The sequence below is a fragment of the Channa argus genome, chromosome 1 (assembly GCF_033026475.1).
Source record: "Channa argus isolate prfri chromosome 1, Channa argus male v1.0, whole genome shotgun sequence".
NCBI classification, from domain to species: domain Eukaryota; kingdom Metazoa; phylum Chordata; class Actinopteri; order Anabantiformes; family Channidae; genus Channa; species Channa argus.
Genome location: NC_090197.1, coordinates 37,040,340 through 37,112,428, shown reverse-complemented (window position 1 = coordinate 37,112,428; position 72,089 = coordinate 37,040,340). Strand labels below are relative to the sequence as shown.

Here is a 72,089-nt window from a genome sequence, read left to right as displayed (position 1 = left end):
CCAGAAAAATACACAGACCAAATCAAACATGTTCACACTCAGACAGCAACACAGATTATTGATACAAAGGTGTGAAAGTATGTCGCCTGCCTGACAGGATTGAGTTAATTCCTGCTCTGTTTCTGCTTGCTCTGTCCTCTCTTTGGTTTTACAGTTGTTTGCTGTCAGAAGTTTCTGTCAATGACTTATTTAACCATGTGGCTACTTAAAGAAACATACCCTGTACGTAATGCACGTTAAAGTATCTGTTTTGTTTACTTTCTTCTCTGTATATGTGTTTATTTTTGTCCGGATTATTTTAGACAAGTGTGCAGCAGAACTATTACATGAAATTTAACAGTGTGTTGTATGTTGTTTGCGCTAATTATCAGGAGGATATTTGCTTAACCTCATGGATTGTACTTATCCTGCTGCAGCTGATGTTCAATACCACGTTGTAGATAATGCTTCCACAGTAATAGTTCTGGTTGGATTATGGATACTAATGGATACTGTCTGAGTATCAGTTTCAACTATTGATAAGTAGTAAGAGTTTATTCTTACTATGTCGTATGACATTGCTGTCTGTTGTTCTGTTTTCTTCATTGAAACAATGTGAAAACACGAGTCTAGCCAGGCTGCGGTTTGCATTGCCCGTGTTATAAACAGACACGGGAGGCGCTCTTTTTTTTTTTTTTCCCCTTCTTTGCTGCCTCCAGTGATTAGTTCATGTATCCTTTCAAACTGTAAAGCTAAAATGCTTCAGCTTTATGGTAGTGGTAAAAATACTAAATGGTCAGAGTATTCCTTTGAGGTTACTGTTTTTTTTTGTTGTTGTTTTTTTTTTTAAATTACATTTTTTTTTTTTAGTTTGTAAATGATGCCGTAAATTAATGAAACCTGGTTATGGCAGTAGGCTATGATAGATATGTGTGGCAATACTGTAATAGTAGCGTGTGATTGTGTGTGTGTGTAAGAGAGAGAAAGAACATGTGCCATGTGGGTGGGGGTAATCTAAAATGAAGGGGGAGTTCAGAGCAGAAATCTAACCCTGCTCCCCCAACCTACTACCACACCCACCCAAATCCCAGTCAGCCTCAGTAGAGTTTATAGAAAGCATATTGTGGAGAAACCAACTCTGCCCCCTCTTTTCTTGCTTCCTTTCGTCTGCCCCTCTGCTGTGATAATTAGTAGTGGGGTAATACCGGGGTTTGAACAGACAGAGCAAGGACTCAGAAATCCCCTTTTCCACTCCACTGGGGTAGCTACAGCAAAGGCCTCCCACTCTTAACATGATCAAGTTAGGCGTTTGCAGATGAAGTTTGGACAGCCTACATATAAAGTTAATCCAACTAAAGTAAGCAACCTTTAAATCAGACAACCAAAATCCTAAGGTATAGAGGTATTTGAACCATACTAAATCAGGGCAGGTGGGGGGGGGGGTAAAAAGTAAGCCTCCTAAAGTGAGCCTTAAGAAAGGGAGACTCCCAGCTCATTGTAACAGGAAAGGCAATGTCCGAACACATGCTAGGAAACATTAGAGGTGTCCGTCATGTAAGCCAAGTCTCTATAGAGAAAACCTCATCTCTATTCACCTCAGTGCCTCCAACATCTGCTGCTGGGGCACTCTAGAGATCATTAACCCCTTCCCTGCACTGCATGGCTGCTTTTCCTTTGTTGCAAAGATGAATTCAGTTTGGAAAGAGCACAAAAGTAAACCAAGAGACAAGTTCTTTGTGAATTCAATCTAGATATTCACATGTTGAGTGCAAAACCTTAATATGTACATAACAGATGTATGTTTAACAGCAAGTGTCGTCCACTGTACAAGATTGCGATACCAGTCATGCTGACTGTTTCTCAATGGTGTCCACAATGGTAAAAAGGCCCTGAGCACAATTTGAAACATCAAATCCAGAAGGTTTAGAGTTCTGTGTGCATTCTTTGATGGCTGGCGTATGCATTTGTGTGCTTGCGTGTTTACATGTTCGCATGCCGTCAATGAGAGGGAATGCCAGATTTTGGCAGCCAGATCTGAAACTCTAACTGGCATTCCGGAAAACCCTGAGTTCAAATTCCCCATCACAAATCCATCATCTTTAGAGTGAAGCCAAAATGTGAACATGAGCTAAGGTAGAAACAAACATTCATGTATTTTTTTTTTCTCTTTCTCTTTTCTATTTAGAAACTTCAGACTTTTCAGAGCTTGAGCTGCCCGGGATTCTCAGCCGATGAGAGCTGCCAATTAGGCCTGCCTCTGCCCTCCTTTGAGACCTCCTGCCAACCAGATTCAGACTTCACTGCCATGTCTGAGCTGGAACTGCACTCACGGCAGGAAGTGGGAGATGACGATGAGGAACAGGATTCGTCCTATGAAGAGCTTGATAGCGACTCTGCTTGTAGCAGTGACTCTCAGCCCGGATCTCCTCTGAGCCCGGATGGTAAACACACCCTCTGGAAGAGTGATTGTGGGACAGAGAGGGACATTTTCCAGCTGGGAGGGGAGCTGGATCTTGACCAGATTGAAAGAAACTGAACATTTTATCGTAGACTGGGCTGTTGTATAAGTTTGGACATTGATGTAAGAAAAGATGGCGTTTAGCTGTAAGGAAAAAGCGTTTGAAAGGGAAAAATGTTGGAAAGACAAAGGAAGGTGATAGCTGTTAAAGGGTCGAGTATTGTTAATGGCTGGCTTCTTAATGACACATTTGCCTTGAACATTCTTACTGTTTAAATCAAAAAAGAGTTGTTGTATTTTTGTTTTGTAAATTGGGTATTCAGCTTAACTCAGGAGTGGGAAAGTGAGGCTTAGTCTTAGGAAAACCTCCCAAACCCCCACTGTCTCTTCACCCTTATGACCTTTCCAAAGTCAGCTAACCTTTTTAGTACTGTAGCAATAGCTGGGCTCTCCTGTATTTAGCTAGAGTTTGTTTTTCAGAGAAAGGGGGGGGGGGGGGGGGATAAGGATAGGTTGAAACACAAAGGGGTAAAGATCAGAAAAATATCTTTTCACAGACTTACCTTTGACCTTCGTCTTTTGTGCACACATGCAAATCAGATATTTTGTTGTTGTGCTGAATGTAGGCTCGATAAGCTTTATGAAGAGTTTGGAAAATGGTAGTGCCTTCTTTTGAATGCTTACTCTTACGGTTTCAAGAATTTAGCCTCAATTGAAGCCACCTATTCTGACCTTTTTTGTAGTTTAATAATATGCAAACTGTATATTTGACTTAAACACTGAATCTTAAGTTTTCAGTTCTAATATCAATGTATATTTTTCTAAGTAACTTTTTATGAACTGTTTGTGAAGGAACAAGGTTGCATTTCTCTAACACAACGGACATGAAATAAATTTACAACCTGCTCTCAAAGGGCTGATTTAACTTCAGTTTATTAATGAGAGCTCTGGAGTTTTGAGTTCAGATTGCTGTAGAAGTGATTTCATTTTGGCAGATCAAAAGTATGAATAACCTGCAAAGTTTCCAGATACTCTTTAGAAGTTGTACTTGCTCACACACACTCACTTCCTGCATCACATTTCAGAGCCATTTTATTGAAGCTCGCTCATTCAAAGTTCATTGTGCTGATGTCCATGGAGCTTCTTTGATCTCCATTGTTTATGGACCAAATAAATTCACAGTTTTAACAGTGGCTACCTAAGCTATTAGCAGCCCCTTTTATTATTTACAGCAAATTAGGTAAGCAACTGTGTGATGCCCTTATGCTGCTCACCAGGCCCAAACAAAAATGGCAGGAAGTCTAGACATGGAATATCCCTGGCTAGAAACCCATTGACCAGAGGAGGTGATGTCAGGAGAAAATGTCCTGAGCAGACAGACACGTTGGCCGGGCAAGTTTGTTCCTCCCTGGGATTTCCTATCATGTCTTTCTAATGTCTGTCCAAGTTGCAGAAAGAAACTCGCACCGCCTGCAACCCTTCATAATACTTCTTTAGATATCTCTATTTAAGCAAAGTTAAAGGCTTGTGTCATCATTATTACTGGCCATCAGGATGTTTGGTGGTAAATAAAGTGATAGGACAGGTTTTTTTTTTTCCATCACAGAAAGGAAAGCCTTGGCTGCATAACAGTGTTTACGTCCAAAACAGGATGTTCCAGGCAGTTGCAGCTTTTCCTTCGATCATAGCCTTGAAGGAAGGTGAACTCCGACATCTCAGCCCTAAAGTGTTGGCTTACACAAACACGTACAACACTCACTCTCCTTTAGAGGCCCTGAAATGGATACCTAGTGTGATATGCTCATATGCGCAGAAGCCCTGTCACCTGGCCTGGAAAACTGCATTACTAATATTATCTTTTTCATTCCCAATGAGCTTAAATTATGAGGATGGGAAAATGGGCAAAAGCTGGTAAAAGGCTCCAATATGCACACACATCACTTCTTTAATGTGACACAAAAGACTGTAAACATAAAAGCCCATTGCTATCAACAGTAATCTGGTGCTCACTGCTACCAAAGGTCAGTAAACGACGCACACAAACAAACGTTTCCGCTTGAGCAGGAAATGGCAGGGTAAGTGGGGAAGAGGGTTAATATCTGAGGTAAAACTGCTATAAATAGGGAGCATTGTAGTTGTGGCTGACAAATGTAGACATTGGAGAGAGGGAGACAGGAAAGGCTGCATTACACAAATTTACAGCACCTTGCACCGCTTGCACTCAAATTACATGTGAGAAAACATTGGCAACATTTTCAAAGAAAGCCGTGTTTCACTCTGTCAGCAAAATCTGTTGAACTATGCTTTGAGGACTTCAGAGGAGGAGGGAGATGGAATAATCTTTTTTGTTAGCCTTCTAAGATGCAATCTAACTTGGAATCCTGCTTTTTGCATCTTGGCTTCAGAAGGAGGTTTCTTCATTTCTTATGAAATACTCATGCACTTGAGGCCTCTAAACCTCGTCTTTCCCTTTCCTGATTAAGTGTGTGTGTATTTGTGTCTGGTGTTGCTATTTTAGTTGTTCAAGGAAATATTGATATAATCCAGATGGGCAGTCAAAAATAGATCAACAACAAGAAAGATAAGATGATGTGTAATGAATCAAAAGAAATAAAAAAACAAAAAAAACAAATCAAAAATGGATAAATGTAACATAACCGTAACAATGACCAATAAATACAATATCACTCTACATTAGTAAGAATTATAACCTAATGACTCAAACCTGATATATTTTTTTTTAAGATCAACAAAATGGATGGAGCTAAATAGAGGGATCCGGAAGTTTCAGATTTGTTGGTTATTTATAGAGAAACTTTCATTCAAGCTAAATGGAACATACTGTTGTTAATGTACACACATGGCTCACATTTCAGTTAACTGAACACACTCATGTCAGCTTAGGATGGCATCAGTGTTCTCACCGAGCTAAGTGCATGTCACTTACAAACATGAATGTAAGCCACCAAAAAGAAAAACCTGGAAGAAATATGGAAATTGAGCTTCAAGGCCTTAAGCTGATCGATGCACTAGGATAAAAGGAGTACTACTCAGGGAGTATGTATTGTATTTTAGTTTTTAAAAAGACCTGAGAATTACAGAATATGAACATGCATTGTGTCAATTATACTGTGAAGGCAAATTCACAAAAGAGTGGGAGAGATGAGCACAGTAACCTAAATGAATGAATAAGAAAGCAAAATAGATTAAATAACAACAATGTTTTGTGAAATTACAATTGCACAAAAGTTGCCTCTCAATTAGCCATTGCTTCTTTGTCGAGCTGTCATGACAAAAATGCTCAAATTGGTTGCTTCAGTTTACTGAAAGCTACAGTTTGTGTTTGCAGCTGGTCAGATGAATCTTCGTGTTATGGACAGCTGCGTTTATGTGGGTCTACATGCATGCTAGTAGTGTGTACATGTGTTAGCAGACACCTATCATAGACAGGTGGCCAGCAGTGTCACATGTCACTGATTGACTAGTTTTCCACTCAAAGGTGACAGAGTGCAATCTAACACTGTGTCACCATGGTTCCCATGAATGCTGTGCCCTCCCCTTCACCTCTGCATTTCACTGTGATTTACATGTTCATTATACTCTGTAATGACTGGTTTTGTCATATGCCAGCCACCCAAGAGTATCTGAAAACCCCTCTATTATAAGCCTGTTTTTAAAGATAATATTGCATTACACAAGCCAGTTTCTCACCTCACATCTCTCAAACAGTTATTCTTGCAGGAATTTAACATGCAATCCTACAATGATTTGAAATAAAAGAGTTTTAAATTGGCTTCATGGTCACACAATCCAGAAATTTACACTATACTATAAAGCAATCCTTTCCTTGCAGCTATCAGAAGAAGGGAGATGGGGATGGGCAGCAAATAGGTGTCACCTGCACAGTACGCGTTGTTGACTTGACCGAAATAAACCCTGGAAAAACCAGACTTCACTTTGTGCAACTGGTCTTAAATCTTGCTCAGCTTATTGGGAGCAGATGGCAGCATTGTTTGGTGTTTATGTGCTTTGCAGTATTCACAGCAACTCATTCAAATCAAGTGTTTCTCAAAGGACCGACGCTGCCAGCCCCATTAAGTGCTCTCCTATTACAAGAAAAAGAAGTGCAACAAGACCACAGTCTATTTGACAACATTTACGCTGCCAAGGATTTATTCCATTTTGGAAATGTGTTGCCATGCTGCACAAACATTCTGTGACTATGTGTGTTGTAGAATATGACAGAGAGGAAAGTGGGAGAAGGGCAGTTTTGCTCAGTGGAAGCACACATACTGAGACAGAGGAAACACATGCCCCCTTTTTTCTATGAGTCCCTTTTTCTTTTGTGAGCAAAAGGGTAGTACACACAGGAGACTGGCTGTTGACTTGCTACATACACAGTGATGACTGAGTGTCTAACAATGGGGGACTGAAATAGACATGTTGTTGCAGCGGCTGGTCCAAATCCATCCATCACACCAGTCACATCTGGGTTGATTAGTGCTGCCTGGAGCACCTTCCTCGTGGTCTCAGTCTAGTGTGGCTGCCTCTAATGAATCAAGCCAAAATATCAGCTGTGTCCTGGAAATTCAAGTCTGTATGGAGATGGATGTCTGGAGAAAATAATGAACAGTTCCTGTGGGGAAAACGTGAAACACACGAGCAAAGCTGCACCGCCATTAGTCCGTCTGTCAACAAATAATTGCCCATAAAGAACAGGTTCCTATTATTATTTCTTTATTTATACAGGTTAGACTCTTTGATATACAAACTTGCAAGATACAGTACATGGTGCAAAAAAACCCTGGATCATGCAAAAGCCGAGTAAACAGATTAGTATCACTTTGGCAAAGCCTTGGTTTATAATCTGGCTTTGGGGCCTCAAAGGCTGCTGCTGTGACAGTTTAATACGCTGATGTTTGTTTTCCAGTGACCAAAGCAGACAAAATTGACTCAGGACATTTGAGCTGTAATCAAACTCAAATCAGTGATTACTCAGGAGCAGCCAAAAAAAGTAGCCAGCACAGTTTCAACCCGCCTGCTTACCTGTGACTTTGAGTTTGTGAGTTTGTTATTTCAGGATTCTATTCTTTTTATAGGTAATAGAGGCTGAATTGGTGTGAATACTAGCTGGAGTGACAAATGACCTGTGGTTTGACAAAATCATTCAGCGGACATGCGTTCATGTACATCATATTTCTTTTCTTATAATAGGTTACAAAAGTTGGAGCTTTGGCTGCCGGGATGTAAAAACAAAAACCATAGTTTTATTGATCTATGTCAGTGTATGAAGGCATTCTGATGGGTATAGAAAAAATTAACATTTTTTCTCAAATTTGATGTCCCCACTTCCAGTTCAAGTACACACAGCAACTAGAATTTAATCTTTACAACTGACACTTGCTTCAGGAAGAACTTCGAACTCTCTGTTAAGGTGAATGACAAAAAGGCCAGAGCCTCTGAAAGTTCCTGTTTAGTAATCAAACCATGCTTGCATATATAACAGTATGTTTTCACTTTCAGCTCCCGCATACGTGCTCTGAAAGTCAGTTATGTGTCAACCTGTGTCTTATTCACTAAAACAGCTACAGGGCACTACTACCATTAGAGGACTATACTTTCTGCTTTTACTTTTGGTTGGACTCAAGGAAAAGTTTCTGTTTAAGTTAAATGTATTGAAAAACTATATTAGGCAGTTGTTGGCTGGTAGTCAACTGTCACAACATTTCGATTCTTGTTTGCAGCCTGACACCACGTTCATGTTAGATGATTGCTTTTTGGAACTAGGTTTGCTAAGCAGTCAGTGGTGAGTCACATATTCATCCTGCCAAAGTGACACAGAGGTTGGACTTTCAACAACCAGTGCAGCTGCATTGCCATCCTTGCTTGTTGCTATTTTCCAGTTTCTATATTTTTAATGAATCCAGCTAGATTTAAGTAGATGTAGTGTAGATTACACAGCATGAGAATAATAAGTTTACCATACATCAGCTTTTAGATGGGTTCTGTGGGTATTTATAGTAAAGATGCCTGCCACCGTCAAATATCTCTAATCATGAGCAGATGAGAAGGCAGCATTTTCTGATGTTATCTTCATTAGCTGATATTAGCTGTGGTGTAGACAAATTAAAGTTAAATTTAAATGTCTGGATAAACTGGTTGATATGTTTGTGGATGATAAACAAATAAACAACAAACTAGACAATTTATGCAACAGGAGAAAAGGCAAAGTAGGCTCGAAATTGGGTTTTTAAAAAGATGCTATTAGTTAAATTGTGCAAACACACGTTTGCAAGATGCAAACCCACACGTCGAGAGTGTTTTTATACATAAAGTTAGATCTATTATGAGGTGGTGGCCATATGTTTCAGTTAAGATTAAATGCTTGGTTCTGCATTTTGACCAGGGAGGAAGCCTAAACTTACTAACTGGTGATATTTATCTTGCAAAACCCATTTGCATGCCATCTTACAGCTCTTTAAACTGTATGTTTAGGTTAATTTTAAAATTTGAACAACTCCCTCCTTTCCCAATAATAACAACCCCCACATTCTACCCTGCAAAGGGTTCATGAAGCCACTGTAGCTGTGTGATGAATGGATTCTGTTTAATAAACGTTTTCATTTTGTTTCCCAAAATCTGAAGGGAGGAGGAACAAACACGATCTTGGAGTGCCATCAAATCCAGTAAGAGGAGACATTTTTGATGAGGCTGGTTGGAGTGTTCCAGGTTCCCACCAAGTACTGACACATTACTAATCTGTGTGAGCCAATGTTGTTGCTTTCGTGTGGGTCTCTGTCAAGGATAGACACAGATAGTCCTGTTTGATCTAGCTGGGAAGAGAGAAAATTAGAGTGCTCAGAAAATGCTTGGTAGGCATCAGCAGTTTGCCATTAGCAGCAGTACACTGACGACTGCGCTCATTTCACTTCAAGCAGCCAAACAAAGTCTTCAAGGTTTAAGGCTTAAGGTGACTACTTTGCAATCTGGTCTTTAGAAAAAGGGTAATGTTACACCTTTAACTGACAAAGAAAGGCAGATAAGGAGGCTCACTGTGTACATTCACCTTGCTGCAGCATTTTTCTTTCTTTTATGTGGGAGGCTTTAACCCTCTTTGTCAAGACTCAAATGTTGTATCTGTCTTCTCATGTTTTCACTTCTCCTTACATGCTTACTGTTGCACAGGAACACAAGCTAAGTCGGCCATTGTGTAAAAGCTCAGTAGGGTGACTGAGTGGGACTGAATGTTTTTTTGAATGTACAATGTACAGGATCATCACAGAGATGCAAAAATGAGAAAGAATGAGGACAATAGAGCTCTATGGGTGAGCAAAGACAGAGCTAGTGTCTGTTATGTCTGCCTCCCTGTAGGTTTGTATGCATGTGAGAAAGGCAACTTCCCATGTTTGCACAGTGTGTGTTTTCCAAGTATGCGCCCTGGTTCTGTACTGTTTGTGTATGGTCTCTGTATGCCTTTCAGCTATTTAACAATGCGGTCACCTACGTAGGACTCAGTCGCTGTTTGTGTGTTGTACCAAGTGAGTCACTTGATGGACTTCACGCCTGTCTGAGGTTTAGATGTTTCCTCCTGTTCTGACTCTTTTTATCACCCCTCCCTTCCTTTGATATACTTTACACTCATAATCAGAAAGATGAACGGATGGGAGGAGTACAGGAGGCGGGAAGAGAGATTGGGGGGAGAGGATCTCTTCTTTTATTTTGCTTTTCTTTGTATTTCAACACAGAGTTCTCTGATCCCTCCTCTCTGGAGCACGTGGCACGTGGTTATTTCCCAAGGTTAGGTCCAACGTCCATTCTGAGCCGAGTAAGTCAAACTGTCACTGGGGCTTCAATTTATCGGCTTCCCTTTAGGATTAACAGCTGTATTGTGGTCTACTTCTCTTCATGAGTATCCACAGGCTGCTATGGAAAGGGATGCACACACATTCTCTCTCACACACACACACACTAATGTGCACACATGCATGAGCAATCACATGCATACCACAGGCACTCCATCATTTAAGGATATATATACAGTCAATCTGCACACTCTCAGCACACTTCTCTCTCTGAGAAAGAGGAAACGGGGATAGGAGAGGCTGAACTGTGAAATATAGGGGAGAGTTGAATCCGGACTGAATCAAAAATGCAGCAATGTAACAAAAAAGGCAAATTTGAAAGAAATTCACCTATGCAAGTTTACACAGTTGCTCGTCTAATCTTAGGATATATTTCATCAAGCATGAGAAAGCGATGAGAAGGCCCCAAAACATTTTTAAACCATTGTCCTTCATCATGTGCTTGATGGTTTGTCAGCTGGGGTGAATACGGGTCAGCCCAGTGTAGATTGCAAAGGCCTTGTAAGGAGTTGGGGTTTGGAAAGCCCCATAGCATGCTATTCATTTCCCTCCCTTGCACTCGTAAGTCCACTCCACCCGGCTATTATCGTGGGTTTGCTCTCTAGGGACCCTCAACATAGACGCTAGTTTGGAAACCCCAAGCATGTCTGACTGCCTGCATTTCAGTTAGGGAAAAAAAGGGGAAGGAAAGGACGAAGAAAAGGAGAGACTGGCCTTGTTCCTCGCTGCATCTTCCTGAGTCTGTGATTTCCATCCACTGTGAATGTAAACAAACAAAGACATGAAAGAGGAAAACACGACAGAAAGAGGGAGGGGGGGGGGGAATCAGAGAAGGGGAAGGAGGAGAGAAGAAACAGTCCGCAGGCAAAACATATCTTGGCACGAGGCGTGAGATACAAGTCACCAGCTCATTTACTGGTACTACTGCCAGACACGGAGACAAAAAACACATGCAGGCAAAAAAAGCTGGCACCAGACACACTGGCACTGAGACGATACACAGAACAAAGATGTCTGATGTGATGATTTAAGAGACCACAACTGAGGGTGCTAAGTGCTTACTACAGCTCTTATAGTGTAGATAGGTCAAATCACCTTCACAACACAACTTTTTAGATCAAAGTTAAATCCCTGAGTTGATTTTCATACACAGATTGCATGAAAATTATAGTTACTGTGATTTCATGAATCTATATAATCATGTATATCATAATGCCTGGAGGTAACTGTTAGCATTTTTTAAACAACATTCCTCCTCCATACATAGGATGAACAACTTAAAACTGGTTGAAGACACTGATGTCAGTATGAAGTTGCACTGTTACTTCCTGTCAGGTAAGGACAGTCTGTAACAGTTTTAATAGTTACATAACCTGTGCAGACCAACATGGCACCACGTGCAATGATTTGCCTTCATGGTTGGACCTCTGCAGCAACCAGGACGTCAGACAGATTAATTAGGTGTCAGGAGAGTTAAAGGAAGGAGCTTTATGAGCTTTGAGCTCTGCTTTCTGTTTTAAGCATTAGTCACTATTACCTCTTTCCCTTTTTCCGGGGGTGTATTCTGACTAATCCTCTTTCACTCTTAAGTCTAGGAATCAAAAGAAGAAAGATCTCAAGGGTCACTCACTCTTGGTTGAAGCATCTCCTCAGCAGTGATGAGACAAGTCTTTTTCAACTTCAACGGGGTCATCTTTGTGCTTGGAAAATAAAATGCACGATATTTGTGTTTTTCCCGTCCTATCTGACCTCTGTGATGCGAGATCGTTCAATTTTGCTTACCTGTCCGTTAATAGTCATCACTGGTGAAGAATGGCAAACATATATTCACCAGTCTAAACCCATATGGTGTTGCAAACATTTCTAGCTGAAAAAAAAGCACGTTTCATTTAGAGCAATGTTCTTTAAGTTTCCTTACTCCATTTTATTTCTCCCCTCTGCATACCATGGAAGCTATAGCAGTGTTTCCAGGTGCCGAAACGGGCCACAAAGTGCTTTCATATCTGTGTCATATGGCCTGTCTGTGCTTTGGCTTCACAACCTAAAGCGGTAGCATGTTCAAGAACAGAATGTGCACAGTTTTGTGATCCATAGACCTATATCTGTAATTTGGCCATATCAAAATATTTACTGAGAGCTTCCTCCTATTCAGCATAGGATATCATGATCAGGGCGTGAGATTTGAAAATCCCTCCAGCGCTTCATATTTTGGAATGCGGCCAATCATTGAAGCAGTTGTTGTGGCAGGTGAACCTGTAAGGATGTGAGCTGTCAGGAATTAATTTTTATAGGCTGATATACAGATACAAGCAGCAAAAATAACTACAGTACTGGGCGGTGTGTGTTTAAAGCTTAACTTAACCGTCATTTTCCAAATGAATCGTATTGTCCACATCATCATAGTCCTCGATTGTTGTCCATAAGGTATTAAAAACAAGGACATACACCATTTCACTAGATGTCCTTATTTCTTTGCTCCAAAGGTTGAAACCATTCTATTTTTATAAAATGTCACCCCACGTGATCTGAGTTGACATTTGAATTACAAAGACTGCCATCTGTGTGGACAATATTTGAAATCCTCTTGGTTTTCAGAATGAAATGTCCACCCAGTGAGCAGGGTGTCTGGCTGATGAGTTTGTAATAGTTTTTAGTCTATAGAACAGGCGAATAAGATAATCCAGCCTGCAAACAACTAACCAAACATAAGTGTCTCCACTTATTCATTGTTGGCTTCAGTGTCTGTATAGGGATTATGAACAATATAAATAATTTAGAAAAGTTATCCCTTTACTCTTTTAGTGTGGTAAAATAACATGTAGACCATTTCAAGCCAGCTTCGACTGATTTTTTTGGAAAGCAGGGGTAAGAGCGACAAGTTGCAAACACACCAATGATATAAAGTTTTTTTCTACTGTTAAAGTTGTTGAGAAACAACGTTCCCTTGGGTACATCATCGCAAGGTTTCACAATACATAAGATCATCCGAGCTACTGTTAATGTGAAAACTTTGATTGGTGCAGCTTTTAAATTACCACAGTAAAAATGCGGATGAATGAGATGATAGATTTACAGAACGGGTGTATATTGAGTAGAGTTAAGAAACACTGGTTTCGGGGTTGGTAAAAGTACCTCTGGTCAGTTTCTATGATCTTTTTACTGGATGGACTCCAGACTTGTGACACAGCTTTTTTTTTCCAGATTTCTTGTGAGCCTGTTACTAACACCGCTCTGTATGTTTTGCTTGGAGTTACCTGATCACGTCAACTTACTGGCTTAAAGCCCTTTGGATTACCAAAAGTGTTTGTCCAACAGAAAGTGCCAGACAGGGGAAAGAACTCAGCACTGGCATGGAGATTGTGGGTTTGAGAGAGGGGGGGGTGATCTGAGATGCAAAACAAACACCACTCTTCCTTCTTTTGTGAAATCATAAAGGGAAATTTCTCAATACACTCATTTTAAAAGGTCATCGATCAGCCAAAGATCAAAATAGGGGAATCCTAAATTTGTTTTCCAATAAATACAGTGCAGTGAACTGTTACTGTAGAAGAGATCATTCCTTCTTTAACCATGTAAGTATAAAGGACAGAGCCTGTCCTCCTCATCCACAGTTTGGTGTAGGGTTTCTGTCTTCCATTTGTCCGGCTGCATGGCCGCCCCCCCCACTCCCTCTCTCCTCTTTTTGCCAAGTAATAGCTGCATTCAGTAAAAATAGTAGTACAGATGAGTTTTTATGACTCACACATTCAAGTTAACAGGACACACAAACACACAACCATCCTGTTAACCCAGAATAACCCAGTTAAACTAATGTGTGACCATGAGAAACACAATTAAGATGGTCAACTTTCAATGAAGGTTAAATAAGTTAATATGAAATTGAAATGCTGTTAAGGTTACTTGGCATTTTCTCTCTATTCCCACCTCAAAAGCCTTTTTACTGTTTTTCTGTTTTTATTTTCTTTCTGGGAATAGTCTGGTCGGTTTACATAGACATGTACCCAATAGTGATCCCTGTTTGTAGGACTGTGACCTCAGATCACTTTTGGCCTCTTTCAGTGGTTGGTTATAAATTAAGCTGTAGCTGCTCTTTCCATTAGGGAAGGCAAGCATCACTCTTCAGATGAAAGGTAAATTATACTGAAGAATATGCTTACAGGTTTTCCCCGTAGTCAGATGAGAAAAATTGATACCACTCTAACAGCTGTCATTTAAATGTGGAGCTTTAGATAGCATCCAGTTAGCTTAGCTTAGGACAGAACATGTAAACAAAGGGAACAGCTATCCTGACAACTGATGACAGCACTTCTAAAACTTGTTCATTAATGTCATATCTTGATTGTTCTTTCCAAAAGAGAAATCATTTGAATAAAATATATTTCACCTTTTTAAGAGTGAGTTTATGCTGGATTAGTTTTTAACTTGTTGCCAGGTAACAAGTAGAGATTGCAAGTTACTGGCAGGGGTGGAGGCCTAAAGCAAGCCCATAAATGTTGACTGCAATGTCCAAAGATGTATCAGGCAGGATTGACAGTAAGATGAACCAATTCTTCATAGGAAAGCAAAGAAATCCAAACAAAAAACATGAACACAGCAACCAACCATCCACAGCTGGTACTGCACCAGCTATCAGACTTGATCATGATTGACGCTGTTAAAAAAAATACAAAAAACGCTGCCAATAATCTCCACTCTCTCCAATTCCAGTAATGTTAATCCCGCTAAATGCAGGAAAAAGCCTCAAGGAAGTAGAAAATTAAAACCTTCATGTTTGCTGTTGTCACTCTGCTAGTCAATTTTATGGCAAATGATCATATTCAGGGCACATTTGAAAGTTTATCACTTTTATTAGTCATATGGAAGAATGTTAAAAGACAACACAGGGTAGAGCTGTTTACATGTAAAACAGGCATTTTCTTCTTTTGGTGTAGGTAGACAGATTTTTTTAACAGTGCCAGGGCAGCTTCATTACCATTTTTCCAGGCTCTATGCTAACTTAAGATAACCAGCTGTTGGCTGGTAGCATCATTTTTAATAGACAGATGTGAAATTAGACTATCAGTCCACTTTTCTATCTGTCCTCCAATAACAAAATAGTTCAAATGCCAATATGTCAAATTATTCTCAGACAGACACGATTTAATTGATACAGTTTTATGCACATGAATGCAATGTGCTGAAATAGGGCAGTGTTTACCACAATTCCAAGGGGTTATCTGTAATGGAGGAAATATGCGTGTAATGAGGGAAGCCAAACCAAAAGTCAAACACACCACACCTCGTACTGTCTTGTCCTGTCAGATCCTGTCTCACTCTGCTGCTGTTGCCTCTGTGTCAACATCAGTGGCAGGTGCATATGTATACATCTCTTTTTAAAAGGCTACAAGGCGTAGCTATTATCGTTGTAAAGATCCAGATCTGTTGCTGCACTGTTCTCCAAGGGGCATATTCCATCCATGTGCAAACCACAAAAAAAAACATGAAACTAGGTGTGTTCAATGCATACAATTATGTCAATTCGAGCAAAGCTAACAGAAGATGCACTGACACTCCTTAAGCATACTCATACTTCTAAACATATTATCATGAAAGGGAATTTCCATAGTGAAATGGTGCATTAGGTCAGCTTCACCTGTCACTTCCACACATGCACAACAAAAAGTCATCAACATAAAAGAAACACTTAGGAAAACTCGAGAGTGGTGTGTTTACTTTATCAGCACGTCATGGCAAGGCCCAGACAAAAGCTCCAGTTTTTACCACACAATACTCCTCCAGGTTATTTCTAGTGCCCTGGCAGTGGAGAAGGATGAAAGACTGACCACAAAGGAAAGAATGTGGTTCCTGTTGTGGTCCTGTAGGGGGTCAATGGCGAGTAGATGTGGGGGTGGGGTGTCTGCCTTTTCACACTGGGTGGCCCCTGGAGTGCAGGAGTCAAGGCCTGCCACAGAGAAGGGGAAAAATGTGTGTTTATAGGCTGGAGCTGGAGGAGCTATGTTGTGAGACAAAGGATGCCACCTTGGTATAACCCTCCCAAAGATGTTTGAGTCAAGCAGATGAGTTTTTGTTCTTATGTGCGTGAGAGAGATCATGTCTATGTTCTGTAAATGTTTACGGTGTGAATATCGTGATATGACAAGAATAACACTTTTACGATGTTGCAAATATACAAGTCAATGTGATTGCACGACACTGTAAGCATAACCCAAACCCTTTATGTGCACATGGTCCACTTTTGGCAGACTTCCTGTTACCGCCATCCAGAGCTGAGCTGCCCCAGAATCAAGTTCTGCCACTGTTTGTCTGGCTGTCTGTGTTCACTACAGCCACAGGGCTGTCATTATGTATATCACTGAGACAAAACCCTGTCATAATAAACAGCTGAAGACATACGCACTGGCAGGCAACTTTTTATTGACATAAAGATTTTGATCTGATTACTGCATAAGGAGTTGGATTGATGCCAACCAAAACACAAAACAAGATTAGCAGGATTTAAAAAAGTCTCCAAAAGCATCCCTGTCAATGGACACTAAATTTCATATACACTGAGGGAAGTGAAACACATTTAACTTTTGTGCCCTGTGTGTACCTGTGTGTATCTACTTTGGACTGTTATGCAATTATTTAACCATGTCGGGTACCCACATGTAGAGAAATATTATTTTGGGATGAAGATGATGATGCCAGAAAAAAAAAAACATTTATGTTTTTACTTTCTTAACATTCTTCCATTTCTCTGTCACCGTGGTTGTGTGTGTGCAGTCTTATTGCCAGAGAGGTCTGGGACCCAGTTGCTGCTTGCCTGTTGGCACAACAGGAAACCAGCACTTATCTGGAAGGAATGGGGAGGAGGACACAGCAAAAAATAATATTGAGAACTAAACCAGATTTCTCATAAAATGTATTGAAATGAAGGTCATCTTTGTTCTGTAATAAATTGAATGAAAGGAATGAAAATAGTGTTTGTGCAGCATAGAGAGCATGTGGGAAACTGAGACAGAGGCAGCTCGAGGATAAGGGCTTAAAGTCCAGAGGATGTTTGGAGTTTACACTCACTGTCTGTTTACTGATTTGTGTGTTTTCCTGGTGGTGACACACATGGGGCTTTGCTCATGTATCACCAGGAGCACAGCTCATGTGACAATGTGAACTTGAAATTACAAAAAAAGTTGACAATGTTCTCAGTAGCACTTTGTTTGCTGCGATTTGTTTGCTGCGATTTCCCTTTTCCTGCAGCACAAAACAATACAATATGCATCACAGCAAAATCTTTGTTATTAGCTGGTGTGAATTTACACTGTATACGTGAGCATAGTGCAACATAGTACCTAGGAACAATGCACTGAGGTTTCTATTGTCACTGTGTTAGTTACAGTACACGGTGTCCAGAAAGTTTGACTGTTTGCTCACTTTCTGAGCTGATATGGCTCAGCAAGTATGAAATCAACTAAATATCAGTCTGTTAATTAACTCCTGTCTGTTGTGTTGTACAGGTGGATTTCAGACAGGATTAAACAAGAATCAAGCCATTATTGCAGGAAATAATTATTAGGCTATAAATCAAGCAGATTATGGTCGTTAATTGCATGTATTTAAATTGAATTCTTAATATAATTATGACGGCTCTTAATCCTATTTTAAATGGCAATGACAATGGTTTATAAAACTGTTCCCAACCACGAATTCTGTTTATGTGGGCCACATGAATACTGAACCTTTAGAGCTGTCTCAAGCTGGCCATCTCATTCAACCCTCCCTTCTGTGAGCACCTAATAAAGCTTAAACTCCACATGACGTCCTTTGAGATAAGGAAACCCGTTGAATTGCTTTGTCTTGTGCAATTTGTTGTAAACAGGCCTGGAAATCATCCAAAGACCAATTGTGAGGAATGAAATGCTATATGTCTATAAGAAAACCCGTTTTCAGACCTAGTAATGCTCAAATGAAACTGTTTAATTGTTTCAGATTCAGCACTGCTGTCAATGCAGCCATTCACCCAGTCCTTAATCAAGTCAATTCTATTCATAGTCACATATGACAAATCATAAATCACATGAAATTTTTATTTCTACATGGAAAGCTGTGCACAGAAAATAAAACCATGAAGGAGCAGAGATGAAGTAGTAATAGCCAGGGGAGAGGGAGAGGTTCAGTACAGAAACATCTGATTAAAGGACAGTATGAGGTAGAAGGAGAGAGTCAGTGAGCCACATGTTCCTTCAGAATGTCTTTGCCTGTTTACATTACGTCTACAAACACGATACAGCGATGTGAGCCACCCTTAAATGAATTGTTTATACCACCAATTCACATTTGGACATTGGATCAGTATGACAAAGATGCTGATGTCAGTTCATCTCAAAGCCCCCTGAGCATCATGCATTTCTCTACCTTTAGAATGACCTAATAATCCACCAACATGTATTTTCACTGATTAAGTTAAACGGCTGTGTGAGTTTTTATTACATCTGACTTCTTCATGCACACAGAGAGAAAAAAACTAAGAAGCCACATTGCTTTTAATTCTTGCCTTGGTCCAACAGTCCAAGGTAATCAGCCAGTCTGCACCTGCAGGGTTTGTAAACACACTAAAGGTAAGTTAGAGAACAGAGGAGTTTTGGCAAATACAGCTGTAGCTTAAACAGGTTAAGTATGACAGCACATATTGTAACTATTTGTCCAGTGAAGCAACTTTTTGCATCTGGCCTTGGATAAATAAATGACACATTACAAACTGTGTTCATGTTAAATGTTAATTTACATAAAAACTCAATATATGTATAGCTAATGTAGTGCCCATTGCTGACATGCCATTCTGTTACATTGTGCTCCAGTAAAAAGCTATCTGAATGATGATCTGGCAGAAGGACAGGAAATTCGAGGAGCCATAAGCAAACCAATAAGTCCAGGAATGATTATTCAACACCCTGAACAGAAGGCAGTTGTCAGATATCTAGTCAAACATTCCCCACACTGGCTTTGAACCTGAGCACAGCCTTCATTATAGTAAAGAGGTGAACCTGAGAGAAGAGCGGCTCTGGCTTTAGTGTGGCAGCTGTGTGTGTGTGTGTGTGTGTGTGTGTGTGTGTGTGTGTGTGTGTGTGTGTGTGTGTGTGTGTGTGTGTGTGTTCTATCAGGGACTCATCTTCTAATAGTCCCAGTCAAGGCCACTAATCATTTCATAGACTGTTGCACAACACTTTTCAATGACTCCTAGTAATAAAGACATCCAACAGTCCTCTTGTGCAACACACACACCAAGCCTGGCCCCTCCAACAGCCCTGTCAAAATTATGGTTTTGAGCATCACACAGCCGTATCACACAGCCATAGAAAGACATGTACACAGTCACACTAACCATGTAAAGACTAAATCCAGTGACCTAATTTAGTTAAAAAAACAAAATAAAAAAATTATGACATTTGTGGGAAAGGCCTCTACGGTGACCGCATTACACTGCAGAGCCAGCAGGTGACACCATTTTACTTTTATATGTGACAAGAAGCTTAATGTTTAGTCCAGGAGTAGTGCTGCAATATTTATATCATCCTAAAAACCCAACAGTTAGATTATAGTTATATTATTAATAAGATAATATTTTAAACTAAACATTGAGAGTTACTAATATTTTGTTGGTATGAAGTTAATGCAAAAGAGTTTTGTAAGATCAGGCAGCTGTCATCAATGTATCAGACATTTCTTTTAAATTGTGAACATCCTCATTTAATTTGTTGGATTTTAACCAGTGTAAATAATCAAAATGCAAACCTTCCAATATGGAGGAGAGGAGATCTCTGAGCTCACAGCTCCCTCTTCTGACACAAAAAGATCTCACAGACAGCACTGTGCTGGTTTGTGTTGTGGATGTGCGATCTATTAAATCCTTGTTGGAATTGTTTGATAAATATAAATACAAAATCAATATCAGTGCTTTTCATTTTTCTGTGTGTGCAAATGACAAACGTGGAGAGCGGCAAAGTTTTTTTTTTTTGCACTGATGCTGTTGACCACGAAAAGAACAATAATAAGTATGTTTGCTGTAAATACAATTTCAGACAGCAGAATGTTCATCACAAGTGAATTAAACCATTATCTAATGCATCTTGGTATTTACTTTAACACATTTATTTCTATTTGTGAATAAAACTCTTAAATCATTTATTAATCAAAGAAAGTCCTGATTTTACCTCCAGGCGTCTTTATTCCATCCACCGATTCAGCAAAAATTCAGCAAAGATCGCAGAGTTGATACTTCGATGCTTCATTTGTGTATGTTTTCTTATGCACACATGTGCAATCAAATGTTTCCAGAGGTTTTATTTAAATTTTCTTATTTTAATTATCTTTACATTGATAGTGGGGTTTTTGTTAGACTGGACTGCATTATATCCATATGTTTCTGACATTCTCTCTGCCCCCATTTATGGAAAAACCCCCTCTCAGTTTGGTCCAGTTCATTATATTCACTTTCAACTATGACAGTGCCATTAGTTAAAATATCAACAAAATCTGCCCATAGTAACTTTTGTAAAGGATTTTAAAAGGGCTACACTTGCAAAAGACTGCAAAGGTGTACCTAATAAAAAAAGGTTTACCTAATAAAATGGCCAAACGGCCTTTTCGTAGTTTGGATGCATCAGTACTTTAACTTCTGGCATTGTGTTCTTCGCGTGTATTTAACTTCTCTTTTTCATGAGCATTCTGGGTTGTTGTTGTTGTGTTAGAGACAAAACTGACAAAGCAGGGAGTAAATCCAGCTTTTTCTATGCAAACCACAATGAAACTGCTTCCCACAGACATTGAACAGTGAACTACTTATGAAACCAGCTTTATTAGCCAATATAACCATAACAACCTATGCATTGTAATAAAGAGTAAGCCTGTATTTGATCGATAACTTAACGTTTGCCATAAACGGGCATGGGGGTGGGAGGAAAATGGAGCCATGAGAGCGCTCTCAGTGTCCCAGAGGTCTTATCAGTTGCCCTCCTTGTCCCTTATACTGCCCCATTTGCTGCTGACTGTCACCCAGCCAGATAGATAGAGATCTAATAGAGAGCCCTGCTCTGTTAAGTGATTGAGCTGTAAATACAGACTGACCTGAACTAAGACTCTCATCATCTGTAAACTCATTCAGCAATCCTCGTCCTCTCCTTTGACATCCAGGGGAACCATTTCCATCAGTGCACAGTGGGCATCTCTGATCATGAGGAAGAGAGCAGGCAGTGAGTGAGCCACACAGCTCATAGTATATACTATAGCTGTGTGTGTGTGTGTGAGTGTGTTCTTGTGCGTTTGTGTACATAAATGTGAATGTGAGAGGGTGCTGAAGCGACAAACTACAGCCCCTAGATGATCTTTCCATCAGGCCACAGAGAGCAGAGATTGTCCCAGACAGAATTTATGGGAATGATAATAAAAGGTGAAGACTTCAGTAATGGGATATGTCGATAAAACCCACGGCGGCACAATCTACAGCAGTTTACTGAGGAGATGAGTGGCCTGGCTGTTAGACACCCAAATCTAATTTTCTCAATAAAACCCTGTAAGTCAACAACCTTAAAGGTTTCATAAATCATGCTATAGGACAGATTCATCCAGACTGTATTTATTGTTATGGCAGAGTGCCACAGCAACATTAACGCTGTCATTGTGGGCACTCTAATATTAAAACTGGTAATTTTCCTACATTGAAGAAGATTAATGTTTTAAAATTACTATAATTATAAGTAAGCAATTATTAAAATCAAGTCAACTCAATTAAATTATTAAGAAAGGATATCTCAGTGAATTGGTGAATAGTTTTCACTATTAACATAATTTATTCTTTAAAAAATAATATCCACTTGTTCTGTGGGTGCATCTCTAATTATAATTCTGTATTTATGGAGTGACATTTGGTGCTGGATACATTTTTAAAGAAAGGATATTCCTCCTTCCTTTAGTTGTTGGCTATTGTGCCAAAGGCAAAAATTATGGGGAAATGTGAAGTGATGATAATCCAGATACATCAATCATATTTAACAAAGGATTACATGAGGACCTTAAAATGTGTTTCGGCAGTGACTATTTCTTGCTGCTCTATTTTCTATTCGGTGCTGCAAGTGTGAAATCAATAAGGTAAAATTGATAGCGGTTCAGTATAATTTCAGGGAATGTCTAGTTATATCTTATTAAGAGTAGTGAATGAGCTGCAGCCCCTCTGGCAGATGATCTTCATTAATAATTGGTGTTTCACAAAAGGTTTCTTAATGTGCATTGCCTACTGAACATTTCTTCATTCTCTTCAACCTTAGTTATTAACCCAACAGCACCTATAATTTCAGCCTTTTTGGAACACGTGGTATTTTTTAACAGGATAGTTACTTACTTGGTTTATTCCTTCCACATCCACATGCAAGTCCACATGCACAGTCGGTTTATAGCATCACACTGGACAATCTAAACATTTCAAAATGAGTGTGACTGCTGCAAGAGTGTGTGAGTTGGTGTCACAGTTATGAATTGTATTTACCTGAAAAAAGAAAAAACATTTTATTTTCATCATTAAATTCCCTCCCTTTTGTCCTATTGCAACGGAGTCACTCTTTTGATGGCCGGATACTCCACATGGGCAGTGATGCCTACAGAGCCAGACAGCCAGAAGGAGGCCTTTTGAAAGCCAGTGACTCCTCCCTCTGGGGGAGGGAGAGGAACCATAGTGTTTTACTAGCACAGAAGGGTAATAAGTGCTAACAAAACACAATTATACCCCAATCATTTCTGATTCTTTGACACTATGGACCAAAATGGTCTGAGGATGAAGGTCACGTGTGCAACTATGAGCAATGGACTATGTTCAATATACTGTGCCTAAAAGCTGCATTTATAAACATTCATGATTTAGGGAGATGCGATGGAGGCAAGAACAATATCTCAGGGACAAAAGGGGTTAAAACTGCTTCCTTTAAGGATTAGTTTACCTAAATTACTACATAACCCATAGTTTCACCACAGATTAATACTATTACGGCTGTAAGTAAGAACACGCGTTTTATAAGTTGCACAAACCGATCCTATAAAATGCATTTTATGATGTAACTAAAATTAGGTAATTTACTATCAACTTGTACAAGTGCATTTCTAAAAAACACATAGAGCTGTAACCTCTGACAGCAAATGTATGAAGAGCATTGGATCACAGTCACTTGCACATTCAACACAGCCGATCTGTCTGAACAAATTTAGGTCTTTATTTGAGTCAGTGGTCAGTGCTCGGTGTCAGGAGCGAGGCTGCTCGGGGGAAGTGTGAGCCTGGATCAACAATAATCCTCCTCCCATTGAGGTCACAGTCTAGTTATAAGAGGCAAGGGTTCCCTTAGCTGTTTGCAGCCCGACTTCCATTAGCAATCTGTTAGCTGCAGTCCATTGAGAGGGAGGACTGGAGCACTAGCTCCTGGGAGCACACACACATACAAACACACACAAAGGCACACACACACACATGCTCACGGCACAGACCTTGTTTGATGAAAAAGAACAATTAAGGGAGAAATGAGGGAGAATCATCAGGGGAAATGGCTGATGAAGACTTTATTGATTAGAGCAGCTCCACTGATCCAGCTCTCATTGTAGCTATTACAACCAGTCGCCTGCTGCCGGTGGGGGCCTCACGGTGCAGGGCCCCATTTGAAGGCCATGAAGTGAAAGACAGGAACTGAGAAAGCATATTATGGCTATAAAAAAGAGCAAAAAATACCAAAAGAAATGTGTCTTTCCGAGATTTTATATTGAACTGAAACAGTGTCAACTTTTCTATAGTGTTTTATGTTATATTAAAAACGTTTTTAAACATTTACCAAAACCATTGGCCTTGTATCCACACATCTAATTTCCATAAGGCAGCAAAGAATAAAGCAGCATCTTACACACACACACACACAACAATGATTAATTCAAATCCCTTGTGAAAAAAGCAATAAATCCTAATGGGGACACATCTGAGTCAACATGCCTGCATACCATCAGCACTGGGACAGGATGATCATTTTCATTTGTTTGTTTGCTCAGCTAAGGCAGCTCAGTATTTGTATTTAAATCAGTCTCTTTGAAGACCAAAGATGCTGTTGGGCAGCTGATGTGAACGCTGATTTATTAATAGAGTTGTTTAGATTGCAGACACCTGCATGGGTGGCGAGATGTAGTCTAAATCTCTTCAGTGCAGGGAATTGGTTGGACGTCATTGTGCAATACGATATTGCCATCATGCTTGAAAAGCAAGTGAAAGTGCAGGATTAAGTCACATAAGATGACCTTGGGAGAGCCTTCGTCTAATTAGAGGTCAAGGGGCAAGATTTAATCTGAAATGTGATGGTGTTCACACTGTGGACTGATAACATTAGATTGACTCAGAGGCAAGGTAGTAAATAAAGATAAGAGTGATTTTATTGTTAGAAGCTGAAATACAAAATCAAAAATTAAAACAATCCAATAACAATCGAGTCAAGACATATAAAATGTTTATAAAAACAATTGGAAGACAATTTGAGCCTCTTTTTTCTGAATGCAAACTAAAACCTAGGTTAAAACACACGATATATTGTAACTGTATAAAATACCCAATTATATGCTGAGTAATCTTCTGAAAAATAAATCAACATTATATTGGTTATAAACCTAAAACTACTAACCAAGTAGTAGTAACAAATGTCTGTTCAGGGGATTCACGTCAACATTTAAGACTGTGAATGGATGAAACTCTGCCAGTCCTCCCAGTAACTTCTACCATTAGAGGAGCACTGGGGTTTCATGCTGGAGCTCACTAACTACAGTCTCACCCTTGTGCACCATTTGGCAAGGACACAGAAAAAAGTGATAACGGTCAATGGAGAAATATAAAGGGACAAACACAATCTGTTTGTGCAGTAGATGGAGATGAATGGGGCGTAATCCATTGCCTTCCATTACACCTACCCAGCCAGCACCATGGATGCTCCCTGTTTAACCACAATGATGATTAATTCTACACCCACTATTTATATTTCCTAATTGTAATTAGCACAAATTATCAATTACGGTTAGTGCCTAATTGCCCTTCATAAAGACAGCTTCCCAGGTTTAAACGGGTCCATTTAAATAATGTAACTAATAGCTCTTGCCTTTACATTGCAGATACGTCTTCATTGTTCCACGTATGAACCGTGATGGTTGCTCGTAATTTAACAGGGCAGTCGGGAGAAGAAGTGCAGGTGGCACTGTGGGACTAATTATTGTTAATGAATTATGATGTGACCTTCTCAGAACAATGGCCAATCAATGCGCATGTTGAGTGACAGTGAACGCAGAGCAGACCTCGGCATCATGGGAAACAGGCAGCGGCAGCTCTTTCTTACCGTTTTCTCTTGATGGTTCTCATTATGTTCTCTCTCCTCTACCCTAAGGCTGCAATTGTAGTTTTAGTTTGGACAAGACAGGCTGGCCAAAATATCTCTGTATCCTAAATTGCCAGGATGTTAAGCCAAGATGGCTTAGCTTTGTACACTAATCCCTGTTCAAAGCTAGACAAAGACAAAGGCTGTCACCTAATAGTCATCAAATAGTAATTACTGTTTTTCATATTTAATGACCTTGTTGATGATTATACAATTAACGCTGAGTTTAGGAAATTGAATTGGGTCAATTATCCTTTTCCTTGGTCTGTCACAGCCTTCTCAAAACTGAGGATCATGACTTTAATTGATTTATGAATCAACATATTGTCATGTGAATGGCCAGGAAAACCAGTTTACCCAGGTGGAAACAAAGTGTAGAGTTTTATAGAAGTTGTGCTTTTCGCACATGTTCGTACAATGCTAGACACATACTTAATGTGCTATTTTGAAACAAATTTGAGTATGCAAAGTGTTCTTTTAGCAATACTTAACTGAACTTAAGACATAATAGAAATATAAAAAATAATTTTAAAAAAGTAAATAAAAAAACTTTTCTGATGTACATTAGAGATTACAGTTCATATCAACCGCATGTCATCACAAAGAGACGATTGAAGACAAACCTACACAGAAGTGACAGGATAACACATAATTTCTAAAGCTGCACTTTGCACTTCTCCTCAGATATATTTGTACTAACACAAAACACTCAATGTTGATTTCAAAGCAGGATTAAATTGGATTTCAAGCACTAAAGAACAGATAAAGAGTTTTTACACATGTACTGCACATCCGGCTGTGAGGACCGTTCGAATGTCCAAAGAATGGTTGAACAAAGCTCAAAGGAACCAAACACCTCCGGTGTGTGTGGTGGAAAGTTTGCAGACGTGACCACACTGTGCAGGATGTCAGCTGACAACTCCAGTGTTTGAACTGACCTTTACCTTGTTGTGACAGGGGTGCAGTATGACTGACAGTGTCCCTCAGCATAATTTACCCCCGCCCCCTATCACCCTCCATCTCCTCTGTGATGCAGTTGACCCCTTTACAAATCACCCCCAACTTTACACATCTGCTGCCTGTCAGCATCTGCCAGGCGCACTCACCCGTCCCGCCCGTAATGAAAAACTCTCATTACTCGCCTCCACCCAACAGGTACACAGACTGTTAGGACAATTACTGGGCAATGCCACTGACCTTGTTGTCAGAGAGAGTCAAACAAACACAGGTCAAACTGAAAAGGGGGCCTGGCAGCAAAGCCTGTAGGCATGCAGTGAACACAAGAGACTTGGCAAAACGAGGGAAGCTTGATGCCCGTTAAGAAGATTGTACTATATTGATCTACACTGGCACACATCAATGCCAACTACCTCTAAGTGAAGATTAAGTAGAAACCAGAGGTCAATACTCTGGGAAAACTGCCATTGAATGGTCAGATTAAAACACAATCACAAAAGTGGTGTCACTTGTTATAGACAAGTCTTTAATGACCAAACTGACAGGTTTTGCTGACAATTCTTAAATAATACCAAAAGTTATATTATTAAATTATATTATCACAGCCTCTGTCAACATAACCGACCATGTAAACGGGTATGAAGTTTATGGCACATCAGTGATAATTTTGTCATTATCTCAGTAGTTGCATTGAGCTGTTGCTTATTCTGTAAACCAGCTGCCAAAAACAATCTGTGATGTAGGAAGTGATTGTGCTGATTTAGTAGTTTGAAGCATGAAAAACATACTTGCATGTCAAAACCATGCGCTTGACTGCAGCTCACTATGGTCACCATCCTTATTTAGCATGCTGGCATTTTGTTAAATGGCACTGAACACAGGGTAGCTATAGGCTGTTAAGTCATTCATTTTGCAGGTACAATATTTGGCCATAACCGAACTATGGATAAAAAAAAAGTAATTTTAATCTTGACATGATGATGGCACAAAACATTTTAAGAGCTCACCAGAATTGTTTATTCCAGATGATATGAGAGCTTGAAGCAAATTTAAGGCCACCTCATTCAATAGTTATTAAGACATGAATTTCAATTTAATTCAATTTCAATTTTAATTTGTCACTGGATGAAAAGTCAAGGAAATATGAAAGTTAAGTGAGTTTCATCCTTGAGGCACCATGTGACAAATATCTGCTGGTTCAGCTTGTTGATGTTCAGATAAATAAGTTGAAAGTGGAAACATAGAGGATCACCAAAGTCATTAGGATTCTTGGCATCGTTACTTGGTTCTAATCCATCCATTTCATTTCCCATCTCTCTCCGTTCATTTGTTGACATGTCTCTATTGTTGACTCTCTAAAAAAGCAATATGATGTCCTTTCACCACCCCACCAACGAAAACATCTTTTATAACGTTAAAATATTCGCACATTTTGTATGTTCTTCTGTAATGTTGCCAAGTTCAGGAGTCTGACACTGGACAGACACTGCCTGATCCTTTTGAGTCCCACATTACAGGAGAGTTGAGAGTGAGCAGAAGAGAAAACAATGGACACTACAGCCTGTGAGTAGACCTGCAGCTCGTACTCCCACTCCTACCATTAGACAAATTATCTGACGTTTAGCAGGCTGGGGGCAGCCTCCCTGTGAAGTGATGACTTTATTGACCCTAGAGGGGGGTCTTAGATGGAAGTGTGTCTTTTTGGCTCCCTGCTGTATCTGATGGGGAGCATTCCACTTCTCTGAAGTCTTGCTCTGGCCAATTCAGACTTCAAGCTTAGACAGTTGCCATCCCCACTCTCTGAAGTCTACCTGATGTCCTTTATCTCCTTGGGGCTCGTCTTTTTGTCCCACTGACTCATACAAACAGATGTCCAGCCACTGGGCTCTCTCATAGGAAGTTGTAAACCTCCACTGTGCACCGGGCTCTATTCATATGGAGGGACTGCGGTGATAGCTGTGCAAGTGCCATACACATGTAAATGCTGACATGCAGACACCCTGTAGGGTTGGCTTTAACAAATGTTTGACTATGTAACTACAGACCATAAGAGCAGACTATGACAGAGTACCAATGGAACCACCATGTAGCGGAGTAATCACCCTTAACTGTATAAGTAGCACAGGAAGTTGTGTAGGAAGGAATCTGAGAGACCTTTAACATTGTGTAAACATGACTGAATTCCATGTCACCATCATCAAACAAAACTAAGCATATGGCCCCTCTGTTTTCTGCCTGTCTCATCCACACACAGTGTAGACCTCACAGGCTTAGATGGTAAAACATGCTAATGCATGAACATGCGGGGCAAAACAGTGATTTGGCTGAACAACAGCTGCGACCAAGAAAAAAAAAAGGAACAATTTTACAACCAATTCTAATTTAAAGTGATGTCACACAAAAATACACACTACTAATTTGAAAGAAGAAAAGCAGCAAAAGATATGATCTATTGTTATTCACAGTCTGAAAAATTAAAAGAATCTTCAAACAAGCCCTCCTGTGCTCTTATAGTCACTGGTTTGGCCTTTGAGTATCCAAAATGACTGTCTGTAGCCATCAGGGTTTATCTGTATTGGACACCTGCTGAGAATATTGATCCCGTGCTGGTTTCACCATTTTAACCATCACCAAGCATCAAGCTTTAAGCACCCCTATGTCACTTTATATTGAATACTAATAGCAATGACTGGGAAGCCAATTGATTGAGAATATATATCTTTTGCCTTAGGTTAGAAAACAACGAGCTGTATTAATTGTACACCATCTATTTATCTTTGGATGATGTAAAGAAGCACTGCAGTGAGTCATTATGGATCCTTTTCAGTCTGTCCTGCACACATGTCTAATTTTGTATTTTTTTTAACAAGAAAGTAGAAGTCAACTGCCAGTTGGTAAAGATTATCAAGGCCAAAACATTACAATAAAAATAAATAAAAAGGTGCTCCTTTTGCACTGTACACAGATTATACAGGGAAATATTGGCAATATCACTGTTACAAATACGTAAAGGTAATTTCAGAGGACACCTGCAACTGACCGAGTAAGGGAAATGATGAATGGATGTAATTATTACTAATTTAATTTGACAGGTTTAATCTGTCACCTCATGTAAGTGTTAAAAAAACCGAATGAAAGGCAATATTTCCACAAGGATCAGAATTTCTTTTGTAGTTCAAAAGTCTGTGCTCATTAATTAGTGAACTCAAGTACATTTTTTTAACATTTATATTAAAAATGAGAATTGTGCTAAAAGGATGTTTCAACATTTCTATATAGCTTGTTGAGAAAGAAAGTTTTTTGTTATCCAGGGACACTAAACCAGAGACAGGGACATCTCTGATATGGATCAAGTGCCATCTGTGCCCGATTTACTTTCACGTCGTGGATTATTGAATTTAATGATATGGGTGATTATCGACGAATGCTTTGAGCCCATTAGGTGGCCGTGTGAAACACTAATAGTGTTTGTATCACGTGTCTGGCTGAGATGTGGGGGGACAGACGCTTTAAAGACCGCGCTCCGGTCATCTCATTCATGCTGCAAGACTGACAGACAGAAGCGCGCTGGAGCAGAGTCCGAGGAATCCTCGCTACTAGCCCACAGTTATGAAGCTTGAAGACAAGAAGAAGACCAAATTATGAGACGTTTTTTTCTACATGCGTAATTACGCACGCCAGTTATGTTTCTTTTTTAAAGGTTAAAGGATGCTGGACCCAAAGGACTGTGGAGTGACAATGACCTCTAGTCATAAGATTTCCTTTTCTATAATTGATATATTGGATCCGAACAAATTCAACAGCAAAAGGATAAACGAACTTTCAATTGCCAAGGAGAAGTTTCCTGTGCCAGACGCAGAGAGAACAAGTTTGGAGGCGGACAGCACTGCAGGCGGAGACTGTGGAGCCGAGGGCACAAAAACAGGTAAGGAAAACGGAACATTTAACGTCATCACTCAGCGTGTAGATCAAACGTTCACGCCAGTTATCCATGTTGTCTTACATTTGTATTGCATATGTCCGACATGTAAAAAAGACCCAGAATAATAAAGAAATTCGTGCATGCACTGTCATTATCCAAACGATGAAAACCGAGCGGAATAAATTGCTAACACGGAGTCTTAAGATTAAAAAAACTTTTTGCTCTGAGCATAAACACCATTAAGTAAAACGCCTTTTTCTACCATATTTATTGTCATCTCTGTATGACCTTCCCTTCATTTCCAAGGCTGCGTTTCTTTTCAATAAGCCACAAAGGCTTGCTCCCAGAGCCCCGGTGTGTGATTGGCACTGGGACAGGCAGCCTAGATAATTGTTTAAATCGTCCCATTGAGGACGCCTCTGCGCGCTTTGATCGATATCCCATTACTGCATCCTGCATATCTCCCTCCAGCACCTTGCAGGTACAAACTTCACACCCCATCCATGTCTGATCCCAAATATCGTTCGATTAAAACTTCCCCTTAAATAGATGACATTTATCGATCCACCCGCAAATATGAAACTCCATTAGCACGTCATGGCTGAGGTGGCGGAGCTGGATTTGGACCGGATTTCTTTCCCCAGCATGACATTTGAGGCGCTGTGTGGTTTATAAATTATTTACGGATTAGTGACCAAGTCTCCCCCTCCTCCGAATCTATGCTTCGTTGCGCTCAAACGATCTCAGGATACTAATCAAACAGTTTACAGATGCCAACTTTAGGTCTTGGTATTTACCTGCAGCTCGGACTGGACAAGGAAAAGCATCCTTGCACAAAGATGACACATCTCCTCAGTAGATTTGGACTTTCTCCTGATGTGTCTGACACGTCTTGTCAGGAGCTCTCCTTTCAGCACCGCGGCCAATTTAACCTTTTTTAAAAGAAATGTTAGAAAGGTATTTCACCTCTTATTTTAAACAACACATATATTGCTAACCATAATATATGTAATAGTAAAAAATGTATTCAAATACGTCCTAATATTAGAAAAAATGAAAAATGTAACCAATTAAGAGATTTCCTTAGAAAAAGCTTTTGCCACTTCAACACGAATTCATAAGGCCTGAATTTTTGCCCTAAACACGTTGTTTTTTTACAACACTGTATATAAATAAAGTAAATAATAGAGTAAAAAATAAAGTAAATAATATATCTAGTGAGTCCTTGCATTATCCGTTCGATGCTGAATTTGCTGCACAGGTTTACACGGTGTGACTAACTCTTCTGTTTCTTTTACAGAAGAAGAGACAGAAGAGGAACACTGTTCAGCTTCCGCACATCCCGACCCTCTTCAGCTCTCCCCACCGGCCGACACAGAGCCCTGTCTCTCTGGAGAACAGGCTGTCACACCTCAGGAGCCATCACCTCACAAGAGGCGGCGCCAGGATCACGCCTGCGCCAAACCGCGACGCGCACGAACAGCGTTCACCTACGAACAGCTGGTGGCTCTGGAGAACAAGTTCCGCGCAACTCGGTACTTGTCTGTGTGTGAGAGACTAAACTTAGCATTGTCCTTGAGTCTGACGGAAACCCAGGTGAAAATCTGGTTCCAGAACAGGAGGACAAAGTGGAAAAAGCAGAATCCCGGCGCCGACAGCCCGTTGCAGCCCGGTTCTAACTCCCTGATCAGTCCAAACCAGACCACCTGTGGCTCAGGCTCTGCCAGCTTCCACCAAACTTTCCCCAACTTCAGCCCTGGGAATCTGATCTTCCACACGGCCAGTGCTGTTCCGCTTTCATCCACTGGAGGGCTCCTGCATCCCTTCATGTCCAGTGGATTCGTTCAGCCGACTTATTTCAATCCACATATATGAAGTTAGACTGACATGTTACAGCAGGTGATACTTTTGGAATATCTAAAACAACTACACTCAGCTGAACCTTTACCACCCAGACCCCTTGTAACTGTCACATATTAGACACTAAGTGGCCACTGACCACCTGAGATCTTTAGCCATGAAACTTTTTCCAGTATAACAAAACAACAAATGAGTCTGTGAGTGAGCACAATTGTTTAAATGTTTCCAGTGTTAAGACTGCGACTCTATGCACTGCTTGTGTGTCACTGTGTATTTGACAGATCACAATGCATTATTTTCTGCACCAGTGTAACTTACATTTCCAAATGTGGCATACTGCAATGCCATACCCAGCTGTGTTTCTACCTCTCACGTCTGTTGCCATTTTTTTTTACATTATCAGTGTAATTTAATTAAAAAGTGCATAAAACATCTGTGAGTGGCTTGTGTATTACAGAGTGAAAACATTTCAAATGAAAATTAATTGGAAAAAAGTGACATAAGTAGCTTGATTATAGTTATAGGTTATGGCCTTGCTGAAGCATTTCGTGCAAGTCACTTATTTGCTGCCATCGGCAACAAGGCAGAAACTGTACAGAAAGTAACCCCATTAAAAATAAGTTCCTGCATGATGAGAGGTTAATGCAACCGACCAAAAATGTACGTGTTAAAGTAACAGGATCAAACGCAGATTAAAACAATTTGTGGTCAAAAGTAACTAAATACAGCTATTCAAGAAACATGTACTTGTTTAGTACTAGTTCATTATATTTTGCTGGGGAAAATAAAGTTTTCTATTGGTATTTATATGACAGTTTAGTACCCTAATCCCAATTTTTAAATATATTAAACATAAGACGTTATACCACACCATGCAAAAAGTCTTATAGGGTGTTTTATTAGTGGGCAAAAAAACAGTTAAAGATGCTGTATACTGTATGTCATGTATTAGTCATTGATAAGCATTTTGTCATTTTGGGTGACCAGGCTGTGGGATTTTATTCCTCCCCTGCAGTGTTTGCACTGTCTTGTCAACCATTTAAGTAACACTTGACTATATGTGTTCAGCTCAGTATTTGTCAAACGTTACAACCTGTGCTGTCAGTCATTATGTGTGTAAACAATTCTAGGATCTGTTTAGCAATGCATGTTATTGTAAAACTGTTTATTACATTCTTTAATACACAAAATGAGTGAACTTGAAATTATAAAAAAAAATCATTAAAACAAATCATTGAAATAGTTTCACATAAGGTTAATAAACTCATTTTAATCTTACATCTAAAGACAAAATATAAAATTTAAACAACTTTACCAACAGTTTATTGACGTTTAAAAGATGAAGGCGGAACATCACTAATGAATTAATATATTTTGAGAGGCTCATGACTTTTTAATAACAAGTTATTAACATTTTTAACTGATAATAAAATAATAATCAATAAACAAAAAATGTCATGCTGGAGAATGACTTAACTCGTGCAGGCAACTCAAATGTTTATATCTGTGGCTTATGAACTATAAAGCCTTAGAAATTCATTAATAAAGTTATAACGTGCGGTATATAAACACTTTACACAGGGTGCCCATTAGAAGTAATGTGTTACATTTTCATACTTCATTTTTAATTTAACCACGTTTTTACTAAAACTTTTGAACGCTGAACCTTTATATGGACATTTTACCAAATAATTCTGTTTGCATATATTTCATTTACACACTGCAACCACACAATGTCACCATTTCCCTGCTTTCTTTCACAATCTCAGTGAATCTGCTAAGAACACTCATGATTAAACACTTGCACGCTCTTATACAGGAACTTGGGATAATTTAAAACCATCCGTGTCATTTTGTTTTAGGTTGTGTTTGTCCATGTTTCATCCTTACAATTTTAAGGAATCTTTTTTATATGCCTTTTTATGGCATATTTGTTGCTGTTATTGTCTTCATCATCATTTCATTTTTTGTAATTTCTGCACCTTTTTTCATATTTTGTCTCATTTATTGTATGAGGCCCTTTCCTGGTGGAATAAACAGTATATGAAATATTCCCTTATTCCTGCTATGGTAATCTTATGTGAACTAAACACACTCTATTTAGAGGAGAATGTGTCAAACTGGTGCCATTTCTGGAGAATAGTGTGCACATTTATTCAGAGAGAGAAGTGAGAAACATAAAACAATTTTAGACCTGCTGTCCATTCAGTGCAGTCCTGGTGTAACTGAGTAACTCTTCTATTACACTTCATTTAGATCCATTTCTGCCGACGTGCGGCAAGTGTGTGACTGATGCAGTGTATCACCAACTGAGCCGAGAGAAACTAGCCTGCAGAACAGAACACGACAAGAGACTTGATACAACAATCAGTGCAGTCCTGCAATTGGAGAAGTTCAAACTCACTTCGGTGTCATTAGTTGACATCCTTCACCACTTTGATCCAACAATACACTGGCTGAGTAAGAGGCTTCTGTCTACACCTGCAGACAGTGACTGCTGGAGGGGAAGACACAAGGAGAGCAGACTGAGAATGACCAGTGGGCAATTTTCTGCTGGAATCATTTTGACGGTTAGAGAGCTGACAAGCATCCATCAATTAGATGGAATTTTTCCACTGCTGTCAAAACCTATCCAATATCAACCTGTCACAGAGGTGCTGGTGTTGGTGTAGGTGTGATTTCAGTTTACATTTTTTGCTCCGTCTTCAACATATGAATAACTTGATATCCCTGAGCGTGCGCAACACCCATTAATAAAATATTTCTATCCTTCCGCGTACATTTGTTTGTTTGGACTGGTGCATATGAATGTCTCTCCTTTTAGTTCATTGATATTTTTCATTCCAACAAGGCCTTGCATGCAGCTGAAGAATTTGACAGTTATGATCAATACTCTGGGAAATCCAGAGTACAGAAGCCATCCCATATTTTGGCTTGAGGCAACTGCTCTATGACAATGTGATAAATATTTTGCAAGGTATCTGATGAGGGGGGTTGCTGAGGTCCGGGCGAAGATGCCACGTGTTTAAAATTCATGTTGCAGAATGCTGGGGGACAAGGTCAGATTTTAATAGTAACAGTGCTTTAATGGCTGTATGTGTGTGTCTGCACAGTGGTATGGGAAAAATTCCCCGTTCACATCTTTTGCAGAGAAATGAGTAGGAGGAATAAAATGAAGCTGTGGGTTTCCAAGTGTGTGTGGGTGGGTGTGTGCTATCTTCAGCCTTGGTGGTCCAAAGGGACCAGCATCTCTTCCACTGAGGTCCACAGGTCACATGGGGAGAGTGGGTGGTAAAAAAAAGGGGATGGAAAAAGATAAAAGATGAGGGAAAATAGGATTTTGAGAGTGTTTTTAAAGATATAATTATATGGCTGAACACTATAACACTGAAAATAGTCAGTTCCTCTAATACTCTAATAATTTAATAAATAAAAAAATACGATCCATCTTGATATTTATTTTATGATTACCCACTCAGCTATTATGGAAATAGGTGTTATGCTGATTTGATACTAAAAGGTCAAATGCCTGATTAGTTGCTGATTTGAAATTAAAATAGCTAAAACTTTTTAAGCCGCTGACACACTAACACCTTATGAAGTTGACATGGTAAACTTACACTTTACCGGACAACACTATCATACATTTTTGACTTGTGCTTGCGTGCATTTAACTTTCTTTCAGACTGATTTTGTCCATCATGTCCTGACACCTTCAGGTCATTTGGCTGCATGATGTGTACATGCAGTGGCTCTATCTAAGTTTTGTTTTAGCAGTCTGCTGGAAATGACAGCTGAAAAACTGTTTCCTACAGAACTGAGATAAACTGTCAGATCATCAAACTCAGCAGATTTATCATTGCACACTTCCTCTTTCAGAAAAAAATAAGATTTATTGATTGTCTTTATTTGTTATCAGTGAACTCAAATTAAGTGAACTCAAGTTTTTAAGGAGGTAGCACAGCATTTAACTGCAGTGAGTGTGTGAAAATTCATTCTTAATACATTCTTAACACTCAGGAGAAAATGAAAACAACTTATTTTTTGCAGTAACATTAACAATAAGATTGCTAAACAATCTCCTTCCACTCAGGAAGTCAAAACACAAAAATGAAACATACAAAATTATGCTTACCCTGAATTAATGAAGCTATACATTTCAACCATGCATCTTTCTTTATCTGGAGCAGCTTTTAAAGTAGTAGTGAGCATTCGCCAATCTGGTTTATTTAAAGCACACTGGCAAAAGTTCAGATTCTGCACCTACACTATGCTTCTGCTTAATTTTCGCACTGTTCTGCATGTGAGCTTTTCAAAGCTTAGCAATTTTATTTTAGAAAGCACACCTATATGTAGAGTGTACATGTAAATTCTACAGAAAGTTTGAATAATAAAGATTAAAAATTAATCTATTACTGTATAATATCTGTAGAGTGAGTTTGGAAACCGCCCCAGGATTTTATTATTCACATTTAACTGCAGAAAGTTCTTTGTGATCTCAAGATCTTGTAAAATGTTTTATCGCTTACCAACTCCCCAAACATTACAGATCAACGAGCATAATATGGTGGAAGCAGTGTTTTTGAGGCATTTTTTATCTGTTAATCTATTGAGAACATCAGTGTCTTGGTGTGAAGAACATGCAGGCCAAGAAAAAGACACAAAACTGAAAGCTGGTCCTCAGACTCTGCAGACACCCGGCTTTTGCCTGAATTGGTATGTTGCTTCATGATTCCACTGAATCCTCCAACAGCACAGCAGGGAGTCGAGCCAAAGCAGGACAGAATAGATAGATAGACAGACAGATACATAGATGAATAGACAGATAAATAGCCAGGTGCTGTGTTCTTTATCATTCTAAAATTGTTGTCTTTACCTTCTAGATAACTGACACTGGTTTTGGCAGCTTTCATTTAAAAAATCAGCGTTACCTTAACGTGTTGACCGAATAAGATTCAGTTTGCAGTGAAAGTGATTTTGTCACATAACAATGCAGCCATCCTCTCCACCTCAGCACTCAATGGGCTTTCTGCAGAAGCGTTATCCTTTTGAGAAGTTATTACAGCCGTATCATCCACACCAAAACTAATAACTCCTAATTTATACAACAAAATCTTATGGCCATTGGTATGAAAGACTTTTTGGAGATCAAGCAGAACCATGCCACAGAACTTGCCCATGTCAACCTTCTTCTTAACGTGATCCATTAAATACATTTTACAGGTTTCAGTACAATGAATCCTGACTGAAACTTTCATGATTCCATGAAATGTGAGACCATCTTGGACATTTTAATACATTCATTGTATGAGGTACACATGGGACAATGATTTCTGCAGAATTTTGAAGAAACCTTGCAGGAAGGCAGCCTGCAGCTTTGTGATAGTTTATTTTGTGTAGCCTTTTTTCATTCTTCCTTTTTTTATTTTGTTTGGCTGAGTCGCATATGAGGCATAAAAGCTACACACCTGAGTTTCCTCAGGACCCAAGTCCTTCAGTGGATCTTGACTATGCTCCAAATTGTATCTTTAAAATAATCGTTTTTAGAGTTTTTTTTTGCCTCTATACCCATCTGTTTACCTTGTTTTCTCTTATACTTTGCACAATGCTGGACCAGTTAACCAAACTCATACATTCATGAGAGTCATTTTTTAAGAGATCTAATTTTAATAGTATTTAATACTAACACCTAAATATGTTTCTTAGTGTTTTCCCTGTTACAAATGTTAAAACTATAATGACACCATGGCTGGAAATGTTCTTTTCCTTGACTCTTTGGAAATTCAGATATGAACTGCACTGAATTTATATGTATGCAAACAGCATCATTGCCTAGAATTAGACTGAACATCTTGGCAGAGTTGCTTCATGCTGCTTGCAGAATGTCTACATTATGATTGTAACACCAGCTGTTTCCTTCAGTCAAACCCTCCTTCGATCCTCAAAGCTAAAACACAAATTACCCAGATGTCAGGAGACTGCGCTGCGCTTGCAAAGGAAGGGGAGGACTCCAAACTCTCCCTTCTGTTTGCCTGCAGTCTGTCATCATTTTAGCTGTCTTATCCCGCTGATAACAACCATAAAGGAGAAAATGTGATGAAATGAAATCCCCAAGTGTTAAAAGAAAGCAGCTTCTCTCTCTTCCTTTCCATAATTAAATCAGAGTTTGTCTACAGCGGTAGTGCGTTCACATTTTCAGAGAAATTCTATATATTGTCCCTTTCAGTCTGGTTTTGCTTTCACTCGTTGATTTATTCTTTCTATGATGAACAATGCGGTTTTCGACAAAGATCCATGTGGATACACGTAAGATTTAAAGCGGCACAAAAATTAGCAGACTAACTGAGCTACAGCAGAGTTAGAGCAGCTTTGATGAAGAGTAAAACTTCAGGCCTAATCTTACTTCAGGGGAAATGTTTGGATAATTTCCCAGTTGGGGTTTTACTCAGGACAGTCCAGATATGGCATCCCAGTGTGTGAGCGATGCCATGGATAAATCTCTGGCAGGCAATACCAATTAAGTTAACCCTGTCCATCAATTTCTTTCTCCTCACAAATCTTTTAACTGCACATATTTTAATTTTTGAGCACAGGCCAGTGCAGACACACTGATGTGATTATAAGACCACTGGCACAGGAGTCAAGCAGTGGATAAAAAAGAAAAGACTTTCCAAGGAAAAGGCTTTATGGTTTAGGAAATGAGCAACAATATGATTTAATCGTGACTATAAATGAGGGGGGATTCCAGATCTTGAATTGACACAGGCCAAACTCACAGGAGTGTGTTTCCCATCAGCACATTTGAAGGAGGATATTATTCTAGTCACTGTAAAGTTACTTCACTGTGTGATCTGTGTGGGTAAGTGACACAGACATTATCACCTAAATTCTCTGGTGAAAATGTTTTTAGTGCTGTAATAATATTGCTGTAATTTGTGCTATATGATAGTTTTCACTGAGGATAGATTCAGAAAAAATGGATACTCAGGAGGAATGTGGGTATTGGAGTGCACTCTAGTCAAAACAATGCAACAACTGTCCTGCAGTAATTGGTGAAACATCCTCTCACTGACAATCTCTGTTTAATATTCTCATCACCCTTCTTCTTCCCAAACACTGCAGCTTTACCAGATGTGTTGTTTCACTGATCTGATGCATCCAAAGGTCAGCTGTGCTAATAACACAGAAGAGGACAGAGGGCTGTTAATTACAGTCCGTCTCAAACTCAAAGACCACGGTGCTGGAAAGAGAGCGTGTCCTTGTCTCTCTCTCACACTCACACACAGCTCCAACAAGATCATTAAAGGACATTATCTTGCAATGGCTGCTGAGGGAACTAATGGCAGTCTAATGAACTCTGTTGCTGCTGTTAGACTTGGAACGGAGATGCAACAGTCTGTCAGCCACTCATATGCTGCAAGGCATAATTTCTCAGTCAAGACAAGACAAGAGACCAAAGCCTCTGTTTACAGATGAAATCCTGTTGTCTCTTAGTAAATAAGCCAAGCTTAGCTGAGATCAGCATCTTTGACTCAGCTAAGGTAACGCTTAGGAGGTGGTGTGTGGAGAACAATGTTACATTCCTTGAAAAATCTCTAAAAACTTTTTACTTTGTGAAATATGTCAACAGAGATGTACCTGTAAGGAATCGATGTTTGCCAATTTGGACATTTAGAAGTTGCAACGTGATATAATCATTTAGCTGGAATGTGTTTAGGTCTGAACATCAAGTCCAGTTTTCATAGTCTCTTAGTTCAGTGCTTGGTCTCTACCAACTGGTGAGAGAAAATATGTCTATTTAGCTGCAAAAAGCTTAGCTTCTTTCCTGTTACTTACTAATGTCAACTGCCACCCCTTTGAATCTAAGCTTCAGGGTGTTTTTGCTATAAAAAAAAAATAAAAACTGCTGCAGCTAAAAATGATGCTGTGGGAGTTTTCAGAGTGTAAACCCTAACAGTGAAGTTCTAGACTGGACAGCAAAACAATGGGCTGAAAGTAAAGTCCAGTGGAGCTGGAAATTCAAGTGATAATTGTTGTGACATTGTTATTATAAAAATAGCAATTAGAGCCACTTATAGAGGAGGGCCTCTGTGAGGCTTATAGCTGAGCTTAATGCAAATATCAGCACATTAACATCCTCACAACTACTCTGAAATAGTGATGTACAGCAGGTACAGGCCTAATGTTTGCTATGTTCATTATCTTTATTTAGTGCATCCTAGTCAGTAATCAGCACTTAAGACAAAGTACAAATAAATCTGACTGAAATCTATTTCAGTAAAACACATGAACATCAAACTCATGGTGGCTGAGGAGGAAAAGTCAAGTGATCATAAAGTGATCATAACGCTTCATCCTGTGGAGAACATGAATGTCCGCACTGAATTTCGCGACAATGAATTTAATAATTAGGCTACTTCCATCTAGACCAAAGGGGTGCGCGCGCAGACCAGTGTCACCATCCTTAGAGTCACAATATCCTTAAATCTGCTGCATTCACACTGATTAAAATCTTGGGGGAATCTTTCTCTTAGACCCCATTCATTCACACAGCTTGTGCATCTCTGTGAGATTTGAATAAGTCGCAATCACTTTAACAGGAATTAACAGCAATTAGGCTTGGAGGCTCATGCATATGGATATGCTCTAAAGGGGAGGTAATTTATTTAAATGGGACTTTATCTTCATAGAGCAGTGTCAGTTTCCCAGGGCAAGCTCTTTCACTTGTCATAAATGAACCATCTCACCTCTTTAAAGCTGCAACCAGTGGGAGCTCCAAAGATGAACACGGTGGCAGCCCTTGACATTTCACTCCGCTTCCCTAATTTTTTTCTGTTTAGTCCCTGCGAGAAACAGATGCCATGAGGGATGGTTAAGGAGTCGGCTCTCGACAGCAGAATTAATTTTCTTCATGTAAAGAGGGGGAAGCGCACAAATGACTTAAGGAGCCTTTATCTTGTGAAATCCTTTCAGTGCACTGAAATTATATCATTTCTTCATGTCACAGCCATTTGTGTGATAAAATCCACCAGTGCAGTTTACTTTTTTCAGCCTACCTCGCTGTTTAATGGTGTCTTTTTTGGATTTAGTAATCTAATGTTGACAATGACACGTCATGCTTTGAATGCTCAATGCTGTTGCAATGGGGTTTAACATTATACTGTAAATAAAAATATTTAAGAGGTAGAAAGCATAAGAAAGCTGTTGGCAAAACAAATATTTTCAAAACAAAATAAATATGACAAAGAGATGAGAACCATGCAAGTTGTGTGAACCAGTTTCGTTTCAATGAGCCTTGTGGTTTTATCATTAGGCCCGGGGAGCTATTGTGCAGGATCCAGACTGACTCCCACTCACACAGGATGAGTCATGACAACTAATGAAGAAAAAAATTCTCCATGCGTTTAAAAGAACATTATGAGTTCAGGGATAGTAACCTGTGGTGTGCACATGCTGCTGTTCCTGTAGCAATTAGAAACTCAGTGTTAGAGCCACAACATTACAATCACCAGGTTTAATAATGTTTTGGCTGGTTGGTGTACAGTATACTGTAGCTATTATATAACCAAGACATGTGCTTCATTCCTTAATATTGTTCAGAAGACCCCTGCATTTGGGAGTCGCCTGAGAACAGTTGTCATAAGAATAAAGAACAATTTACAATAGTCAACAGAACAATAGAACATACAATAAAAGCTGGTAAAAGTTCTTCTATGGCTTCAAAGACACCTGTTCTCCAAACCGCTCAAAGCCATTCAGAGTTTTCCTTCAATACCTTTTCATCTTTGTTTCACAATGCACAGGTGGTGAGGATGAAAACAAAGTTTAAATAACATATGGATAAAATATTACTTCTGGGCTGAAGTGTTTCCATGTGTTCAAAGAGTCTGGTCTGTGCATGGAAATGAAACCCCTGTGATGCAGCTAAGGGGAAATAAAATGAATCATTTAGAGCCCAGGGCCTTTATGTAACCTCATGAGGCCACTGGGGCATTGTGCATCAACAAAAACACAAAACGATACAATAACTGTAACGAGGTTTTTTTAAAAATCAATGACTATGTGTGTTCACACATACAAACACTTTACTTTTTGATAAAGGAAATTAATATGTTGCTTTGGTTCACTTTACTTTCAGTCAAATGCTCTTGAGCATTTCCTTAATTGGCTTAACTTTTAATAATGAACAGAGGTAGGTTCACTGTTTCTGTATTGCTAACCCTCCACAAAGACACATCTTTGGCAGAATGAACCATTTATTTTCTCACCTTAATGTGACAAAACCACAAACCTATGCAATACAAGCATCTCCACATTGATATACAGATAGCTTGCACGGATGGTGCTTCCTGTGCTGCTCCACTGCGCACCTCGCCTCCTCTCCCCTCCTCTCCTGTCCTCTCCTCTCTTCTCTTCTTCACTCTCTGCTGCGCGGAGGGGAGCTCAGTCAGATGGAGAATCCGGAAAATCGCGCAGCTCCGCGACAAAAACCCAGCGGGCGTTTGTCAAAATGAGCAACATTCAAGCTGAAGATAAAGTCTCCGGGCGTGTATTTGACTCCGCGTTTCATGCAGACACCTGTCAGATGGTTTTGGGGTCCTTTACGCGTGGTTACGGTCGTTCGTGAGGGGCTGCGCCAGGAGAAAACCGACTTAACTCCAGTGTGAGTATCTTTTATTCAAAGACAAATTAGTTTTACAAAACTGATTTCTTGTGTAAAATATTCAATCTCTTAATTACGTTTTTATCCAATAGTGTAAAAGTTCACTGTCTTCATGCTTGAACAGTTTTGTGATTTGTAATAAAGTCATCTTCTTATCAGGTTTAATCATCAATGTGAAAGGAAACGTTGCTTTAATCCGAAACTATATAGTCAGACAAACGGATAGCGAGCTTGCAGCAGATTGTGTGCACCAACAACCAAAAACGATTCATTAGGGGAAAAAATACTGCTCGGAGAAAAATAACCAACTTTGCATTGCTTCAAAGTAACATCCTTCAGGTTAAATATTCTCCTTCACCGAACAGCTGCAAACTATCTCAGTGTCACTCTCTGTGGGGTAAAAGGGTCTGAAACCAGAGACTGAACCACAGACAGAACTGTGCCTTGTGAGGCAAAGATAAACTCTTCTAAATATTTGTAGCAGACCTCTTATCTTGTAATTATTATTGTGCTTATTGTAACAACACAAACCAGAGCTTTCTGTGTCAACATTTGGCTGTTTGAGAATTTCTCCCGCTAATTCCTTCCATTATGCATACATAGTTTCTCAAAGTCACTTGTGTTTTCTTCTTCCAGCTCTTTTCTGGGGGTTTGGTTTGTTGTCAGCGGTGAGATCTGTTGATGTGTGAGCTTTCTTTGACATCCAGTTTATTTCCTTCCCCAGTCTAGTTTAATAAATGTACTGTAGCTCGGCTCACAGTGCAGAGAGGAAGTCCTGACAGGTATGTGGGTAACCTTTGGACGAACCTGCCTCTGTGGGCTCGGCTTCTAACTCACTAAACTTGTGTTTTCATTGTTAATTGGAGGGAGAAAGAGGTCGAGTCAAAAGTGAGAAAAGGAGGAGGTACTGTAGTTTGTAAGTTGTTGCACTGCGCTTCAACACACTCCCAGCTCTGCAGTTGGTCTGCTTTGGTGGGCAGGAAGGTTGAAGGTTGCTCCTCAGGTTTGGGGAGTGTCCTCCTGTAAAATATGAGAGTGTGTCCTTTGTACCAAATGGGAAAAAAATGACAAGGAGAAAGATCTTGCTGCTTGGTAACTACTAATGAGACAACACGACAAACCATTCAGTGCCTTCAAAGTTTGTAAGGATGTCGGTTGGGTTGTTGAATAGTTTATAAAGAACAAGACTCTCATACAGGAGACTGAGGTTTAAGTCCTGCGTGAGACAACTGTTACTGTTGGTGCAAGTCACTGGAAATGAGTACCTACTTACATTTACATTTACATTTAGTCATTTAGCAGACGCTTTTATCCAAAGCAACTTACAAGTGAGGTACAAGGCAAGCAAAAATCTAAGTCAAGGAGAAAACATCAAAGCAAGGTCCTATCAGCCTTAACATCACCTCACAGGTGACATGACATGATGTTAGGAAGTAACAATTTTTAAGTCAGACCGCAACATTTTGCTAACTTTGCTGACATCTTTATTTAGTGCCAGTGTCATATTTAATCCAGCGTATTTAAGTGTTTAGAACCAAAAACAAGTGTGCAACTGGCACCATTTTGGTTCCACTGTAAAAAGGGGAGGCCTGCCTCCGTATGTGGCGGCGGTTAATTGATCAGTGTTAGAGGGTAGGTACAAACGACATGTTTTAGCATTAAAGCTGGAGTATTTTTTTCCAAGTTTCGCAACAAATGTCAGAAGCTGCTGAGATGTCAACACACGGCTTCTTCTGGCAGTGTTTGAAAAGGCTTAGGTAATGCTAAAAGAATGAGAGCGAGAGAGAGTTGTACAATATCAGATTGTTTGGACTGAACTCTGGGGGTCCACCACAAATGGAAAAAAAGGATTCTGTAACAAATAACATTAGGAATGTGGGAGGGTTGCGTGATACTAAATCGTTTTGGCAGCAGCTCCGAGCTTTTACTTCAAGTGCTGGTAGTTTTTAGTTTGAGATGGCAACAAGCCTCAGTAATGTACGATTGACTTTGCATTGTTTCTATCATCATTATTAAAGATGATTCAGTGTTGTCGAACTTTTATCTGCATCTTTCACTCCCTTGCTCTGCTTGAGCTGCTCTGCTGATGACTAATATCCTGGATGGATGATGTTTTTCACTGTGTTTCTGCTTTGTTTGTTTTTCTTCTCCATCTGATGGTGTGTTGTTTGGACAACAGATTTTCTGCAGTTGTAGCAGAAAGCTTTCTTCTTCACTGCAATTCATTTTCTCTCCTTTAAGATTGAGCTGCTTGCTTGAATTTGCAGGCATAACATCTTAAAAAGACTGAATTGAATTAAATCTGATGCACTTAAGAAAAATGGCCATACAGAATATGGTAATTTACACAGCAGTATGAATTCCCAGGCCATTATGACTCACATTGTTTTAGAGACCAAGGTTATTCTAGTGAAGTTTAAGGAATCTTTAAGTTTACTATTCATACATTGAAGGATTTTTGTAGGCTTTACGATTTCACCCCCAAATAGTTTCAAATGAACTTGTAAAGGTATTGCAACAAGCCAGAAATAACACTGTAATTAGCTGCGTACGTGCTGAAGCCCTGAATATGATCCCGTCTGAGTCACCAGCCGAGACAAATATTTTCTCAAATGTATAAAAGCATTATAATGTGGGATAAAGCAGCACTCCAAGTGAACCATATAGGCTCAGGATTCATGAGTGATTCGCAAGATATATTTAATATGTTCAATACACATATTTGCAGTCTATCTATGAATGTTTAAACATCTGAATATTTTATATTAGTTACACCATTTAGATGCATATTGGGTGTGTGGATTGCTTGGGTCACATGAGTTAATAATAAAATCCACCGAGTACAATCAAGCTGCTACATGTCACATGTTCGTAAAAGGGATTTACAGATGTGAGTCATAACACACAACCAAAGAAAGCAGTAGTTGACAGGTTCTGTCTTTAAGTGTCATCATATGCAAAAGGCACTTCTCGTCACAACTCGTAAAACTACTAATGTGTCAGGTTCAACAGTTGGCTGCCAACCAAAGCAAAGATCATGTTTTGATCGAAAGCATCAGGCCGGCTTAACTCAGTCAGATATAACTGACTGATTTTACTCTGATTCGTCATTTTTAATGGACAACTTTGGTCATGCTGATGTGATTACTATAGTTTTTTTCTGACAACAACGGAGGTCTATGGCACAGACGAATAAGCTAATCCAGGTTGCAGACTGACAGACACTAGCCATGAGTAGAGACAAGCCATTGGCAGTGTAAATATCTGTATGTGGATTATTAAAAAGCCAAATAATTTAGAAAAAAAAAGAAGTTGTCCTTTAAACAAAAGAATATATGCATGTTGTTTTGCTGCTATTTTTTGTTGCAATTTTGTTGTTTTTTATTTATTATATATTCAACACACTTAATCTGCCTAATCTTGTGCTATGAGAATTTGGACCTAGTTAATGTAAGTTCACTGTTGTCAAATGTTCCTGATGAGATTAATTCACCCCACAATTATGAAATGTAATATTTGGAGATTGCAAGTGGAAGGGTTCTGAGCACATTAAAGGATAATTCCGGTTTATTAGAACTTGGAACGTATTGGCTAAAAGTGTATTTACCCAATTAACTGCTGAGATTTGGAAGCACAACATATGTAGTAAACAACCCAATTGGTCAGATGGTCACCCAGCTGCAAACATCTTCAGATTAGACCAATACATTTAGGAAAAAGAAATGTGAAGGGTTTAATAACTGTGAGCCAAACTGTCTGATACTAACAACCATAAACTTCTGCCGCAGGTGGTGTCCACTATTTAGTTTTATTAGTACAATTATCCAGTTTTCAGGCTGAAGTCTGATTCATTATTGGCCTGCTGCACTTCAGACTTCAGTGTATTGATGCCACTGTGCTTATGTTCATAATCTCAGCAAAACTGTAATAATTTATCTATTAAGTCACGGTGACTGCCGTGATGCTGCCCACCCAGGGTGATCTCAGATCCACCTCCTGCGTTCAGGACTGCCTGCCTCCTCCAACTCACACAGAGAAAGTTTTTCAGAAGTTCTTCACTTGTTAATGTCACGTCAGCTTTAAAGTGCTACCAAAGCAAACAGCCTGCAGCTTATAGGAAAACATACGCATACTCTATACACAGTTTAACTGAGGGCCACATGTGCACTCCAGATGTCAAGGTGGACAGTGGTGACCTGTCTGAACAAGGCAGACAAGAGATTTAACCTTTCTAGTGATTTTCTCAGCATGTGTCTGTTTTGTTAAGACAGTAATATTGCTTTAGCAGCTTCCTTATTTACCACACTAGTCTGTGAAGGCAAACATCATGGGGAGAAAATCCACCAGTTGTCTTCTCTGCGAGGAGAAGAGGAAAGGCAGGACTAGTCCAGCACATTTAGACAGATTAAAGCCCACTTCCTGCGAGGTGTGTGCTCCCAGGGAGATTTGGGATTTCCTGCTAAGTTTACAATGTGACCATGAAAAAACCAAACAAGTCAAATTCTTCTTTCACTGGCTCCTAGTGGGGTTTGTTTTCTGTTCGCCAAATTATTTTGACTTTTGAGACAAAGTTTCGTCATTACTGGAGCTTTGTATGCCATCTATCTTTTCCTCATTTGGTTTCCTCATTGGTAAGAAGGTTGCCTTATTTCCTTTTGTGGCAGTGGTTTCCCGGGTGCCCCACCTCTTTTCAGCACTGGGATACAGCCAAGTCCCAGTCACAGAGTGTACTGTACAAAGTCAGGAAGTGTTTACATAGCTATAAACATGAAGGCATGATTAAAACATGTTTTAAAATACCATGTGTGTCTGCACTGAGTGATTTTCTCTTCTCTTTGACCAATTTTGTTGGTCACAGTGAATGCTTATATGGCATTCTCCACATTTGTACCAGCTTTATTTCATGCTGCACATCTGCATACAACATGGTACATTTTGTCATAGTGTGTAGATGCTGATGTACATTTGCCATTTAGTTGGTATCTGTGCAAAACAGGATAGGTAGAGATTGGCTTCATTTTGCGAAAAGAGAGTGGAGGTAGAATGAGAGGATCCAAGACCGGGAGGCCATGAGTAATGAGTCTTTGTGTGTATGAGTGCATCAAGTGTGCATGAAAGTGTGCAGGACTTTACGCTTCCATAACCTGCACCACAATTTAACAGCCCAAAACAGTGAACAAAATTAAGAAAATGCAGAAAAGCCCTTTTAAAATGTCAAATGCAATTATTCAATTCTTATATACAGTTACCTTGACTTCTTTGTGAAGGAGGTAAGACGAGAGGGAAGCACTGACAAGGAAGACGACTTAGGTGAGCAGTTTGACAGTGGTTATTGTTAATATTTATCAGCAGTGCAAAAGGTGGAATTGCAAATTTGCCGCACTCAACACACACAGCTGTGAAATCTGTGCAGCTGGAGCTAATTAAAAATAATGAGCATCATGGTTTTTCCATGCAACAGTCACATGATGGACCTTTACTGCTGCTCATCTCATCATTAATACAAACGTGTAAAATGTATTTCACTACTGTGTGATTCAGTGGCCTCCACACAGAGAGTAAAAACACCTCAATCACATCATCTGCTCATAGCTCTTCAAATTTGCCTATTCTACATATCCTATGTATATGTGTGCAGTGCATATTAAAGGTGCTGGAGTATGTGTAGATTTTAAAAAACTCAAGGTGAATTCTGCGTACACCGCTTCGATTTCCACAAGGGTTGTGCTTCACAATTAAATGCCCTGACAAGTATTGGATGGGCTGCTGAAATATGCTGCAGATATTGGAGGTCCCTTCAGGATCAGTTCTTTCTTTAGTGAGCCCTTTGACTACATGACTGACAATGTCGACCGGGACAAAAAGTTGTACAGACGTGGATGAATGATGAATGATAATGAATCCTGATATACTCACCCTTACCTCTATTGCCAATGATAACATATTTTTGGTGTGTGTTTTTGCAGCAATTTTTGGATCACTTACTGTGAAATTTAGTACAAGTACACACATGTATAACCTTCAAGGAAGTAATTGTAATAACTGACATTGCAGGAGCTTTTATACAACATCATCAGCAGCTTAAAATCTCTGCATCATGATGTAAAAGTCATGTATTGTATGTAGCCTTTTCATCGTGTGATATTTAAAATGGAGTTTCCATCTGTGACTGTGACAAACAGGTTGAAAATTGTGTTTAAAATTGCAAATGTAAGTTGTTGAATGAATCAAACAAACAGTTCTGAGCATTTGTTAAAATGTGCTTTCATCCCCCACCTGCTGGGAGATTGGTTAGTGCACAGAGCAAACGTTTGATATGGAATAAACCAATCACTAACATGCAGATGCCTTAGTGCCTTGTGCTTGCCTGTTCTTTGTTTAGAGAGATGGGGCAAAGTGATTTGAAGTGTTTACTTTGTTTGCACACGAAAGATTTGGCTGGCGCGTGGAGAGGCAGGAACTCTGATTCTTACTATGTGCATTGTTCTCAAGCAGTAGTAAAGTGTAGCAATAAAATTGCTTCGGCAATATAAGCGACACCAATAGAAGTTTTACTTTATCCAGTTTTATTTCAAAGCCTATGACTCAAGAGCGATAGTTTCTGTTTATGTGTGTGCCAGAAAGATTTGGTAAATTAAAAAAAACAAAAACAAATAAGTAAGAATCAGATACGGAATTACAGGATGACCTGTAAGACTGGAATTTCAACCCATTAAATACAGTCTGAGCTGTTATTTCCAACTGGATATTGTTGTGTGTCTTGGAAATAAATCCAACAGGCCAGTTATGATTTAGTTGCTGTGACAAACCCCACTAGTATTACTAAGAATAGTGATACAGGTTAGACTGTTGTTGAGTTCATCTTACATTTAGAAGCAAATCAGAATATACTCTTGCTGATTAAATGTTGGCTTGTATATGCCTGGACACAAGAGAATTAATGGTGATATTTTTGCCAAGTTTCTAACCTTTCTGTCTGTGGCTGTATCAGTCCAAGATTTCCCATTTGTAGAACAGAATTGAATGGGCAGATTGCCATGGAGTTTAAAGAGCACAACACTGCTCCCACAGGACCGACTTTTTCCATCTTGGACACTGAGCCTTCTTCTTGCTTCATCTACAGGTCGAAATGTCAACCTTGCACAAGATATTCCATGAGCTAATGTGCAGATTTCCGTGGAATTTGTTAAATCGCTTTAGGCTAAATGGGTGAAACCATTTATTTACCGGCTCACAGTGTTTCTCCTAACAAGGTCAGTGAATCGGGAGCAGCTTCTTCCTATATTTCATAGCAATTCATATCAACTCAAGTTATTTTTATAGATGGTAATTGAAGTGTTATTCCTCCTGTTTACACGTAGGGGTGAGTAACATTTTGTCCAATGGAATTTTATGAAATTCGGTACTCAGGTAAATATTGTCTTAGCATGAAGAGTAAGTCTAATGTGAGCTTTTGGTTTTCAGTAGAATGGTCACGCCAACATTTCATTTTGTTCAATATTTCCATTGGCTTCAACTCCAATTTAGGTTTAGTGCAGTTAATAGGCTTTGAACATTGAGAACTTGCTTAGAATCACTATGTTAACATTGTCATTGCAAGCAAGTTTTGCTGATTTGCTGATTTACTTCTTTAGCTCAAAGCTCCTCTCATGACATGTTGGAGTCAACACAGATTTTGGTCTTGCTATAGACATCATAATGCCAGAAAAGTTGGGTCTTCCTCATATCACTGATGCCTGCAAGTCATGTAGAATATTCTTAAAATTGTGTTTTTTAACAGGGAGAGAGAGAAAGACTCCTCAGTCCATCACTGATGTACCATGTGAGCTGCTGGGGACACTATGCCTTGCTAATTCAGATAAAAGGAGTGTGAAGTTTGCACATTTTCAGATAATCTAAATTATTCACAGTGTAAAAAGACCCGACTCATTACTAGCAAAATCACGAGCACGGTCCCATTCTGTCTATGATACCAGATCAGTCTTGACATTTTGTGCACCTGAAACAACAAAGGCATCAAATGCAATGATGAATGCAGGTTTTTCTTGAACAAGCAGGATTTGATGCTGGGGTTTCACCTCTGTCAATCCCACCTGCTGTTTGCTTCCCACTACAGATTGATTTTTAAACCAGAGAGGTCTAAAGGCAGCCTGTTCCAGTTCTAGCCCTGTTTTTCTCACCTCAGCTGCTTTACCCTTGACTCTTACTGTCCTCCTTTTCCCCCATCACATTTCCACATCTCTGTCTATTATCAAGCTTTTGATCCTCTAACCAGACATCAGTCTTTAAGGGGAATAATACATCCATCAAAAATAAATCCATTGTCGAAAATTAAACATTTATTGCATTTGCAAAGGCATTAACAATAAGTGTAATAATAAAAGTATAATAGTTAAACAAGAGACCAGAAAACTGTATTTTTTAATATGATAGTTTTCAAATGCAGGAAGAGCCTTTATACACCATTACAAATAATTCAATCAACACAAAGATATGGGAATGCAAGATTTATATTGACAAGGCCACAATCAGGACTGGTGTTAAAAGCAGCACCACTTGCTAATAACTTAAACTACCAACTACTGTAGCTGTCAGACCTGCTTTATGCTAGTGGTGTCATTGGCATTTTAAAAAGCTCATCTCTCTCAATTGATTTCAACAAATGAGGCCCGTAACACCTCAAGAGGAATCAAAAGTAAGTTCTTTCGAATTTGAGCGTCCTGTGCTGGTGTGCAGATACTGCTGTGCATTCCTGATAAGTCTACAAGGGCTCAGAGCTGTCCCATTATGAAATCTGCAAGGATGTGAGGGCTTTCTTGTGGACTTCTCAAGTCCTTTGTGCGCACATTCAGCAAGTCTGCACTGATGCAACCTTTGCTTGAGTAACTCACAATTTATAACAGCTTTGAGGCATCAATCACGATTGTGATTTTTTTAAAAAGTGGAAATGTAGGATTTAGTATTGCACAAGTAGAACAATAATTGTATAACTGAAAGCAGCATTGATATCCTGACTTTAAATCTGTAAGTATCATTGCTGCATCATTTTTCATAATGTCCCTTGTGTCTTTTATTAGACTGTCTGCCTATCGTTCTCCTTCAATCCGACTGGAGCCGACAATATTACTGTTTTGCATATACTGTACAGAGAATAAAAAATAATTGCCGTCTGTAACATTTTGATGCCACATGGTGTCCCTCATCTTCTAATTAAATCCTACTGTTGTTTCACGCTTATTACACTTCACTGACATCCACAGAGCCCGTGATGTTTCAGTACTTAGACTGTGAATATTTGGCTAAAGTTTTGGCTCTTCTAAGAACAACTCTCACTCAACACAGCCAAAAACATTTGAGAACCTCTTCGGGCATGTATCTAATTCCTAGCATGGACTAATGAATGTGCTCAGTAACAGCTACAGTATGCTACAGGAGAGGTTATGATGGCTACCTGCCAGTCATTTCTGTGGGTGGCTGTGCCATCTGTAAATATTTGCGAGTTGGTTAGAGTGTCTCATTTACTTACTTATTATTGCAACAATTAGATTAATTACATTTATGGAACAAAATCAAGTAATGATAATGATGAAGGGTATTTTTGACTGATCTTGCACCTTTCAATAAAGCAAGTGGGAACATGTTTTCGGGGCTGCACTTAACAGCTCTGTCTTTTGCAGTAAAAGGAAATCTGTGCTCTAAGAAGTTCGGTGGAACTGGTGCAGGATTTCATTTCGTGGTCCAGTGGGATTCTTAAGTCTCTGCAACAAACAAAAGACAAAGAAAAATATTACTAACTGAAGGAGTTTAAAATTAGTGTTTGAGAAATATTTCACTCTTCAATGTCTGGAAAGTCTTAGCACTGCACCCTGGAAATAATAGTGCCTACTTTGTTATTATTCATGCGGCAAGGAAAGAAAACAAAATGTGCTTTTGCCACACTTGGGCCACCTGTATCAATACCTGAGTTCTCTACGTGAAAGAACTTTGATCTTGTGAATTATATTTTCAAGTTAACAAAATAAAGCTCTCAGTGGGCTTTTAGCTCACATAGCATATATTGTGTATTTTTAGTATCAAATTACTAAATAAGTATTATTCTTTCCTTGAAATTCACTTAGGAGATCTTGTCATTGCATGTACTATATAGGCCTCATCATAAAGCTTGGGTTCTTCATCCAAGCAGACCACACACACTCTGCAGCTGACCTCAAACATTTTAGAGGTGACTTGAACTCTAGAGGGGAGTATAGTTTGATTTTTTATGTCCCATAGGAGAATAAAGCTCCGTCAAATACCCTAATATTAAAAATATTTATACCACCCTCTCTTGGCATTTTGGGAAGAGGCTGAAATAATTCAATGTGCTGCCCTCTTGGTGCAAAGAAAAAGCCATAAAAACATGTGTTTGTGATTTACAGAAGGCCCTCTTGAAGACTGGAGAACATGTAAGAAATGAAGACAAACGACGGCCTGCGGATTACAAACTATGACGAACGGACACGTCAGGACACACAACCTCCTGTAGGTGAAGCGTAAACCTTTAAGGGGAATAATTCTTCAGCTCTTCTTTCCAAATGCCTGCTTTGGCTCTCCGTCAGGATGTCAATCTCGGACTGCGAATATGGGAACAACACTCCGAAAAACCACAATTACAGCCTCCACAGCTTGCCCATGGCTGAAAACTATGGGAAAAGGACGATTTTCGATGATAGGCTCTCAAATATGCCTGAACATGTGGATGCCAAATGGGTTCCTCTGTTGTCACTGATTAACCTTCGGAGCATCTCTAAAGTCAAACTGGTTAGTTTACTGCTGTGCATTACTGTGACCTTTCTCATCACAGCCTCCTACATCCTGACATGGGACAAAAAAGGCCTTTTGCTTACCCCCTTACCCTATCAGCTAAGACCTATGGGTGTCCCAACGAGCGCAACAGAAGCGGCGGCAGCAGCTCAAGTTTCTTCTGAAAGGAATTTAATAAACATGAAACGGCTGGTGAAGATCATCAGCTCTAAACTGGAATACACACCCAGGAAGGTGCCTGATGAAAAGGACATCACTGACAGTGACTCTCATGTAAGTCTATTTTTGCTGTTTTCGTTGTACTTTACCTGACAGTGATAAAAATGCGTCGACAAAAGGTTATTGGGTCTACACTGCAACACGTTAATAAGTGAAGGAAACTCACAAATAAATGTGGTACCTTACAATCAACCTTGTACTAAATACCTGTTCAGTAAAGCTCATAATGACCAGTGTTGACTGAATCTGTCAGAGGTGTTGATTCAGTGTAACATTATTAGAGACAAAGTTTGTTGAGTTGTGATAGTGTTGCTATAATGACTAATGTTACTGTATCGTAATTCTCCTGTATTTAGGTAATGTTCTCATGAAAGGCTTTTTACGTCAAGCTGCAGTGTTTGTTGCCAAGCCATCAGCAATTCTGGCTGGAAATAATAATTACTGAGGTGGCAACACAAGTGAGTCATGAAGTTCAGGTGTAGTGGGACAATATGTGTCTGTGTCATAGATATGAGTATCTAGTTGTGTTTTTAAACAATGTAATGCAGTTACAATAACAGTCTTACAAAGACACAAACACGTGATTTAGCATTAGTAGTAACAGTGCGATGTAATGTGGGACTCTATGGATGTTTTGATCCTTACTGTACTCATTCTGGGATGCAGTGTGACTGATATGACGTAAAGATGAGGAGAGTTCCTGCTTTGAGAAATTGGAGCTACAGTATATTTTTCACCCATAGATACTTAAAAATAGTCCATCAGGATGAGTTCCTATAAACACTACAGGGATTAAGCTTCACAAGTTACCTCTAAAAGGTAGTTTATTAAAAGTAAACACGATCTTATCCACTTGCTGCATTTTTAAAAATGTGTTTCAGGTTAATTTGGTTGTGTTTCCCCTCTGCAGTTGTTCTCTGTTATTCCTCGCCAATTCCTGCCCGGTGTCAAGAGCCCTTGCTGGTATGAAAAGTTCTCCAGTAAGCTCAGCACTGATCCATACAGGAGGAACCTCTTTACTTTGCGCTCGAAGAGCTTCAAAAATGTGTGTGACCAACTCAGGGCCAACTTTCACAAGCACTTATACCACAGAGACGGCAGGGAGTTGCGCCTGCGCTGCTTGCCGTATTTCTACATTATCGGTCAACCAAAGTGTGGCACAACGGACTTGTTTCACAGACTGCTGTTGCATCCAGAGGTCAAGTTCAACACCATGAAGGAGCCTCACTGGTGGACCAGGAAGCGCTTTGGTAATTCATAGGGACAAGGATGGTATTTTCAAATGTTTGTGATACTGGTGGCTTAATTGTGGCAGCCAAGGTGATTGGTTAAGATATATTGGCTGGTAATGAAAAGAAGTTGAGAACTACTGTATATGAAAAACTAATTTGAGCCTTTAGCCAAGGAGCACTCAGGCAGTCACTACCATGGCAAGCCCCATAAAACTACAGCTTCTTGTTTTCCCTCTTTAGCCTTTGTATGAGATGCAATGGTATATGTTTACTAGTGAGCTCTAGCTGCAAGTTGCACAATAATGACAAACACTACCTCTGATATTTTCAGCATGGAATGAATCAAAAAGTTGTTCATGTGCTGGAAGCACTCATTAGTAAGATTTAGTTGCTATGGCTGGCAGCTGCTGGAAGACTTAGTGCACTCCATGCAACAAAAATGGTAGTTTAAGCTGGCAGAGCGAAACAAGAGATTCAAGGCAGGGAAAGAAGGTACAGTTCACACACAGCCAGGTCACAAAACAACAGGAAACAGAATTGCTGGAGAGTCACACCTGTGCACAATCTGGCAGCAAGTGTGTAGAGGCTGAGGGCTGATTGCACTGAATAAGCTGCAGGTGAGTGGGAGGGAGGAGTGCAGCAGGACAGGCAGTAATGGAGGGAAAAATAGAACAGAGGAATTGGCAGGAGCAGGAGCTGTGTGTGGGTGTGTGTGTGTGTGTGTGTGTGTGTGTGTGTGTGTGTGTGTGTGTGTACTTGAGACAGGGCTGAGGGCAGAGAAAACAGGCCAGCTGAGACAGGGAGAGAAAGACAGAATGACCAAAACTCAAAACAACAGAGACTAAGACCAAGACGTGTTCCCAAAATTGTGGAACTGTTGAATGAACTGAATATAATTAGTTGATAATATATTTTGTAAAACACAATAAAGCTTTTAGTAGTGTGGTGGATCCACCTATTATTTGTATAAGGTCAAGAAAGCTTCAGTCAGTTGGTAAAACCCCAATTTACTTTATCAATCTTCTAATAACACACAGAATCAAGGATAGAATGTGTCTTCATAGTAGGCGGAAATGACAACAATGCACAGATTTAATTTCTCTACAATCTTCCAACTTGTAAACCAAGTTAATCATTTAAACTCACTTTGTCTTGTTTTCCCTCAGACTCAATTAATTATTGAGCTTATATTTCATTTTGTTCCCTTGTTATGATTGACGATGGGCTTGAATGACCTTTGCTGCAACCCTTGCTTAACTCTGGCTCCATTCTGGGGAGCTGCCGTGACATTCATGTTTATCACTAAAGATATTATGCAATTAACATGCCTGATTACAAACTGAGTGAGAATGTATTACATATATAACTATGAATTTTATTTAGCAGTACAAAAGCATGGAGAATTATAAATAAATATTAAATAATTTTCTTTTCAACAAGCTCAATTAAGTTCAATGTATGTTATTACCAAATAAAATGCTTCATTAAGTCTCTTAAGTCCCATGAAGGTTTGTACTGTTACTGCCTGCAGGAAGTGCTTTGTGGTAACAGTATAAATGTAACACAATGTATAAATACATAAATTGTACATACATATATTATATTGTGTGACTAATGTGCAATAGTGCTTTGGAACATTTTTCATGCACAGGTAGACTGTTTATACCTCAGTTACCAAAGCATTTTTTTATAAATTTGTTCCGCTTCATTCAAAGCTCATGCAATCCAGTAAATTAATTTTGGGGGGAATAAATGAAAGTAAACAAATGTAATTTTGTTTTACCTCTGGGTGCAGGTTATATTCGTTTCAAAGATGGCTTCCAGGAAATTTTTCCAGTGGAAGATTACCTGGATCTGTTTGACTTGGCAGCTCACAACATCCAAAAAGGAATAAGTGGAAATTCATCTGGAGAGCACAACACACTCCAGCTCGTAACAGGTGAACACGTGAAAATGTTTTTGTGTTTGTGTGGGTATGATGTGGTATTGTTAGTGTCCATTGTGCATCAGAGTGTCTCCCCCTTTTTTAGTTTTTATCTGGTATTTTCTTGGAACTTTGGCACTACAGTACCAAACAACTGGATCCTCACCATGATTCAGATTACATGTGTCTTTTGTGCCCTAATCCTTTATTGTGAGGCTTTGCTCTTTTTCTGTGGGTTTCCCACAAAGGAGTCTGACTTCAGAAACACTACTCATGTTCCTGTGAAGCGCCAGAGGGAAATAGCACTCACATTATTCTAGTTATTCAGTGCTCTAACAGCATAATGTCTTTAGATGTATACACAGAAACTCTTAAGCCTCTGGGTGCCTTTTTACATCTGTGATTTAAATGTGGTTGGTTGTCATCACTAATAAACATGGGGATAAAGAACTTACACTACTTAAATGGAGCAAAGTACTGTAGAATTGATCTTTTGATCAGTGATCTTTGAAGAACGACTTCACCAATTTTCAACTTGCTCTCTATGGCTTTAGTTTAGGGTGTAAATGTACTTTAATGCTTTTGAACTTCCCTCTGACTTCACTATGTTAAAACATTTCTTCAATTCTGGAACCCTTTAATTTTAGCTTGATCTAAGCTTAGATCAGTTTAGCTTGGTCTTTCTAAAGTATTTTTTCTGTACAAATAGGCAATCAGGGAGGTTAAACTTAAATGGCTTTTGCCTGCTGAAGTGGAAACTATTTGTTGCATAATAATGTGGCATGCTAATAAATTACTCAATTTACTTTTAAATCTAAAAAAGTTCAAATTGTACTGTTCAAGCACAGATTAGTGAGACATAATGTTCTCAGACATCCCTTGAAAATTTTAACATGAACTTGTGTTCAGCTTCACCTGAAATACTTTAAAAGACAGAAGTGATGCTTAGATGCCTAATGTCTTCACAGGTGAAGCCAGTGCTTCTACTATGTGGGACAACCAAGTCTGGAGCTACCTCCACCAAGGCAAGGAGGAGGCAGAGCCCTCATTCCTGGCCCAGGACTTCATCCACGCAGTCCAGCCCAGTGCAAAGATCCTAATTATGCTTAGAGATCCAGTAGAAAGGTACTGCAGCTACACATCTGGATGTATAGAAACAGATGGACCCATTTCTAAAAGTTTGGTTGCTTTAGTGGGTTTTAGTCTTCTTATTATTGTAGAAAACATATGTTTTGGATCAAAGCTAATGTGGTACATCCAGCAAATGTCACTTCATAGTTCCAACTGGCTTACCACTCTGTTCCCAGGCTTTACTCCGATTACCTGTACTTTAAGATGGCCAACAAGTCAGCAGAGGACTTTCATCAGAAGGTCATCGAGTCTGTTCAGTTGTTTCAGTCCTGCCTGTCTGAGAGATCACTTCGTTCCTGTGTCTACAACACCAGCCTCTCCAATACCATGCCGGTCAGCCAAAAGAATGTTCCTGCTTTTAACTGTCTGAATATTAGTTTACATCAGAATTGGTACAGTTAATACTCGTCCTAAAGACCAGTTTCTGGTTAGAGAATTTCACACTGTCTTGAGGAGATGTAGTAAAGAGATGTGACTACACTGAAGTGATTCAGTGCAGGGACCAACTTGCTGCCTCAGTATTCATTTCGCTGTGCATAAACAAGCTGAGTTATGAGCTTCTAATCACAACATGTAGATCACAACACTATTACATTCGAGTGAAAGCAGCTGTCCACTTGGCCTGAAAACACTGGGACAGGAACTGACTAAAAGTGAAATCCAACAAGCAAATGTGTGTTTGATAACATGAAGATGCCGGTCTACAAAATCAGCTTCTAAGTAAAGATACTAGTTCCAGTGTCCACATCTTGTTTTGGGGTGCCCTCTTGAGGACTCATTCTGTCTTTGCATCTGGATTAAATACTAAATATGTCTGACTCTTTTATCATTGAAACAACAGGAATTACACATTTATTTCACAAAGGACTCAGACACTGGAGTCCATAAATTATCATAATCATTATAAATGTTGTTCTCACTGACACTGCTCATGTCCATCCTCTCTCCTGTCTGTTTTAACTTGTCACTGGTCATACTTTAAGCTTGCAGACAGTTTTGGTTTTGAAGTTGCCACTGCAATGCTTTGAAGCAAAGATTGAGTGCAGTGTTATTGTTAGCCACTTTAGACCCATTTAATGGTATTGTGTTGTTTTTTAAAAGGATTTTAAACATCCTATGATGCATCATTATATTATTTTGTCGGACATTTGTATCTTTCTTTCTTTTGTTTAGGAGCCTTTGATCTTATAACATGACTATCCAATGAATTGTACTGTGATCTTGTTCAGCTTTACTATTGCCAACGGAGACCTATTTTATGATGTTGACTTATTTCAATTTCTCCTCACAGGTGAGGCTGAATTTGGGAATGTACAGCGTTTTTTTGTTGGACTGGCTGACAGTTTTCCAAAGGGATCAAATTCTAGTTCTTCGACTAGAGGACTATGCAGCTAACCTTAAAGTGACGATAAAGAAAGTATTTGATTTTCTGAGTGTAGGTACGTATCCAAAAAGTTACTGAAACATCTGTCAGTGTGGCATGTGTTTTGTACATTACAAATCTTTTTTTTTTTAAATCATAAAACAAACAAACAATCAAAAAGCCCTAATAGTTTGTGGTTGTGTGTTCATCTGCTTTTTTCTACTTGTGACCCATTTTCCCTGCAGGTCCTCTGTTAGAGCAAGTGGAGGCAGCACTGACCAAACGTCCAATGTCTAACACCCGGCGGGCGGCGGATAGGAACCTGGGTCCTATGCTTCCTGCCACCAGAAGCCTCCTCAGGGAATTTCACCAGCCCTTCAACCATAAACTGGCCAGTGTACTGGACAACAGCGCCTTCCTCTGGAGTAACACCTGAAGGACGTGAGCATGGACAAAATGTCAATGAATGTGAATAAACAACCAGAGAAGGAAATCAACGATAATAAAATTAAGTGGGAGTAGGCAGGCACAGGTTTATACTTGTATATGGAATTATGTGAAACCCTGAATAAGTGGATTGGTTTTATTTGTGATATTTATTTGCTTTTTAAATGTGAGCGACTTATAAAGTCAAGAAAATATTATAATACACTGATTTTGTGTTTCATTTTGTTGCTTTCACAGTGTTGGAAGGCCACGGTTCTGAGTTAAAAGGCCACAAAATGCACAGTTACAATTCACACAATTTGAAAGCTGAGATCTTTCAACACCCTCCAACTTAAACCCTTTCACAGAGGAAAGTCATGGAAAGATGGTTTGGATTCACAAGTAGTACTCAAATGATTTAGCAAAAATGTCAAATATGCTCCAGTTCTAGTTTGTCAAATGTAGGAGTTTGTTGCTATTCTCTGCCATTTTACATAGAATATCTTAGTGTGTGACTAAATCTACTGGTTCTGGGGTAAGATTTATGGATGATTATTGATATAAATACCCTGCAGTGTGCTGCTGGTTGTCAGCTGAAGTCTGATTGGGGTCTGATTATTTTATTCAGGGGAAATTTTATTTAGGGAAAATCAAAAAGATTGTAAACAGTTGAAACATAGCAGAGTGGATTAGGTTCATTTGTGTTTGTGGGACAGAAAAATTTTCATTTTCAATAAATAATCACAAGGTGGCACTAAAATTCAGATGTGAAGTCCAGTATCTCAGCATCCAAACAATATTGGATAATTTATTTGATATCCACAGTGTTTTTTTACAGGCTAAAATACAGATCAAAGTGTACCTTCATTTGCCAATTTACAAACTGTGTTTCTTTCCTTTAAATTTAAGTAAATTGTTGGAAACATGTCATGAAGTACATCTTCAGGCTGTTCATTCAGTTAATAACAAAACCTAAAACTGCTGCATGGAACATTAAACAACCCAAATGCTATTACCAAAGAAAAAGGATGAAATTCAGGGAGGGGTGGATGTTTAATTGTACAGCAGGCAGTCAGCCCATTTGAACCGAGTCTTCCAGATGATCCGACTCCACCCTCCATGCGCTACAATAAACCCCACAATCATTTTTTTTCCTGCTAATCATAATAATTATATCCCATAAACACAGAAATGAACTCCAGAGAGTGCAATGCAAAGTCTTCACAATCACATACATCCAAATACAGTAGGGACACGTAGACACTAATGAAATTCCTCAGAAGTCCTGTGATGAATTCAGATTTAATAAAACCATTTTAAGTTACTCTGTTGCCTGTCATTGTTGGCACGCTTCTATCCTTCCCATTTAATTTAAATGAAATTTTTTGAAATACTATCAGACCTTTCCTGATTTAAACTGATACTCCACAGATACCGTATGAGTTACTTCTCACTCAGTATTATTGGAGAAAATGATTCACCTTAGCTATTCCCTTATTGATGGGGTGACCACCCACTGTACATTCAATGCCTTTGAGATTACAGTTGATATTTTTCTTCCACTGTACATAAATCAACACTCAGAGATTAAGGATCTTCTAGCATGTTAGCAACAGAGTCTAAACAGAGTCTAAATTTATTTTTTCAATGTGATATTGATGGCAATCCTCCTTCCTTGGACTTTCAAATGTGGAAGAAACCGATAAGCAGTCGGTTTATTCTATTTGTCATAGACATAAAATGTTATATTTGTAATTGTATAAGACACTGAGCACAGTGTGTGTGACTGTGTGTGTGTGTGTGTGTGTGTGTGTGTGTGTTCACTGGGTAATGAAGAGAAGAGTCAACTGAGCACCCCTGCTTCTTTCTTACATCATCCCTCTTTACACCCAGTTTCACAGTTTCAACATTCACACCTGGGAATTGACAAGAAGCACAGCCATCACGTCGTCTCCTGTCCAATGTGCAGCTTCTCCACAGCAGTCTGATGTACGCTGCTTTGCTAAAGAACACAGTGAAGTTATTTTTGTCATTTCTACTGAGCAACAAACAAATTAAATACATTTTTATTAAACATGAAATTATGATGCCAGTGTTCTTTGATTCAAGTGCTGCAGTTTAGCTCAGTTATGTTATAAGAATATTGTTTTTTTTTATCAGTTGCTGTTAGAAATGCATAGGAAATACAATTATTTAGGTACTTTGATGAAATGAAACACTAAAATCATAAACTGCCTTCACGATACAGACTCCAGGTGTTTTTTTATTTTCATTTTATTTAAAATAAGGATCTCATAATAATGACCTAAAGTGAGGAAATATCCGAGCTTTGTTTGCATCTAGTGAGTTCATCTTATAATATGGTGCTTTTTGGATTTGTTTTCTTTGAACTAATTTACCAAATCTTAGCTTGTAGTTAAGTGATGTTTATCCTTCATTTGTTTTTGATTTTCTCTCAATTTTCTCACAATTTGTCCGCCTGAACACAACGTCTACTTAACATCTCTGATACACGAGTCTTGGCAAACGATTTTTTTTAGCAGTTGTAATGGTCTGAAAAAAGAAAAGTGGTTCATTATTTTTAGCTTTTACAGTGTTTGCTCATTCACAAATTTGTTCTGCCTAAAATATATCCTGGTTACTTTGTTTGCCACTTCTCTACAGCCCATCTGGAACAAACAGAGCTAAATTTGGACTGTTCGAAGGTTTTGAGTATCTTTGAAATGCCTAATTAGTAAATACATTAAATAAAAATTCATTATCATAGATTTGCAGCCCCAGAAGATGTGCTCTGGAGGAGGTACAGAGGCATAGAGAGAAAATTTACAGTTTTTTTGGGTGAAAGTGTTTGTTTCCAAAAAGTCCAACTTTATAATCTTTGTGGTCAGGTTTAACTTTATACTTGTAGACAATACTACACTTCTCAACAAACCCCAGCAAATCTGCTCTATCTGTATGAACATACAGGCAGTAGAAACATATTATGCTGCTGTTCATTTAACTTTAGCACTTTATTTTAGTATAATTTTTGCATGCGTACAATTTCTTCTTCACTATAACTCGTAAATACAGTTTCAGGAGTCCCTGTAAATTGTTGTTGTTGTGTTGACGCAGAATTAAAACTCTGGTGACGTTGGTAATGCTAATATTAAAGCAGGAAGTGACTAAAAAAAATAAATACAAGTAAGGAAACCATGATCACTTTGTGCACAAAAAAAATAAAAAACATGGTTTGAAGCAAGCACGTCTACAATTTTTTTGACGTCAGCTGTATTAAAAGCAGCAAATTCCACACATCAAGCACTAAGATTCAGATGTTCCTCAGCCCAATTAATCTATTTATACAAAGATTCATATCTTCACTCATCAGAGTGGCGATATAAAGCCACACTGGGTTCTGAATCATTGTCATAATTGTCACATATTTACATCACATATTTTAAGATCATATGGTGTTTTTGTTATTAGGTTGATGATTATAATTCTTATCAAAGGCCCTCTGTCATTTTTCAGATACCACTTGAGTTATTTTTCATTTAATCGAAATGAGTAATAAAAGTTAGTACAAGGTTGTCGTTGAGTAACATTTTGTCATTTTCCAAGTTGGTATTTGTCACATCAAGATCAACATCAACAAAGTCAGCATCAGCATATGAATAGATGATTTTCTAAGGCAGAGTTTTTATTCATGTGCTATTGATTGACCCAAGAGGCTCCCTTGATAAAACAAATACAGCTGGTGTTGAATTGAACAAGCAGTCACCTGCTATTGACCAGTCATTACAAATTAATAATGTCAGGAGGATGACATGTTACTGGAGATCTAAAAGTTACCAAGCACACTGAATCCAACTGAGTTTCAGGTGGTTGCCAACAAATTGGTTCACTGCACATATTTCACTTATGATGGCAGAGTGTAGCCCTTAAAAGCAAGACTTCTGAATATAAATATCATAGAGCCTCAATGAAAAGCGGGATTACAAAATATAGACAGTGTTAAATAAGACACTTAAAGGGAAACTAAAAGGCTAAACTGTATTTTTACTATTTTCCACCCAGTGTAAATGAGTTAGATTTAAATGCAGCTGTGAATCAGGCTCAGACAAATGAAAACGTAAACCCCATTTTTGCTTTAATTTACACAGGAATGAACACAAACATCCATCCCTCTGTTGAAGCAGCCTTGTGCTGCAGAGGCATATGTCCTGACTCTGAGTGTGGATTTGTTTCCACTTGACCACCCATCAGCAACAACAACAGTCCGCTGCATCTAAAGGCGGCATGTCTCGTTTTACGCTTGCAGAGACACAGTAGAAGAATGATAGAGACAAATCTCTGCGTACTACTGGGCCTGAGCAGAGGCAATCTGTCATGGTTGAACTGTGCTATGACTTCAATGTCTTCCATTTCAATGAGATAAGCTCATCCTGCTATCACATTTGATTGCACGAGTCCACACATTCAGGTCTTTTCACTTTTACCATTCCAACAAACAAACATTCCAAAAATTGAACAAAAGCAGAAACAGGAACAATGTGCCCTAAAGTTCTTCATCCTTATACTTTAGCACATGTTTCAGCATAATATTTTGATTGAATAAGATACCACCTAAAACCTTTACGAACCAATCTATAAATGTATAACTCAAAACAAAAAGCACATTTTTGTGTAATTTGGAAAACATTGGCATTCAAGTAAATATCTTGCACCAAGGTATTCTATACTTGCCTTAATGTATTGTGTTTTTACTGAGCAAAATGTTTAAATCCAGGTTAGATCTTTAGTTCTGTACCAAATAAGTTTGTTATAAATATTGTATTAAAATTTGCCAATTACTTGGTATCTTCAGTAACTCTATTAGTTCTCATATGCAACTAAGGTATTGGTTCTCAGGGACCAATTTCTTTGAATTTGCCTGTGCTTGAAATTCTCCATGTGTGTTTTTGTATTTAAATAATTAGTTAGGTCTAGAAAAAATGTTTAGTTTTGTAAAATAAATCTTGAAACTGAATTATTATTTTAATATGTTGATGTTACAAACTACATACATACATACATACATACAGGTATGCTTCTGTATGACATTGTGCCAATTTAAATTTATTACATAACAGTGTTCACAAGCTCACAATGTGCATGTTACACGTGTTGCTGTGCTTTGACAATGCGCCATTCAAAGACTGCAGATAGAAGACATTTGACATCCACAGCTGAATAGTGAGTCATACCAAGGTCACTGATAACAGTCTGTAATTAGAAAACAATTTGTCATAGAACGGCTCAAAAATAGTTCCAGTCAAAAGTTCATCCACTGTTCTAAATCATGATTTACTGTGCTACATTTTGAAAATTTTCAAGCTAATCAGGTAACCAAGTGAAGAATATCTGAGCTAGGTGAAATTCTGAAAAATGCACACGAATGCAATTCATGTCCGGAATCCTTGTACTGATAAGAATTCCTGCCCGGCTGCCTTTGAAGTAACAGCTTCATTTCTGCTTTTTCTTCATCACCTTGCCTTCTAACAACAGATCCTCTTTTAACACACACAAACACACACAGTTACATTTCTCTAAAACCCACAAAGGTTGTATTTCTTAACTGTTGTACAGAACACTAGCTAAAGTAACATTTTCTCACACACAAATTACAGTTTTTCATTTGTATGTGATTTGTGTGTGTGTGTGTGTGTGTGTGTGTGTGTGTGTGTGTGTGTGTGTAGGCCACATTTGAATATCTGTCAGTGTCAATCTGTCATCTGAGCTGCTGTGCCGATACTTCTGACTCATACATCAACTGTAATTATTACAGACTTAAAATGCAACAATCTCTTTTGTAACGTAATAAGTCGTGATTCATCATAAATTTGTATGGAATATTATTGTGTCATTTTTCCATTTACATTTTTTTACATTTGGTAAAGACACAGTTATTGTAACCAATTTATCACATTATATGTCATTATATGATAATAACTGAAGAATGTCACCATCTCACAGGCAAAGATTTACATAGATGTTTAGTTTTTTGTTTTAAACAAGCTGACATACACTTGCATTAAGCAGCAGAAGGAAATTCTCCTGTACACATGTTAGCACACTTTTCATTGTTTCTCTCTTCTCTTGTTATAAAGAATTGCGGACAGTAGCAGTGGAAATGGATGAGGAGCCTTCATAGTTCACAGCAGGTTGATGTTTTCCTTCTGTCAGGTTTGATGCCAGCCCCGTTATTATTTTTCCATTTTAGTTCTCTCTCTTTTCACATCCACATTAATGTGCACACACATTCACATGTTGCTGCTAATGTGTTTCTTGAATAATTGAGTGAAGGCTCGCTGGTGTGCGTGTGTGTGTGTGTGTGTGTTTGATGTGTGTCCACCGTTGTGGTCAGTACGTGCCACTCAAACACTTGCACTGAGTTTAGTTTAGCCTGTTCCATGATTACATTTGTTGTTAGTACTAAATAAAAAGCTCGTCTAAGGTTTGTAGTATGTTTGCAGGTATTTCATGATGAATAAAATAATTTGACCTCTGTTCCAAGATTTAAAGTCAGGAGATATATGAAGTGACTACGATTTATAATTAAATAATGTCTGTTCATAGTAAATGTTAAGACATTCATCAAATCCTCGGAAAACTGTGAACGTCTTTGTGCCAATATATCTCGTGGAAGATGATGGCATTTTATGCAGAAAAACTGAAACATTTCATCAGCTGCTGGTGTTAGAGGAAAATTCTAAAAATCACCAGAGTCATTAAAATTCATGATACAGGCACCATTACTGTCTACGCCATATTTCATGGCAATCTATTGCATTGTTGTCAACATATCTACTGTAACTAAAAACCAAACATGTTCTCCTTATAGTGGCACTACACCCAGTAATTGCTGACATGTGTCTGTCTCAATTAAGCAACTGACCAAGATTGATGTCCTAACACCCACCCTGCAAGCCTAATTTGATCCTCAAAAAAAAAAGGTTGGAAAATATTTAATGTATCTGAACAGGTTTCTCTTCATATGTTGAAAAGGCAATATTTTTGCCCACTTATTCTGTGCAGTGGGGGGCTAGAGCCAATCCCAGTTCACACTGGGAGAGAGGTGCTCTTAACAGGCTGGCACTCTAACAAGGCTGACAGAAAGGCAGACAAGCAATCACACCTGCAGTTTCCAGTTCATCTGACATGCATGTGTTTGGCAGTGGGAGGAAACACGAGCCCAAGAATTAACCCATGCAGGGAACAGCACTAACTTCAACATCAAAGGTTTTTACAAGTAAAATAACTACAGGGATGCATCAGGTGGAGGCTCACAGAACATAGAGCAAAGGATCCAATAAGGTAGCTCTAAATATTAATTGGCAATAGTCTAGCATTAAGGGAGGGATGGAGAAATGATGAAAAAATATATTACAGTTAGAATTAAGCCGCCACATCTTAGCTTCTAAGGAAACAATTGCTCCAGTATATATTTCCAAAATAGTATGATTTTGATATCCCTCAACAACATAAGGAAGTGGAAAACCTTTTTTCATCAGAGTCTAATCACCCTCGTAGAGGAATCCTTTCTCTGTTACCATTTTTTTCCCTGTTAAATGGTTTTGGGGGGAGATTTTCCTGATCTAATTCAAGGGTTTAAAGAAAGAGGATGTTTCTGTTGTACAGATTGTAAAAACCTTTAAGGCAAAAGTGTGATGTACATTTGAACAGAGAATCTCCTCCTTTTCTGAATTAAATAATTCAAATGTTTTTCTTGTTTGCACTTGTTCATTAACATCAGGGAAACACCAAGAAAAGCATTTGCAATTTCAGGATTCCCTTGGTCATTGTTATCAAGGGTTTTCACTTGACAGTAATTCTCCTTTGCACAGGACATGAGCTTGCACGTTCATCTGACCTCTGTGAGAGAGGCTTATTCACGTGTAACCACCGTTCTCTAGAAAGTGCCTCTATTGTCTCTGGACCTTTTCACTGCTGAGGTCTCTCCTAATGAAATGACTTGATGGATTTTTCCTAAGCCATGGGCTCCTAGTTGGCCGAAACAATAATTGTGTGGACCGCTTTTGTTCTCTGTCTTGATAGATTCCCAATCCCTCACAGACGACTTCCTCTGTCCCCTAAAATGGTAATCTCCTTATAGTTCTCTTTTAGATTTCCTCTGTGGTTGTTGGTATTGACTGAGTGCAACAGAGATGGAAAAAGACATATATGGGCAGTGAGCTACAGTCACATCCTGCTGCATTTAAACGTCACTGTCTCCGCACCAAAATTTTCCGCTCAGCATTAGTGGATATTAAGTTGTTTTTTTTCTCATGGGGCATGAAAATGGAAGCAATATATATTGAAATATAACACAAGCGTGAGTGGTGTCTTCACTTTTGCTTTACCCTTAACCTTGTCTGAGCTCTAACTCGCCTTTAAAAGGGATATCACCTCCCTGTGTCAGTTTAGATGTGCCCCTCTTTGGTCTCAATTACTGTCTGATGGGATTTCTAATGGTACCTCGTGCCAGAGAGGATGTTTTTGGCACATTTTTATCGCACCCGTTGACAGCAGGGTAATGAAAAAGGTGGAATCACCCGTCAGATCCATTTCATAACATCAGCTTTTAGCTTGAGGTTTATCTGAGGGTTTTAAAGCAAAATGACAAAGGAAAGGGGTGATGATGTGTTCATTTGATATTGGAAACGTGGCTGTAAATGGATAGAAGCTTGAGTACAGTCTTTATCAAAGGGCCACTGTAGTACCGATTACTCCAGTTATTGCCTGTGAAAAAGAAAAACATATGCTTTACAATGTCTGGTTGATGTCATGCAAAAGAGTTTAAAGTGACACGCTGTTAAGTCAAGTTTAGCAAGTTGAAGTGTGCGTGCAGCGCTCCACCAATGAAGTGGGAGACGACTGCCTGAATGTGTGCCTTGTGTACTGGGCAGCAGCGGTAAACATGGGCAGCATGCTAACTGGAGGCTCAGAAAATACCAAACATTTGTCACACTTAGTGTGGTTTGAATCTAACTTAAACAAGGTCGTGCAGCTGTGTGTAGCTACATTATTTTACATGCACATGCTGTTAAAGACCTTGGAAAGGACTCATCTTTCAAGTCAAACTAATGTTACTTGTTGCAATAAAAGTGGCCTCGCCAAATTGTAATCTATAGTACATTATTTATCCTGTGTGCTGTCTGCAATAGAATAATGTTTATCTTTCTCTCACCCACACAAACCCAGCAATTACTGACTTACATAAACAAAACAGTAATACTTTTTCATTTTGTAAACCTATATTTTACAATGAAACGTCATACTATCAGACTGTACAGTAAACCACGTATTTACTACTTTACTCTCCTGTACATTATAGTTCCTACTACTCCTGTTAGCTGGCCTATAATGCCAAAAAAGGAAATCATGTACTATACACATTTAAAATTCCTTAAGACTGCAGTTTTAATTATTTGATACCAATCAAAAAGTTTTACTGGAAGCCATCTGTTATACGGTCTAGATCACGCATTTACCCAAACTGTCTGCAGTTATTGTATCTTCTGATCATTAAACAGATGGTGTGAAATGACTCACTCTGACAACTGAAGTCACATACATCAGACTCTCATTAACTGTTAGCAGTACAGTTCTCAAAGCAGCTGCCGCAGTTAAAAGTCACCATAACATTACCATGCCAAAACTAGGCCTAAATGTAGCCATACTGGATATGAATGAGTACTCTTGAGTATTCTTTCACATCTACTCATGATACCATGATAACAAGCATTTGAATGCAAAGTAGTTTACTTTGTATTCACTTGCAAACAAAACCCTTGTGGAGTGTCTGCTGTCTTGAATAAAAAATGTGGAGCTTCCTTCCCTTTTTTTTTAAAACCACTTAGTCTATAGAATTCCCCTCTCTGGAGTTTTGCTGCTGTTTGATTCAGGGCAGCATTACTCAGCTGTGGTTGTGTCTCTGACATGAAGCTCCACACTCTTCTGGATCAGCCAGTGTGTCTGCTGCAACTGAAAGATATAATTCAGCTCCAAGAGAAGAGACTCTGCTTCTGTATGGCCTAATTTTTCCTCTCTAGTATCTCTCTTTCCACATCAAAACAGACTTTTACAGTGACTAAATAAAACGATGTAGCATAAATACAAAACATTGTAATTTTGACAGATCGCATGCTATGCAGTACATTGTAACCCATGTGGTGAATATTCTGAAGCAGTTCCCTGAATGATTTACTGCACACAGGTCCAATCTATAAATGTAAAGGCGAGGGACTGGGTGAAGTTCATTAGTTGGTGGTGGTCATATGCAATATGCTGCCAGGGGGCTTATCTATGTCTATTATTGCAGCACATCCCAGCAGGTCTCGTTCTGTGCTCGTATTGAGCATGAGAAAACACACATCATTAGTGCAGCCTATTATTGAATGCATGTGCATGAATCTACCATTAGTGTCTGTGGTTATGTCTACATTTCTGTCACTAAAGGACAAATGTAAATGTGTAGAATCCACAAACGGTCAAGACTACTGATTTTAGCAATTTGTTGTAAGTAAAATATTACTGGTTTATAAATGACTTATAAAACAAACAAAAATAAGACTAAAAAGTACTAAATTTAAACTAGCGCACAGTGGTTGAGGTTCCTGTAAACTGTGTGATCATGGAATGAGGTTTTCACTGGAAGGGAATGATATCTGCAAATGCTTTTAAGAGAAAAAACATTTTTTACAGCCCACAACAAAAACAAATACAGCATTCCATGACAGAAATAGATGGTCTTTTCTGTGAGCCGGCTGTTTGCTTAAGGAGATGGGGAGTACCATGACATTTGAGTACAAAATTCCCATGATTCACATTGTACGCCAGGAGCCAATGTGTCCTGCACTTCCATTGGCAGAGTTATGGCCAAGACAGCCAGGCTACATGAAGGGCCAGACAATAAGAGACCGAGAGGGACTGAGACAACTGAACATACTGACAAGACATATATACAGTGTTCATCATGGCTTCATGTTTGTTTGCTGTGATCAAGTGATTTGTGATGTTTGAACACCTACTTGTGTGAAACGCTTGCTATGTATTGGTATGATTAATGAGCAAACCTGTGGGAGCGTACAGTGAAACATATTGTGTGCTCTTTGCTGGCCGAGAGAAATTAAAAAGATCAATCAGTTAAGTTTTCTCTCTGTGTGGTGGATGATTCATTACTTGTTCAGCTTAGCGTTGCTGGCACTGATTAAAAAAAGTTGCAGTACATGGATGACTCCAGTTGCCCCCCCTTTTTTTTCAAACAATTGAATGGCCACTTTTTCTGCTACAGTTGCTGTTAATAGTTAATAGTTAATAGTTGACTGTGTGGTAGCATCTGTTATATAATAACAGACATGATGAAATCCCTTTAGTTGATGGTCAGTTATACAAGTAGCTTTACAAAGTTCTGCATTTAAAGCTCAGAAAACTAAAACATTTAACCCAGTGAAGAATTATACAATTTTCAATTATGTTTTAAAGGCGCAACTCATGCTCTATGAGACTGGGGGAACCCATGCCGTGCCCTGACATTGGAGTTGTGTGAGGTCAGTGCACTCATTTTCCCCGGCCTTCTCCTATGCTTTATTGTGCTGCCTACGTGCTGTGGCTTAATCACAAGGTCTGTACACAACGTTTCGTGTATGGCAAGTTTGTGTATGCCTCTCACCCACACACAGAGTCTCCCAGGGAGATGAGGTATACTATGCACACCTCCTGACTGGGGATCCTTCCAAAGTTTATGAATAATTTCCACTAATTGCTCTTGGTTAGCATGAGCTGCAAATACGGTGATACGATAAAAGCAAATTTTGCCTCCTTTGATGAGTATAAAAACCAACTATGGGGCAT

General features: G+C 39.0%; 3 protein-coding genes across 5 annotated transcripts in view; all 3 read left to right on the top strand.

Moving 5' to 3' along the window:
* Window positions 1-3,401, top strand: part of LOC137133788 (protein FAM53B-like) — a 20,964-nt gene extending 17,563 nt beyond the window's left edge. Inside the window, exon 5 of the mRNA XM_067517712.1 lies at window positions 2,165-3,401. Coding sequence (XP_067373813.1) covers window positions 2,165-2,515 — 351 coding nt within the window. The 3' untranslated portion in view covers window positions 2,516-3,401. The remainder of the gene's footprint in view (window positions 1-2,164) is intronic.
* A 23,024-nt stretch (window positions 3,402-26,425) lies between these two features.
* Window positions 26,426-33,350, top strand: nkx1.2la (NK1 transcription factor related 2-like,a). The gene is made up of 2 exons (XM_067517698.1): window positions 26,426-30,594; window positions 31,892-33,350. Exons 1-2 carry the CDS (start codon window positions 30,378-30,380, stop codon window positions 32,464-32,466), a joined length of 792 nt encoding a protein of 263 aa, XP_067373799.1. The 5' UTR covers window positions 26,426-30,377; the 3' UTR covers window positions 32,467-33,350.
* Window positions 33,351-42,878: 9,528 nt separating this feature from the next.
* Window positions 42,879-65,192, top strand: LOC137133765 (carbohydrate sulfotransferase 15-like). 3 transcript variants are annotated; one of them, XM_067517686.1, is made up of 9 exons: window positions 42,879-43,114; window positions 53,533-54,190; window positions 55,047-55,386; window positions 57,164-57,307; window positions 58,261-58,417; window positions 58,600-58,756; window positions 59,715-59,862; window positions 60,032-60,227; window positions 62,106-65,192. In XM_067517686.1, exons 2-8 carry the CDS (start codon window positions 53,714-53,716, stop codon window positions 60,220-60,222), a joined length of 1,614 nt encoding a protein of 537 aa, XP_067373787.1. In that variant the 5' UTR covers window positions 42,879-43,114; window positions 53,533-53,713; the 3' UTR covers window positions 60,223-60,227; window positions 62,106-65,192. The 3 variants fall into 3 exon arrangements, with proteins under 3 accessions (XP_067373787.1, XP_067373781.1, XP_067373773.1); XM_067517680.1 differs by having other exon boundaries at window positions 60,471-65,177; XM_067517672.1 differs by having other exon boundaries at window positions 60,032-65,174.
* Window positions 65,193-72,089: the final 6,897 nt, after the last annotated feature.

Coding starts and splice junctions, on each gene's coding strand:
- nkx1.2la (XM_067517698.1), top strand. CDS start 30,378: ATGCTGGACCCAAAGGACTGTGGAGTGACAATGACCTCTAGTCATAAG. Junction 30,595..31,891: donor AGCCGAGGGCACAAAAACAG/GTAAGGAAAACG, acceptor TTTCTTTTACAG/AAGAAGAGACAGAAGAGGAA.
- LOC137133765 (XM_067517686.1), top strand. CDS start 53,714: ATGTCAATCTCGGACTGCGAATATGGGAACAACACTCCGAAAAACCAC. Junction 57,308..58,260: donor CACACTCCAGCTCGTAACAG/GTGAACACGTGA, acceptor ATGTCTTCACAG/GTGAAGCCAGTGCTTCTACT. Junction 59,863..60,031: donor ATTTGATTTTCTGAGTGTAG/GTACGTATCCAA, acceptor TTTTCCCTGCAG/GTCCTCTGTTAGAGCAAGTG.